Consider the following 69540-nt stretch of genomic DNA (forward strand, 5'->3'; position numbering starts at 1 on the left):
CCTCTCTACCCTCATCATAACAACAGTCAAATGTAGTGGTAATTTGACGGTATGGCAATACTTTGCTGCCTTGGGATGTGGACAACTTGCTATTATTGAAGGAACCATCAATTCTGCTCTGTATGAGAAAATTCTTAAGGAGAATGTCCGGTCCTCTGTCTGTTTTTGGTATGTCATTCTGGGTTTTGTAGCTAGACAATGACCCAAACAATCCACTCCTGAATGGCTGAACAGAATCAAAGTTTTTGCGTGGTCTAGTCAAAGTCCTGACTCGAATCCAATAGAGATAATGCGGCAGGACCTAAAAGTTCATGCTTGAATTCCACCATGTAGAAAAGACTGCACTTGTAATACATAGTCCCCCCCGTCATCATTTCAGTGCACAAAATAAAACCCAGTATGAAAAAAAATTGAGACATTGGCCATGTGTCTGTGAATACTGTGCATAGGAGACATAGGAGACATCAGAACATGCTTGCAGTATTCATGGGTTACCTCTGGAGTTTGCAGACCAGAAATAAAATTAGTTTTTCAAGGTCATTTTCTTATCATATAACACTCTCACAACATGATTTACCATGGAAACCTAGTTCTGGAGACTACATCCATGTCTCTGCAGCAATTTTCCCTGAATGAGTCTTGTCGTTTTTTTGCTCGTCTTTCACTTTCTGTTCACTGGACAGACACGGCCATTTTATCCTGTCAAGAAATATGCAAAAGCAAGCACATTATTGTCATGAAAACAATCCGCATCGTTTATCAGAGTGGCGATGATGCTAAGCACCATCGCGATGATGTAACATCAGCATCATGATCACTAGTAATTACATCACCACCACCATCTTCAGCAGCAGCATACAGTGACTAACCTCTCTCTTTTTGGCATCTGATCCATGGTCTCCGGCAGGGGGAGCCCAAAGCTCTCTGGCAGAAAGAGAATGCTGATCGCTGATATAGTGGTGAGGCTTCCCAGCAGAATGTAAAGCAAATCGGTGTTGTATGTGCCTGAGGGGTGGAAAATATCAGTGCACATGAGAGACTACCAGCTTAAGGGTTGAGGGTTTGAATCCTAGTTTAATGAAAAACTACCAAGCGATGAGACCAGTGGTTCTCGAGTTCGGTCCTGGTCTTTGTTACAGCTAAACTTGGTTAAAGGCCATGTTCTCCACGCTTTTAGAAGCTTATTGGTTCACCACAGCCTTTGGTTTATGTAATCATTTGCAATACAGCACAATGCAAATATGGGACTTTTATTCTTCATGACATGCACAGACATAGATAGACTGGATATTTTCAAGAACCTGTTGCATACTGGGAAATTTCAAATTTACCTCTAGAAAAAAAAGGTTGTTTCATAGAAGTAGCATAATTGTCTTAGAATTCAAAATGGCAGGAACACTAGACAACACTCTTACAACCATAGGCTTTGTGTTACCTAGTAGTCTGTCCTATGGACCCAAGAACAGAATCAGAGAGAAGAATCTGAAACTTCAAAGTGATCCAACTTTCAACATCAGTTCTGAGCAGTAAGTGTAACAGAACAAAGTGTTTTGGTGTTCTTTAAGCTTGGGATCTTTAATGTTTAACTTCTAATATATTTAGGTTTTCTTAGGTACACACTAACAGATATAATTAGCAGAGAATTCAAGCAATTGCGTCCTTAGGGCCCAAGTGGCTAGTTGGCCAACTGCAAGTAAAGTTGGCTAATTGCGATGATGGCTAAATAGCAAGTTAGCCCAAACCTATCTTATATTATCCATATCGTTTTCTGGCTTATCGCTTCAGCTGCAACACATAGCCAAGAACTGAAAAGCGGCATTAAGAAAAATATTTTTTAACTTCTGGGATTGTACGCAAGAGCCAAATTTGTAAACCACTGGATTAAACTAGATGTTTACGTACTCGCACATGGCAAATGAACAGGGGTGGACCATTATTTTTGATGCATTAGGAGTTTACATGCCAAACGTTCCCGCGTTCCCTTACCCAGGTGGACAAAGTATGGAGAGATGGCACTGCCCACTCTAGAGGCCATGGCACAGATCCCTATCGCGGTGTTTCTGATTCCGGTGGGGTACAGCTCTCCCGTGTAAACGTATATCAAGCCATGTGCACTGGTCATGAAGAATTTCCCGATCATTTCCAGTGAAATGGCCAGGGGGGACAGATCTGCAAACAAAGTGCACAGCCTCGTGTGAGTGCAAATGAGGTGGAGGAGTATGGGATGGAGACACTGTTCTCGAGATCAGAGGGTTGGTGGTGAAACTCTCACCTGGAGGTACAAGCTGAATGAAGAAAAGAACTCCGCCTCCTAGCAGCATGCCGAGGCTTAAGCTCAGTCTTCTACGTAGATATTTCAGGGCCAGCCAGCAGGCAATGCTAGATGGGATCTCAGTGGCAGCGGAGATGAAACAGTTGAGATGAGGGCTTCCGTGAAGGTTGGATGTGTTCAGGGACAAGCCAAAGTAACCAATCAGTAGACTAAACCTGAAATTAAAGAAAGGTACACATACTTATCTAAGAGACATTCCACAGAGATGGAAGGCAGAATACATTCATTTGTTTGAAGATAAATCAAGGCCCAATTGGTCACAAAAACAATGTTTTAAGTAAAATATTTGCATTTGCTAAACGCTTCAAAAGACTCACTAAATGAATTAATCAGCCCTAATGCTAAATTCAACCTGCTCTCCATCATGGTGTATTAGCACAGATCTATTGACAACAAGATCGATCTACCCAATATTTGTGTTGCGGTGTATGCTTACCACACTAGAGTCAATATTAATGTGTTGTGCCGGATGTTGCTGGTCTTCAGGAGTTCAAGAAAGCCATGGAATTCTTCTTTTACTTTTTTTTTCTTTTCAACATACAGAAAACAGAAGTAATAATAATATCACTTTTGATTAATGTTTTAGATTTTTAAAAGCTAAGTTGTTATAATATTCTTTCAATCAAAAATGTCAAGCTCATGGACTGAAATCTGAGGTGCAGTAATATTTTTTTAAGAATCAGTCTGGGGGGGGGGGGGTACAAAACATTTAATAATTAAGAATGTGATCATGTATTCAGAAAATGTATTCATTTATTTATTTAATCTGCATTACATAATTTCCGGATCCCTCTTAAATTTGGTCTTTCAATTTGCTGAGAAGTGCATGGAAAACTGTTGAATGAGGAGCAGATTTGTTACCTCTGTTTGGGGGAAGATGACCTCCGGGGCTTTGACTCCGTTCTTCTTGGCAGCACCTCTCAAAATGGCCTCTGCCTCCTCCACCCGGCCCTGAGAGAGAAGCCATCGGGGGGACTCCGGGATGAACCTGTGGCAGGCAGCATTTTTCACGTCCTAAAAACCCTGCTGTGCATTCTCTAGCACTGGAATCTACAATCTCCAGTACAAGTGACTTCCAAATGACTTTTGGTGGTTGGCATTTATATAGCGCCTTTATCCAAAGCGCTGTACAATTGATGCTTCTCATTCACCCATTCACACACCAACGGCGATTGGCTGCCATGCAAGGCACCAACCAGCTTGTCAGGAAGAAATGGGGGTTAGGTGTCTTCCTCAGGGACGCTTCGACACTGCCCGGGCAGGGGATCAAACCAGCAACCCTCCGACTGCCAGACAACTGCTCTTACTGCCTGAGCCATGTCGCCCCCCAACTTTTCGCACATATCGATTGATTGATATGCCCTTCTACTTGAATATTGTCACAAATGCCAACGTTATGTGACTGTGTCATAAACGGTGTGTACAGCAGAGCACCTGATAGACCAGGACAAAGGACGACCATACCTACCTACATCCCTCCAGTACGGAGACGGACCACAACTGTGATCTGCAATCACTCAGAGCACACACTGGGCGCTCTGTCTGAAAAGTCAACCGTTTGAACATTCCAATCTAAAATGGCGGAGGAAGTCGTTGCAAATTGCGATGGCTGATTGGTACTCTAGCCAGTGTTATTCAGCATACATATACGTGTAACAAAACGGGCCACAGTCATGTTTATACATTGGATTAATTAACGTTAATTTGAACGAATTTTAAAATATGAAAATGGCAACGTTAGTTGACGAGTATCTACTGTCAACATCACTAACATTAGCAACAGAAAGCTTGCTTACGTTTGCTAACGCCAACGTTAATGTTAAGACGATTAACTGACCGTTCGAAAATGATTTCGGTTCATTTTCTTTGAAATCAGAGCAGACTTTCAGACAGAATTTACGAACCCACCCACTGTAGCTATACAGCAGAGCACCTGCTACTTCCTGAATATCCCCCCTGCCTATTTACTGCAGAAGCAACCTGGTGAAACCGAAATAGAAAAGTAAATGCAACTGACAAAAAATAGTAAAAATGCACTGTTGACGAAACAGGTTTGCTGAGATCGTCGGATTACTGCACTGACTAAACTCAATTCTGCCTCGTTTTTGAATGATCTATGCTGAGTTCCAGTGAACTTCTTATTTATTTTCTATCAGTATGGATCTAGCTTATCAAAATACATGCATAGCTTATGCGTGACCCATCCACAATAATGTGCGCGGAGAGTGTAGCTATATGAAGGAGCGTTAGCGCCGAAACGCGTTAGCTGCGATTCTTAATAAATGATGCAGAGACTTGCTGTCCGAATTGGGTTTTTTATACAATCAATTGATATGTGAAACTCATAGTTTGGAGAAATATGTTGTGTAATTGTTAGCTCATGCGAATGGACCATTTTGCTCGATTGGAAACCCCATAGTTTTGCAGTGAGTCGTCACTCGCTTCATGCTCCGAGGAGTAGATCCCATAGGAATCCATGGACCCGGTAAGTGGAAGGTCTCCAGTTCTTACACAATATATCTTGATGCCCCAGACTCACCACCAAAAGGCGATATAGACAATGTTGGGCACAGTCATAGCAATCAGGAGTGTCCTCCAATTCCTGAAGAAGTAGGCAAAGAGCGGCAGCAGCATGTAGCCGATGGCAAAAAAGCCGTTGATACCCAGGGAAGCGAAAATCATCCGCGGAGGTCCTGTCAGGATCTCCGTTCCTGAGAGAAAGAAGAAAGAGGAGAACTATTCCACCATCGGTTGTTCAATGAACAATCACGAGGCTTAATGTAGTAGTATATCAAGGATTTCCTTAATTCTGGTCTATATTTACAAATTTTTAAAATAATGAATAAAATGGAAAGTAGGCTATTGTCATTGACATGCGGACATAGCTCTACAAATGTGTGTGGGACACTGAAGCTAAAGGGGTGCTCTGTTTACCCATTACGAATGCTGCGACGAAGTTGGAGATATGTCCCATTCCCACCAAAAAGAAGAACACAGAGAACGCCTCCCATGATGGAGAGAAAGCCTGGACGAAGCCGAAGACCGTCTGAATCACCAAGGTAATGAAAAGGGTTGGCTTTCTCCCGAACCTGCAGAAAGAGTGGAGCAGCATGTTAGTGTGGATCATCGATCTCCAAGAATTTAAGTGTTATACCTAATGTAGGCCTATTATATGGTCAGTAAATGTTTCTGTTGGCCAACTGTCAAAATCTGAACCTCAATATCTGTCCTGTTTGAAAACCAATCTCAATGTCATTTTGCCGGTCAACAATGGAAATGGGCTTGCCAAATACTGATTTTAGTATAGATGCGTTACAACATTACTAGGTTGCGGATACCCCTAAAAAAGTCTGTGCCGACTATTGTGACTACTGAACAAAAAACGATATAAAAAAATTGCAGTTCACCTGTCTGAAAATTGTCCAGAGAAGAAAGACCCAGACAGCACGCCAAGGAAGTAGATGGAGGTAGACAACGGCTTCTTCCACTCATTGTCACAAACAAGGTCAAACTGCAAAAGTGCGTATAAAATCACAAGAGAAGGGCTGCAATCTCAAGCTGTGTGTGGCTGAACAATAAAGAGGTCACATTTCAGCTCTCCCACTGTACAGGATGAGTTTCAGTCTGATGCGGTTTGATTAATTTTCTTTCCCATGCTTTATTACTGCTACTACTAACAATAAAATGTAATGTGTTAAGTAAAAAGTGACCTAGGCTACATGTATAGCAACTAATAACGCTAACAGAAATGTTGAAACTTTGAATGAACTGCTCTTGCTGTCCAAGCCATTTCAAATTAAGATATTTTGGTTATTTGGCATTTTATATACAGCACGTAATTCATTGGCGATCGTCAAAAACCATAGCGTTGGCAGCATCAATGGCGGAGGATATCAAGTGCATATACAGAAGCAGTTCGGACGTCACGTGTTAATAGGATCTAATAGTGGCTGTAGTGCGCTGTTAATGATTGATCTTGGCATTGAATGCTCATACTACCTTGAAATTTGACCTCAAACATGTCACTTCAAAGGGTCACGATTTTCCCGTCTGCCATAAATAATAATTACTTTTATCTTGGGGTTATTGCACAACACAGGTCTCCCTGAGACAAACCAAATAAAATAATATTCTACACACTTTTTAAGAATTGTGTTTAAAACATCTTAATTCAAATGCTAGCTGCAGGACACCCATCAGCTCTGACATGGGGGCTGCTCACCTCAGTGACTATGGTGGACTGGTAGATCTCCTTACTGTAGGTCCATCCATCAGAGCAGCCCTCAAGTGGCACTTGAGAGAGGTTGACATCCTTACTGGGGGACAGGCCCAGGGTTGAGAAGTTTGAGATCAAATCCAGCCTGTATCTTCTGCACCTGCTGTACTCCGTCTCCCCGTTCACCTCCTGTGTGGGAATGCTGGCCTTTCTCCACTCCTCAGTGATGTTAAGTCCCTCTGGGATCAGACATTGATGGGCTGGGCTGTCTCCCAGGAATACGATGGACAGATCAGTGAATCCGTTGGGCACAGCTGTGGCACAGAGAAGGAGAAAGATAATCTGCTGAAATCTGCCCCAATTGCCCAGGAAGGCTATCTCCTCATCATAGTCCCCCATTCTAGACTGGGATTCCAGCTATGAAAATGTTGTGTCTTAGCAGCCAGGTAACTGCCTCAGTTAAGAGTCCACTGAAAATCACATTTCTATTGCAGGCACACCCTTTCATAGATATGCATATGTGACCATTCATTAACTCAATCACATTTAATGATTGATGGTTGGATACAGGCAATTATCGGGCCCATTCAGCGTCCTAATATACATACATATTGCTTATGTAGCATGGTTAGCTCAGTTAGTTCGCGAGTAAGCATGGTGAAGTGCAGTTAAAACCGAAGGCTGGTAGCGGGTTATCGCGACAACACTCCCCGATGACGTAACCCTCAAATTCAAAAGAACATTGTTGCCCTTGGCTAGAGGCGAGTTCGACTTTAGCTGACTGGTAACACGTTCGTTCAACAAATATTTGGACAAGTGAGAGGCCGGAGTTCAAATCCCACCTCGGACTCACGCAATTTTTCACCTGTTACACTAGCTGCCTGTCATGGCTCGCATCAAATTCAAAACATTGGTGCTAGCCTTCCAAGCAGTTAAGGGGTCTGCCCCAGCTTACCTCCAAAAAAATCATCAGACCCTACACCACTGCCAGACCTCTTCATTCGGCCTCCACAGGCCGCTTTGCGCCTCCCCCTCTCCGAACTTCCACCTCATGACTACTGTCTGTTCTGGCACCACAGTGGTGGAATGAACTCCCTGTGGAGGTCAGAACAGTAGAATCTCTTCCCATCTTCAAGCGCAAACTGAAGACGCACCTCTTCAAGCAGCACCTCTCCCTGTCCCTCCCTACCTCCCTGAAAACCTTAATTGTTGTCTTTCTGTGAATTACTTATGTGTCAGGATGTTTAGTTTGACTAGGTAAGCAGTGTTTGGCTAGTTATGGGGTTTGTTCATACATTTGCGTGTTGTGGTATTACGAAAAAAAAAAAAAATCAAATAGGCTCTGGTCCTTATCTTTGTTGTGCAGGTAGCAGTTGAAATTGTACTTCCCTCTTCCCACTTCGCACTTTGTTGTACGTCGCTCTGGATGAGAGCATCTGCCAAATGCCATTAATGTAATGTAATGTAATGTAAATAAATCATCTTTGTTGCTGAAACACTGATGCACCCTCCGATTCTAAAGCAGTGAACAAGGAGTCCTGGAGCTACAAGGGTTTTCACACAATTGGACCATCAGGCAAATATCCCTGCATGGTGCATGGTCCATCAGAAGAGATGCCGCTCTGAGATCCTGTTCTGTATTTTGGGGTGTTGCTGTTGAGTGAGCTCCTGAAAGGAGGTTCCATGTTGAGAGAGGAGGGATTTGAACCAGCCAGAAGTATGTGTATTTGTACAGCGTTTTTTCTTCTTCTTCCATATAACTTTCGATTTGGTTTTGGACTTCTTAAGACTTAAATTTCATAAGCTTTATTCCTGGCTGTGTTCTATATTGTGAGGTGCAAGTTTTGTGGGTATCAGTTTTTGATGGTGCACCTCTGTGCATACTTGATAAACTATCCCATATATAAAAATATAGTTACATGCAAAGGTATTGTGACAGTAACACAATACTGTTGTTTTTGCTTTTGATTTGATATGACATTACGTGACATAACACATGGCCCTTCAGCCCAAACAGGGCATTTTCCTACCACTAAAGTGTACATATCAAGCCTGTTTTGCCTTTTAATAGAGTTTCTGCCTCTATAAACTTGATGACACTGCCACTGGGCACAATTCCAGTGTTACCTAATAAACATTATCAGCATATGCACTGAACAGACACACTTTTCTACCTTGATGAATGGAAACAATATAAATATAATCAAGCCAGTAGGCTAAATACAAAGAAGAAAATGATTTAAAATGTATGTCACCGAGAAAATATCAATATAAAATTCATAAGGTTGGGCCATCAAAATAAAAAGCCGAACCCAACCGTTAACCTTTACCCTACCTCCTAAAGATAACCATAACCTGGCCTCAAGAGACCAATCTACCTGATTTATGTTAATGTATACATTTAAATGGAATCATGCAATATAGATATTATTGGCTTAGCTTTATTTTTATTTTTAAAATTTTCAGTCCAATGTTTTGACAAAGAAAACCTTGAGAAGCTTGAACTTGGGCGGCCTGTAGCGTAGTGGTTAAGGTACTTGACTGTAGCCACAATAAGATTTGCACAGCCTTAAGCAAGGCCCTTAATCCTGCATTGCTCTTGGGGAGGTTTGTCTCCTGCTTAGTCTAAAATCAACTGTACGTCACTCTGGATAAGAGCATCTGCCAAATGCCATTAATGTAATGTAATAAAACCTTTTGGAACAATGTGCTTTGGACTGACAAAACCAGACTTTAACTTTTTGGCCCCCACCAAAGAAGGTGTGTTTGGAGCAAAGCCTTTGTATTGAAGAATGCCTTGCTAACTGTGAAGCATGGAGGTGGATCCATTATGCTATGTGGTTGTATGGCAGCTGAGGGTACAGGGAATTTTGTACGAGTGGAAGGAAGAATGGATTCCACCAAATAAATAAAACAAATTCCAGAGGCTAGAAGTTGGGTACTCCAGCAATACAGTGATCCAAAGCATTCCTCGAAATCAACCATGAAGTACATTCAGGAACGACTGATGAAGGTCCTGGAATGGCCGCCACAGTCCCCAGTCTTGAATATTATCTGAAAAATTTGGATCTCAAACAAGCTATACATGCAAGGAGGCTGCCATTTTCTGCCAGGAAGAATGGGGAAAAATTCAAGAGCAAGAATGGTAAGACTCAGGAAGTGTTAGCAAGCTGCTATTGTTGCCTGAGGAGGAGTTACAAAGTTCTAACTGACAGGGCTCCCAAACTTTTGCACAGGAACATTTTTTGTCTTCTTTAATCTTGTTTTAAAATTCTAAGAAATATTTAATGTTTAACTTAGTACCATTTAGAGGTGAGGTTCACTTAGATATTAACTGTAAACCCTGTGTGTGTGTGTGTGTGTGTGTGTACGTGTCATTTAAATTTAAATTTAAATAATATCTCTCACGTTAGCTGAACAACAAAAGTACATCTGTCGGGAGGACTATATTGTGGCGCATTGTGGTGCGTAGCCTATCGAGGTATGCATTATCATACGGGCCGCTTTACCGTTGCCGGTATGCACACCGAAATGGAGCCGATCGGGTGCTACTGATTGGCCAGACTGTCATATAACAAGCATTTCTCAGCCCCCGTGGGCTGTCAGTTTGCCGATCACTGAACTAAAACGTGTCATTAAATTCGCAGCTGCACTTAGGCTATCTCAGTTCTGACGCTGCACTCAGTTATCTTTACAATGCACGCCGCAAGCTACGACGACGTTACCGAATTTGTGGGAGAATGGGGACATTTTCAAAAACGGATCATGTTGCTCATCTGTTTAAGCATAGTTCCTAACGGGTTGACATGTTTTTCCGTCGTATTCCTTGCTGACACGCCTCCGCACCACTGCTTGATACCCCCAAACGCCAATATTAGCGCCGAATGGAGAAACTATTCTATTCCACTGGAAGAAGATGATGGGGAGATGCGATACAGCAAATGCACCCGATACAAACTGGACGTAATAAAGTGTCTTTCAGACAACGGGTCCGTGCCTGGAATCCACGTGAATGTTCCTGAAATAGAACAAGAAAGCTGTCAGGATGGGTGGGAATACGACAGAGACATATATGTTTCCACTATCGTGTCCGAGGTAAGTCCACAAACGCAACTTGGGCTGTTAAAAAAAAAAACAGCACATAGTTGCATTTCAGCAGTATTTTAGTTGTGCGCTGTTTGAATTGTAACGGGTTGCAAAATAGTCTAAGGGTTAACCCTAACAAACCCTTACACCTGTTGCCATACGTCTTTCTTTCATTGAGGGATAATGGACAACCCTATAAACGAGTCCGTTATAACGAGGAAATGATTGCCCGACTGGGTACCGCTCACCACCCTGAGGGGAAGGTATGTCCTCATACATGACTCGCTCATGAGGGCGACATGGCACAGGCAGTAAGAGCAGTTCTCTGGCAGTCGGATGCTGCCAGTTCGATCCTCTGCCCAGGCTGTGTCGAAGTGTCCCTGAGCATGACACCCAAGTGCTCCTGACGAGCTGGTTGGCGCCTTGCATGGCAGTCAATCGCCGTTGGTGTGTGAGTATGAATGGGTGAATAAGAAGCATTCATTGTACAGCGCTTTGGATAAAGGCTCTATTTAAATACCAACCATTTACCGTTATCCCGCTTATACCACGGCTAGCTTGCGAAAGCAATGCAGATATGGGCCATTTATTTTTAGTTTAGAAACGCATATTCATTGAAACGCAATGGTAACGGTCAACAGGCCTATGCGGCCGTTTTGCTGCAAGGAGAGGGATGTATCCAGGACGTAGGCCTATGCTTCATAGGCCGGAGAACGCCTTTTGAGAGGCCATTGGAGCAAACTGCTAAGTTTTGCCTACACACATATGAAGCATTTAACCCAAATAAGCATGAAACAAGCATGACAGTGCTCCTTTAACGTTCTGTTCCACTGAAAAAATCACTGCAAAGCATCCGTCATATATTCAACTTTCAGGATAATACGACCTTTTGAAAGATTTAATTCATGGTGAAATTAGTGGCCTATAATTATTTACAGACTTTGGAGTCGATTTTCTCAAAACGGATTTTGGACGCTATTACAGGACTCCGAACCATTATTCTCAGTGCGTAGTCATCCTATCATCATGAAATTTCGCAAACCTTTACTCCATGTCTAGGAGAGTGTTTTGAGCCAATCATTTTTAATGTTGTAAGCATCACGAATCTCATTGTTAGATCCTGAAATTTCCGAAAATAATCCGAAATTTCTAAAACTAAACATATAAACTGATACAAAAATGTTCAAATTTGTAATTTTATATTGTAAAATAAAATAAATGAAGGGCTATAAACAGAATAATCTACTCTGAGTTGGTCATCACACTGTTTTAACACACTCCGCGGAGCCAACCACTCCATATTCTTCGCAACCCGCAGCGCGCGTTAAAAACCCTTTAATGACCACCTTGTTGTTGATTATTTCTTACATAACTTCACATAAGCTACACGTTAAATCGCATTAGACTCCAATGCATTCGTTGCCTCATCAACCGTTAATTACAACTAAACCAGCAGTTATTGGCCCTCTGGGCAACTATTGATTTACATAATTGATGTACACAGTTGATTTACATAATTTCACTGTAAATCAACTAAAATAGCCTATGAGTCACAAAGTCAGCTGATTCTTTGGACAACCAAATATTTACCAAATGTTTTTAGCTATTTAGGCAAAGTTGGCTTTAATGCTCTGGTCTCAAACTCGTTGCCATGGAAAGCCGTGTGTAAGCAAGTTCTCATTTCAACCAATTACTGATGCCTTTAATTTATTCCATTTAATAATTCAGGCATATGCATTTAACTGCATTAAGCACAGAATATATGCAACAGTTGTTACATAGACAACACAAGTAACACGTCACTTTATGTGCGTGTATTGTCCAAAATAATCCAATATTTTTCCTGCATATTGTGCTCTGTTGTCAGTGGGATCTGGTGTGTACTGATGCATGGAAGGTCCCCATTACCTCTTCTTTGTATTTCTTTGGTGTGTTAACTGGATGCTTCATTTCTGGACAATTGTCTGACAGGTAATATTCACATTCACACACACACACACACACACACACACACACACACACACACACACACACAGGAGAATGGAACATGAGCAGTTCCTAACTCTGAAATATTTGTAACTTAGTACGTCATGCCTTTTAAACTGCATTTCTTATTTAAGTATTGGTTCTGAGGTTCTCAGAAAGCCTTTTGGAGTGTCAAATGTTTTAACCAATTAATACATAGAATAATTAAATTGTTACACCATTTGTGTGTGTGTGTGTGTGTGTGTGTGTGTGTGTGTCGTGTTGTTGTTGTTTTTTTTTAGGTTTGGGAGGAAAATCATTCTGTTTGCAACAATGGCAGTTCAGACTTTGTTCGCATTCTTCCAGACTTTCTCCACATCCTGGCTAATGTTCTCTGCACTTTTCTTTGTCGTTGGGATGGGAGAAACTTCCAACTATCTGATAGCATTTGTCTTAGGTAATTATGAGCCTGTGTTGATACTTTCATCAGTATTATCATTATCATATTATCAATAAATTGATAAGTAATTGTGAAATATGTTTCCATCTGACTTCCCATTTAATTTTGTTGACAACATTCTTTTCCCCACTGATTGACAGGTAAGTGCACTCCAGGGACGGGGTGGGACAGTGGTCATTCTTCAGGCATGATGGGCATTTCAAAATTGGGGGCCATTTGTATGAAAACCTTCTACAAGTTCTAATGTTTATATTAGTTGAGGCCTCTGTGGCTCACACTGAGTGAAGATGCACGTTCCCAGCAAAAGTGTCAGCCCTGCTGAGTGCTCAAGTCCCAGTTACACCATTGCCTGAGGTCTGCAATGGCTAGGTAAGAAGTGCAACCACAGAACTATGAATAAAACGACAATTATCCTTGGTCTAGTGGTCAGACAAGGTGCCTGCAGACACACGAACCAAGAATTTGACCTTGTTCTCCGCCAGTGAAATGGGCAGAAAATGATTAGATATCATAAATAAAGTTTATTATTATTATTAGTGGTGCCTCTGCAGTGTGGAAAATAGTCGTGTCTGTCGGAGGAATCTCTGCCATCTCACCCTGACCGCAGCTGGATTGGGTTGCTGAAGGGAGATCAGCAAGTTTGGTTGAGTCATGACTCAGCATTGTTCCACTTATACCTGTATACCTTATAGCGTACGTTTTCTCTGAAATAGTCTTCCTGTTCTCTTTTAAATCTAAAGGTACAGAAATTTTGAGTCCAAGTACTCGGATGGTATTCTCCACTGTGGGGGTGTGCATATCTTTCTCCATCGGCTACATGATGATTCCGCTGATGGCCTTCTTCATCAGAGACTGGAGAATGCTGCTAATTGCCATCAATGTCCCAGGACTTTTCTGTTTCCTCCTTTGGAGGTGCGTGTGTGCGTCATGTAGCCTCGTGGCAAAGGTACATGATTGGGACCCGGGGTTCAAGCCCCGGTGTAGCCACAATAAGATCTATGCAGCAGTTTTGCCCTTGCCCAAGGCTCTTAACCCTGCACTGCTCCAGGGGGATTGTCTTAAAGGCATATCTTATGTTGTTCCATTTCTCTCACATGGATTTCAGTCCACGTAAGGCAATTTATTTATTTTTTTCTCCATGGTGTGGTGTACCCTTATAGACCCCTCACCATGAAAATCTCTCTCCAGTCCAGACTGACTTTGTGTTGGGACAGGTTGATCCCGGAGTCCCCTCGATGGCTTCTCTCTCAGGGCCGGGTGGAGGAGGCAGAGGCCATTTTGAGAGGTGCTGCCAAGATGAATGGAGTCACAGCCCCAGAGGTCATCTTTCAGCCTCACCAGGTCCTGCTAATTTTACTTTCAGGGCACTGTTTGTATGTGTATCTGTATATCTAGAAAGCCCGCAAAACCCAGATTATTTTTGGGATAGTAAGTCAATGGCCCTGTGCTAGACTGGCAGTCATTTTACAGGTCTCACACAAGCTCTATTCAACACCGACATGTCCAAGCTCTCTGTACTACTTTTCCCTCAAATTAGCCCTGCAAGTGCACAGATGTTGGGTAGGTATCATGGTGCGTATTGTTTTGGAGTTTGGACTGAGCTTCAACTGGTTCCATCGTGGTTGAGGCAGACATGTTTATTATGACGTGTTTGCTGTAGGTAGAAAACAAGATGAAAAGCTGTAAACACTACAACATCTGTGATCTGGTGCAGTCCGTCAACATCCGCTGGATCACGAGCATACTGAGCTTTGTGTGGTGAGTCTCAAAACCTTGACACAAGGCAGCTCAAAGCCAAGATTCACTTTTATGTTTCATTTTCAAGACTGATGGCTGAAATCTCTAACAAATTCCCACCACATATTTTCAGGGTGATAGTCACCATTGGGTACTTCGCCTTATCATTGAACACCTCCAATCTGCACGGGGACCGCTTTTTAAACTTTTTTTTCTCTGCGGCTGTTGAAGTCCCAGCCTACATTTTGTCCTGGCCCCTATTTCGCTCTTGTCCAAGACGACTGTGTCTCTCTCCCATGCTGGTCTTCGGTGGAGCGGTACTACTGGTCACACAGCTCACACCAAGAGGTAAGTCTTATCAAGAGCACCTTAGATAAAAAAAAATCGATATATGTCAACGTGGGCAGGGAATGCAAGGGATTGCATAGGTAGTACAATATAGGGGATGATTCGGTGGCCAGATCCATAAGGTTTTTTACAACCACTCTTGAGTCGAGACCTTGGTTGGAGGCACCTTCTATGGTCTGGGATATTCAAATCTGGACCTCAAGGCCATCATTGCCTTCATTGCTGTGCCCCCCTACTGGCCAACCATATCTTCCAGCAGCAACTTTGTTTTTGCAAGTCTCCAACCCAAGAGCTCTCGGTAGTACACACCTGACATAGGAACAGGGTGGTTCGGCTGCTAGTAAATAGGAGTCCAATGACGTTAAGAGGCATAAGAACCGAAAGTGTTTGGACACATTATGCAATGAGATTCAGCACCATAGGTTCATGATTCCAGACAATATACAAATTGTACTTTTGTAAAAATAAAACCCCCCAAGATATCATACATTTTGAAGTTATTGTTACTTAAAATATTGCTTCAAGCAAGAATCATACAGCATTGTCCCCATATGTTCAGGATGCCTTCATATATGACACGTCTGTGAAGGAAGGTTGGGATCGGTCAGTTCTGTCATCTCTCTTGTCAGATTTGAGTTCAGTATGTACTGCACTGGAAATGATGGGAAAATTTGGGGTGACGCTGGCTTTCACTCTCGTGTATGCCTACACACCAGAGCTGTACCCCACCGTCCTGAGGAACACAGCGATGGGCGCCTGCTCCACGGCCGCTCGGCTGGGCAGCATTGCCGCGCCCTACTTCGTCTATCTGGGTTAGTGAGCCTCGATGCCAGCTCCCCTCTACCTGTCAACACCCAGATTTCACCATTACATTACATTACATTATTAGCATTTTGCAGACGCTCTTATCCAGAGCGACCTACAGTTGATTAGACTAAGCAGGAGACAATCCTCCCCTGGAGCAAATGCAGGGTTAAGGGCCTTGCTCAAGGGCCCAACGGCTGTGCGGATATTGCTGTGGCTACACCGGGATTAGAACCACCGACCTTTCTTGTCCCAGTCATGTACCTTAACCACTACGCTACAGGCCGCCCCTCACCAGCTCCCCTCTACCTGTCAACACCCAGATTTCACCAGTGGCCTCCTCTCCGTAAACATCCCGCTTTCACCAGTGGCTCTGCCACGTTTTCTGATTTTCTTGTTCCTCTCTCGTCAGACATGCGGAGGTGGAAGGTCCAGGGGTCCAAAAGTCCTGCCATGTGTTTGTTCCACCCAGCTAATTTCGCTAAAATGTTCTACCTCTGGGCTGAAGAATTACGGTAATTGACAAATAGTGGATTGGAACAAAGTACTGGCGAGGACTTTTACTTTCTGAACCTGGATTTCTCAACCTCTTCCCTCTGCCACTACCAGCCTTTCCTTTGCTTGTTTGGTTTTTATGGAGTAAACCTGGTGCCTTTTTTCTGTCATGCAGGAACCTATTACAAGTCCTTGCCATACATATTAATGGGGAGCCTCAGTGTTTTGGGGGGGTTGGTTAGCCTCCTGCTTCCTGAGACCTATGGTATGCCTCTCCCAGAGACCATCGATCACATGCAGACTATTCAAAGGTAAGGCAGCCACATCTCACAAACACAGGGTCTGCTCCCTCAGCTGTTAGCACTGTGCAACAGCACCTTCTGAGATTGCATGTGTGCTGAATTAATACTTCCTGTGTTTGATAAAATGGATAGTATCATTTTCGTGCTTTTGTAATGAGAGTATGTGTCCCAATTCAGGAAAATTCCAGTATTACATTTTTTTTCCCCCCAATTTGTTTTCCTCAGGTGTAAAAAGACACAAACATCAAGTAATTTAACCAGTGATTCTCCAGTGTTGGAGAATGACACAATGATTGGATTGCAATAGGATATTGAAATTTATGATACTGTTATCAGTGGTGAGTGCATTCCTGTGCTTATCTCTTTTAGGTTTTATTAAACAAGAGCTATCATTATTAGTTTAATTTCATATATAAAAGGGATGTGTAGACCAAAATTGTTATGTGTATAATCCAAGTCATGTGGCAGTAAAAAGGACTGTAAATATTTTAAAGGTCTCATATTGTGGAAAATGAGATTTGCCTTACTCTGTGGATTATGAAGGAGCACTATAAAAACAGTGAAAGCATCAAATCGCAGACTCAAAATAAATCCACACAATCCGTATGAAGAAAACGTGCATTTAAACGAGTGGTTTGGACTTCACAGTGAGCTGTGACATCACAAAAATACACTCATTAGAATATGTCTATTCCAGCACGGCCCATCTTGTGGCCAATGAGAAAGTAGGAGACAATGAATCAAATGAAAATATGAGGCATAAGAACTGTAATTAAGAAAATCTCCGTATTTTCTGTGCTCTCTCTTTGCTTGACAGATTTGAGGTCGGTATCTACTGCACGGGAGACGACGGGGAGATTTTGGATCACACTGGTTTTCACCATCTCACTACCCTACATGGTGGAGCTGTACCCCACAGTCCTGAGGACCATCGCAATGGCCGCCTGCTCCACACCACAACAATACGCTTTAGCATGACCCACCTTGTAGCCCAGAAGAAATACAAGCTGGCTGGTGCTAGAACAGTGGTTCATTGACATTAATGAGAAAGACAATCACTATAAAACCCTGTTCTTGGTCAAGCTCATGATTATGGTCACGTAGACCTATTTCTTTTGTACTTAAATCACTCAAAACCTGTTATGGACATTGTACATGTACATTGCCATGAAACTGAACTTGCTCTCTTGAGCAATATTAGACAATAAAAACATTTAAAAAATAATTACATTTATTTAATGGGAAAAAAAAGTCAAACACCAAAAATCACCCATGTGCAAAAAAAAAGAAAAAGTAATTGACCCCTTAAACTTACCTGGTTGCATGACCTTTAGCATAAATAATTGCAACCAAATGCTTCCTGTAATTTGATAGTTTTTCACATTGCTCTGGAGGAATTTTAGCCTGCTTTACGTTGCAGAGCTGCTTTAATTCAGACTTATTGGTAAGTGTTGGAGCATAAACTGCCAATTTCAGGTCCTGCCTCCGCTCTATTGGCCACAGGTTCAAGTAAAGACTTTGACTTGGTCACTCCAAAAACCTTTTCATTTGCTCTGGGACTCCAATGAATCACAGTGAGAGCCAACACGCACAGGGACAATTCATCCAGGAAGTCACAAAAGATCCCAGGAGAACATCCAACAAACTGCAGGCCTCTCTAGCCTCATCATAACAACAGTCAAATGTAGTGGTAATTTGACGGTATGGCAATACTTTGCTGCCTTGGGATGTGGACAACTTGCTATTATTGAAGGAACCATCAATTCTGCTCTGTATGAGAAAATTCTTAAGGAGAATGTCCGGTCCTCTGTCTGTTTTTGGTATGTCATTCTGGGTTTTGTAGCTAGGCAATGACCCAAACAATCCACTCCTGAATGGCTGAACAGAATCAAAGTTTTTGCGTGGTCTAGTCAAAGTCCTGACTCGAATCCAATAGAGATAATGCGGCAGGACCTAAAAGTTCATGCTTGAATTCCACCATGTAGAAAAGACTGCACTTGTAATACATAGTCCCCCCCCCCCCCCCCCCCCCCCGTCATCATTTCAGTGCACAAAATAAAACCCAGTATGAAAAAAAATTGAGACATTGGCCATGTGTCTGTGAATAGTGTGCATAGGAGACATAGGAGACATCAGAACATGCTTGCAGTATTCATGGGTTACCCCTGGAGTTTGCAGACCAGAAATAAAATTAGTTTTTTAAGGTCATTTTCTTATCATATAACACTCTCACAAAATGATTTATCACGGAAACCTAGTTCTGGTGACTACATCCATGACTCCGCAACAATTTTCCCTGAATGAGTCTTGTCGTTTTTTTGCTCGTCTTTCACTTTCTGCTCACTGGACAGACACGGCCATTTTATCCTGTCAAGAAATATGCAAAAGCAAGCACATTATTGTCATGAAAACAATTGACATCTTTATCAGAGTGGCGATGATGCTAAGCACCATCACGATGATGTAACATCAGCATCATGATCACTAGTAATTACATCACCACCACCATCTTCAGCAGCAGCATACAGTGACTAACCTCTCTCTTTTTGGCATCTGATCCATGGTCTCCGGCAGGGGGAGCCCAAAGCTCTCTGGCAGAAAGAGAACGCTGATCGCTGATATAGTGGTGAGGCTTCCCAGCAGAATGTAAAGCAAATCAGTGTTGTATGTGCCTGAGGGGTGGAAAATATCAGTGCACATGAGAGACTACCAGCTTAAGGGTTGAGGGTTTGAATCCTAGTTTAATGAAAAACTACCAAGCGATGAGACCAGTGGTTCTCGAGTTCGGTCCTGGTCTTTGTTACAGCTAAACTTGGTTAAAGGCCATGTTCTCCACGTTTTTAGAAGCTTATTGGTTCACCACAGCCTTTGGTTTATGTAATCATTTGCAATACAGCACAATGCAAATATGGGACTTTTATTCTTCATGACATGCACAGACAGAGATAGACTGGATATTTTCAAGAACCTGTTGCATACTGGGAAATTTCAAATTTACCTCTAGAAAAAAAAGGTTGTTTCATAGAAGTAGCATAATTGTCTTAGAATTCAAAATGGCAGGAACACTAGACAACACTCTTACAACCATAGGCTATGTGTTACGTAGTAGTCTGTCCTATGGACCCAAGAACAGAATAAGAGAGAAGAATCTGAAACTTCAAAGTGATCCAACTTTCAACATCAGTTCTGAGCAGTAAGTGTAACAGAACAAAGTGTTTTGGTGTTCTTTAAGCTTGGGATCTTTAATGTTTAACTTCTAATATATTTAGGTTTTCTTACGTACACACTAACAGATATAATTAGCAGAGAATTCACGCAATTGCGTCCTTAGGGCCCAAGTGGCTAGTTGGCCAACTGCAAGTAAAGGTGGCTAATTGCGATGATGGCTAAATAGCAAGTTAGCCCAAACCTATCTATTATTATCCATATCGTTTTCTGGCTTATCGCTTCAGCTGCAACACATAGCCAAGAACTGAAAAGCGGCATTAAGAAAAATATTTTTTAACTTCTGGGATTGTACGCAAGAGCCAAATTTGTAAACCACTGGATTAAACTAGATGTTTACGTACTCGCACATGGCAAATGAACAGGGGTGGACCATTATTTTTGATGCATTAGGAGTTTACATGCCAAACGTTCCCGCGTTCCCTTACCCAGGTGGACAAAGTATGGAGAGATGGCACTGCCCACTCTAGAGGCCATGGCACAGATCCCTATCGCGGTGTTTCTGATTCCGGTGGGGTACAGCTCTCCCGTGTAAACGTATATCAAGCCATGTGCACTGGTCATGAAGAATTTCCCGATCATTTCCAGTGAAATGGCCAGGGGGGACAGATCTGCAAACAAAGTGCACAGCCTCGTGTGAGTGCAAATGAGGTGGAGAAGTATGGGATGGAGACACTGTTCTCGAGATCAGAGGGTTGGTGGTGAAACTCTCACCTGGAGGTACAAGCTGAATGAAGAAAAGAACTCCGCCTCCTAGCAGCATGCCGAGGCTTAAGCTCAGTCTTCTACGTAGATATTTCAGGGCCAGCCAGCAGGCAATGCTAGATGGGATCTCAGTGGCAGCGGAGATGAAACAGTTGAGATGAGGGCTTCCGTGAAGGTTGGATGTGTTCAGGGACAAGCCAAAGTAACCAATCAGTAGACTAAACCTGAAATTAAAGAAAGGTACACATACTTATCTAAGAGACATTCCACAGAGATGGAAGGCAGAATACATTCATTTGTTTGAAGATAAATCAAGGCCCAATTGGTCACAAAAACAATGTTTTAAGTAAAATATTTGCATTTGCTAAACGCTTCAAAAGACTCACTAAATGAATTAATCAGCCCTAATGCTAAATTCAACCTGCTCTCCATCATGGTGTATTAGCACAGATCTATTGACAACAAGATCGATCTACCCAATATTTGTGTTGCGGTGTATGCTTACCACACTAGAGTCAATATTAATGTGTTGTGCCGGATGTTGCTGGTCTTCAGGAGTTCAAGAAAGCCATGGAATTCTTCTTTTACTTTTTTTTTCTTTTCAACATACAGAAAACAGAAGTAATAATAATATCACTTTTGATTAATGTTTTAGATTTTTAAAAGCTAAGTTGTTATAATATTCTTTCAATCAAAAATGTCAAGCTCATGGACTGAAATCTGAGGTGCAGTAATATGTTTTTAAGAATCAGTCTGGGGGGGGGGGGGGGGTACAAAACATTTAATAATTAAGAATGTGATCATGTATTCAGAAAATGTATTCATTTATTTATTTAATCTGCATTACATAATTTCCGGATCCCTCTTAAATTTGGTCTTTCAATTTGCTGAGAAGTGCATGGAAAACTGTTGAATGAGGAGCAGATTTGTTACCTCTGTTTGGGGGAAGATGACCTCCGGGGCTTTGACTCCGTTCTTCTTGGCAGCACCTCTCAAAATGGCCTCTGCCTCCTCCACCCGGCCCTGAGAGAGAAGCCATCGGGGGGACTCCGGGATGAACCTGAGGCAGGCAGCATTTTTCACGTCCTAAAAACCCTGCTGTGCATTCTCTAGCACTGGAATCTACAATCTCCAGTACAAGTGACTTCCAAATGACTTTTGGTGGTTGGCATTTATATAGCGCCTTTATCCAAAGCGCTGTACAATTGATGCTTCTCATTCACCCATTCACACACCAACGGCGATTGGCTGCCATGCAAGGCACCAACCAGCTTGTCAGGAAGAAATGGGGGTTAGGTGTCTTCCTCAGGGACGCTTCGACACTGCCCGGGCAGGGGATCAAACCAGCAACCCTCCGACTGCCAGACAACTGCTCTTACTGCCTGAGCCATGTCGCCCCCCAACTTTTCGCACATATCGATTGATTGATATGCCCTTCTACTTGAATATTGTCACAAATGCCAACGTTATGTGACTGTGTCATAAACGGTGTGTACAGCAGAGCACCTGATAGACCAGGACAAAGGACGACCATACCTACCTACATCCCTCCAGTACGGAGACGGACCACAACTGTGATCTGCAATCACTCAGAGCACACACTGGGCGCTCTGTCTGAAAAGTCAACCGTTTGAACATTCCAATCTAAAATGGCGGAGGAAGTCGTTGCAAATTGCGATGGCTGATTGGTACTCTAGCCAGTGTTATTCAGCATACATATACGTGTAACAAAACGGGCCACAGTCATGTTTATACATTGGTTTAATTCACGTTAATTTGAACGAATTTTAAAATATGAAAATGGCAACGTTAGTTGACGAGTATCTACTGTCAACATCACTAACATTAGCAACAGAAAGCTTGCTTACGTTTGCTAACGCCAACGTTAATGTTAAGACGATTAACTGACCGTTCGAAAATGATTTCGGTTCATTTTCTTTGAAATCAGAGCAGACTTTCAGACAGAATTTACGAACCCACCCACTGTAGCTATACAGCAGAGCACCTGCTACTTCCTGAATATCCCCCCTGCCTATTTACTGCAGAAGCAACCTGGTGAAACCGAAATAGAAAAGTAAATGCAACTGACAAAAAATAGTAAAAATGCACTGTTGACGAAACAGGTTTGCTGAGATCGTCGGATTATTGCACTGACTAAACTCAATTCTGCCTCGTTTTTGAATGATCTATGCTGAGTTCCAGTGAACTTCTTATTTATTTTCTATCAGTATGGATCTAGCTTATCAAAATACATGCATAGCTTATGCGTGACCCATCCACAATAATGTGCGCGGAGAGTGTAGCTATATGAAGGAGCGTTAGCGCCGAAACGCGTTAGCTGCGATTCTTAATAAATGATGCAGAGACTTGCTGTCCGAATTGGGTTTTTTATACAATCAATTGATATGTGAAACTCATAGTTTGGAGAAATATGTTGTGTAATTGTTAGCTCATGCGAATGGACCATTTTGCTCGATTGGAAACCCCATAGTTTTGCAGTGAGTAGTCACTCGCTTCATGCTCCGAGGAGTAGATCCCATAGGAATCCATGGACCCGGTAAGTGGAAGCTGTCTCCAGTTCTTACACAATATATCTTGATGCCCCAGACTCACCACCAAAAGGCGATATAGACAATGTTGGGCACAGTCATAGCAATCAGGAGTGTCCTCCAATTCCTGAAGAAGTAGGCAAAGAGCGGCAGCAGCATGTAGCCGATGGCAAAAAAGCCGTTGATACCCAGGGAAGCGAAAATCATCCGCGGAGGTCCTGTCAGGATCTCCGTTCCTGAGAGAAAGAAGAAAGAGGAGAACTATTCCACCATCGGTTGTTCAATGAACAATCACGAGGCTTAATGTAGTAGTATATCAAGGATTTCCTCAATTCTGGTCTATATTTACAAATTTTTAAAATAATGAATAAAATGGAAAGTAGGCTCTTGTCATTTACATGCGGACATAGCTACAAATGTGTGTGGAACACTGAAGCTATAGGGGTGCTCTGTTTACCCATTACGAATGCTGCGACGAAGTTGGAGATATGTCCCATTCCCACCAAAAAGAAGAACACAGAGAACGCCTCCCATGATGGAGAGAAAGCCTGGACGAAGCCGAAGACCGTCTGAATCACCAAGGTAATGAAAAGGGTTGGCTTTCTCCCGAACCTGCAGAAAGAGTGGAGCAGCATGTTAGTGTGGATCATCGATCTCCAAGAATTTAAGTGTTATACCTAATGTAGGCCTATTATATGGTCAGTAAATGTTTCTGTTGGCCAACTGTCGAAATCTGAACCTCAATATCTGTCCTGTTTGAAAACCAATCTCAATGTCATTTTGCCGGTCAACAATGGAAATGGGCTTGCCAAATACTGATTTTAGTATAGATGCGTTACAACATTACTAGGTTGCGGATACCCCTAAAAAAGTCTGTGCCGACTATTGTGACTACTGAACAAAAAACGATATAAAAAAATTGCAGTTCACCTGTCTGAAAATTGTCCAGAGAAGAAAGACCCAGACAGCACGCCAAGGAAGTAGATGGAGGTAGACAACGGCTTCTTCCACTCATTGTCACAAACAAGGTCAAACTGCAAAAGTGCGTATAAAATCACAAGAGAAGGGCTGCAATCTCAAGCTGTGTGTGGCTGAACAATAAAGAGGTCACATTTCAGCTCTCCCACTGTACAGGATGAGTTTCAGTCTGATGCGGTTTGATTAATTTTCTTTCCCATGCTTTATTACTGCTACTACTAACAATAAAATGTAATGTGTTAAGTAAAAAGTGACGTAGGCTACATGTATAGCAACTAATAACGCTAACAGAAATGTTGAAACTTTGAATGAACTGCTCTTGCTGTCCAAGCCATTTCAAATTAAGATATTTTGGTTATTTGGCATTTTATATACAGCACGTAATTCATTGGCGATCGTCAAAAACCATAGCGTTGGCAGCATCAATGGCGGAGGATATCAAGTGCATATACAAAAGCAGTTCGGACGTCACGTGTTAATAGGATCTAATAGTGGCTGTAGTGCGCTGTTAATGATTGATCTTGGCATTGAATGCTCATACTACCTTGAAATTTGACCTCAAACATGTCACTTCAAAGGGTCACGATTTTCCCGTCTGCCATAAATAATAATTACTTTTATCTTGGGGTTATTGCACAACACAGGTCTCCCTGAGACAAACCAAATAAAATAATATTCTACACACTTTTTAAGAATTGTGTTTAAAACATCTTAATTCAAATGCTAGCTGCAGGACACCCATCAGCTCTGACATGGGGGCTGCTCACCTCAGTGACTATGGTGGACTGGTAGATCTCCTTACTGTAGGTCCATCCATCAGAGCAGCCCTCAAGTGGCACTTGAGAGAGGTTGACATCCTTACTGGGGGACAGGCCCAGGGTTGAGAAGTTTGAGATCAAATCCAGCCTGTATCTTCTGCACCTGCTGTACTCCGTCTCCCCGTTCACCTCCTGTGTGGGAATGCTGGCCTTTCTCCACTCCTCAGTGATGTTAAGTCCCTCTGGGATCAGACATTGATGGGCTGGGCTGTCTCCCAGGAATACGATGGACAGATCAGTGAATCCGTTGGGCACAGCTGTGGCACAGAGAAGGAGAAAGATAATCTGCTGAAATCTGCCCCAATTGCCCAGGAAGGCTATCTCCTCATCATAGTCCCCCATTCTAGACTGGGATTCCAGCTATGAAAATGTTGTGTCTTAGCAGCCAGGTAACTGCCTCAGTTAAGAGTCCACTGAAAATCACATTTCTATTGCAGGCACACCCTTTCATAGATATGCATATGTGACCATTCATTAACTCAATCACATTTAATGATTGATGGTTGGATACAGGCAATTATCGGGCCCATTCAGCGTCCTAATATACATACATATTGCTTATGTAGCATGGTTAGCTCAGTTAGTTCGCGAGTAAGCATGGTGAAGTGCAGTTAAAACCGAAGGCTGGTAGCGGGTTATCGCGACAACACTCCCCGATGACGTAACCCTCAAATTCAAAAGAACATTGTTGCCCTTGGCTAGAGGCGAGTTCGACTTTAGCTGACTGGTAACACGTTCGTTCAACAAATATTTGGACAAGTGAGAGGCCGGAGTTCAAATCCCACCTCGGACTCACGCAATTTTTCACCTGTTACACTAGCTGCCTGTCATGGCTCGCATCAAATTCAAAACATTGGTGCTAGCCTTCCAAGCAGTTAAGGGGTCTGCCCCAGCTTACCTCCAAAAAAATCATCAGACCCTACACCACTGCCAGACCTCTTCATTCGGCCTCCACAGGCCGCTTTGCGCCTCCCCCTCTCCGAACTTCCACCTCATGACTACTGTCTGTTCTGGCACCACAGTGGTGGAATGAACTCCCTGTGGAGGTCAGAACAGTAGAATCTCTTCCCATCTTCAAGCGCAAACTGAAGACGCACCTCTTCAAGCAGCACCTCTCCCTGTCCCTCCCTACCTCCCTGAAAACCTTAATTGTTGTCTTTCTGTGAATTACTTATGTGTCAGGATGTTTAGTTTGACTAGGTAAGCAGTGTTTGGCTAGTTATGGGGTTTGTTCATACATTTGCGTGTTGTGGTATTACGAAAAAAAAAAAAAAATCAAATAGGCTCTGGTCCTTATCTTTGTTGTGCAGGTAGCAGTTGAAATTGTACTTCCCTCTTCCCACTTCGCACTTTGCACTTTGTTGTACGTCGCTCTGGATGAGAGCATCTGCCAAATGCCATTAATGTAATGTAATGTAATGTAAATAAATAATCTTTGTTGCTGAAACACTGATGCACCCTCCGATTCTAAAGCAGTGAACAAGGAGTCCTGGAGCTACAAGGGTTTTCACACAATTGGACCATCAGGCAAATATCCCTGCATGGTGCATGGTCCATCAGAAGAGATGCCGCTCTGAGATCCTGTTCTGTATTTTGGGGTGTTGCTGTTGAGTGAGCTCTTGAAAGGAGGTTCCATGTTGAGAGAGGAGGGATTTGAACCAGCCAGAAGTATGTGTATTTGTACAGCGTTTTTTCTTCTTCTTCCATATAACTTTCGGTTTGGTTTTGGACTTCTTAAGACTTAAATTTCATAAGCTTTATTCCTGGCTGTGTTCTATATTGTGAGGTGCAAGTTTTGTAGGTATCAGTTTTTGATGGTGCACCTCTGTGCATACTTGATAAACTATCCCATATATAAAAATATAGTTACATGCAAAGGTATTGTGACAGTAACACAATACTGTTGTTTTTGCTTTTGATTTGATATGACATTACGTGACATAACACATGGCCCTTCAGCCCAAACAGGGCATTTTCCTACCACTAAAGTGTACATATCAAGCCTGTTTTGCCTTTTAATAGAGTTTCTGCCTCTATAAACTTGATGACACTGCCACTGGGCACAATTCCAGTGTTACCTAATAAACATTATCAGCATATGCACTGAACAGACACACTTTTCTACCTTGATGAATGGAAACAATATAAATATAATCAAGCCAGTAGGCTAAATACAAAGAAGAAAATGATTTAAAATGTATGTCACCGAGAAAATATCAATATAAAATTCATAAGGTTGGGCCATCAAAATAAAAAGCCGAACCCAACCGTTAACCTTTACCCTACCTCCTAAAGATAACCATAACCTGGCCTCAAGAGACCAATCTACCTGATTTATGTTAATGTATACATTTAAATGGAATCATGCAATATAGATATTATTGGCGTAGCTTTATTTTTATTTTTTAAATTTTCAGTCCAATGATTTGACAAAGAAAACCTTGAGAAGCTTGAACTTGGGCGGCCTGTAGCGTAGTGGTTAAGGTACTTGACTGTAGCCACAATAAGATTTGCACAGCCTTAAGCAAGGCCCTTAATCCTGCATTGCTCTTGGGGAGGTTTGTCTCCTGCTTAGTCTAAAATCAACTGTACGTCACTCTGGATAAGAGCATCTGCCAAATGCCATTAATGTAATGTAATAAAACCTTTTGGAACAATGTGCTTTGGACTGACAAAACCAGACTTTAACTTTTTGGCCCCCACCAAAGAAGGTGTGTTTGGAGCAAAGCCTTTGTATTGAAGAATGCCTTGCTAACTGTGAAGCATGGAGGTGGATCCATTATGCTATGTGGTTGTATGGCAGCTGAGGGTACAGGGAATTTTGTACGAGTGGAAGGAAGAATGGATTCCACCAAATAAATAAAACAAATTCCAGAGGCTAGAAGTTGGGTACTCCAGCAATACAGTGATCCAAAGCATTCCTCGAAATCAACCATGAAGTACATTCAGGAACGACTGATGAAGGTCCTGGAATGGCCGCCACAGTCCCCAGTCTTGAATATTATCTGAAAAATTTGGATCTCAAACAAGCTATACATGCAAGGAGGCTGCCATTTTCTGCCAGGAAGAATGGGGAAAAATTCAAGAGCAAGAATGGTAAGACTCAGGAAGTGTTAGCAAGCTGCTATTGTTGCCTGAGGAGGAGTTACAAAGTTCTAACTGACAGGGCTCCCAAACTTTTGCACAGGAACATTTTTTGTCTTCTTTAATCTTGTTTTAAAATTCTAAGAAATATTTAATGTTTAACTTAGTACCATTTAGAGGTGAGGTTCACTTAGATATTAACTGTAAACCCTGTGTGTGTGTGTGTGTGTGTGTGTGTGTACGTGTCATTTAAATTTAAATTTAAATAATATCTCTCACGTTAGCTGAACAACAAAAGTACATCTGTCGGGAGGACTATATTGTGGCGCATTGTGGTGCGTAGCCTATCGAGGTATGCATTATCATACGGGCCGCTTTACCGTTGCCGGTATGCACACCGAAATGGAGCCGATCGGGTGCTACTGATTGGCCAGACTGTCATATAACAAGCATTTCTCAGCCCCCGTGGGCTGTCAGTTTGCCGATCACTGAACTAAAACGTGTCATTAAATTCGCAGCTGCACTTAGGCTATCTCAGTTCTGACGCTGCACTCAGTTATCTTTACAATGCACGCCGCAAGCTACGACGACGTTACCGAATTTGTGGGAGAATGGGGACATTTTCAAAAACGGATCATGTTGCTCATCTGTTTAAGCATAGTTCCTAACGGGTTGACATGTTTTTCCGTCGTATTCCTTGCTGACACGCCTCCGCACCACTGCTTGATACCCCCAAACGCCAATATTAGCGCCGAATGGAGAAACTATTCTATTCCACTGGAAGAAGATGATGGGGAGATGCGATACAGCAAATGCACCCGATACAAACTGGACGTAATAAAGTGTCTTTCAGACAACGGGTCCGTGCCTGGAATCCACGTGAATGTTCCTGAAATAGAACAAGAAAGCTGTCAGGATGGGTGGGAATACGACAGAGACATATATGTTTCCACTATCGTGTCCGAGGTAAGTCCACAAACGCAACTTGGGCTGTTAAAAAAAAAAAAAGCACATAGTTGCATTTCAGCAGTATTTTAGTTGTGCGCTGTTTGAATTGTAACGGGTTGCAAAATAGTCTAAGGGTTAACCCTAACAAACCCTTACACCTGTTGCCATACGTCTTTCTTTCATTGAGGGATAATGGACAACCCTATAAACGAGTCCGTTATAACGAGGAAATGATTGCCCGACTGGGTACCGCTCACCACCCTGAGGGGAAGGTATGTCCTCATACATGACTCGCTCATGAGGGCGACATGGCACAGGCAGTAAGAGCAGTTCTCTGGCAGTCGGATGCTGCCAGTTCGATCCTCTGCCCAGGCTGTGTCGAAGTGTCCCTGAGCATGACACCCAAGTGCTCCTGACGAGCTGGTTGGCGCCTTGCATGGCAGTCAATCGCCGTTGGTGTGTGAGTATGAATGGGTGAATAAGAAGCATTAGTTGAACAGCGCTTTGGATAAGGGCGCTATATAAATGCCAATCATTTACCATTATCCCGCTTATACCACGGCTAGCTTGTGAAAGCAATGCAGATATGGGCCATTTATTTTTAGTTTAGAAACGCATATTCATTGAAACGCAATGGTAACGGTCAACAGGCCTATGCGGTCGTTTTGCTGCAAGGAGAGGGATGTGTCCAGGACGTAGGCATATGCTTCATAGGCCGGAGAACGCCTTTTGAGACGCCATTGGAGCAAACTGCTAAGTTTTGCCTACACACATATGAAGCATTTAACCCAAATAAGCATGAAACAAGCATGACAGTGCTCCTTTAACGTTCTGTTCCACTGAAAAAATCACTGCAAATCATCCGTCATATATTCAACTTTCAGGATAATACGACCTTTTGAAAGATTTAATTCATGGTGAAATTAGTGGCCTATAATTATTTACAGACTTTGGAGTCGATTTTCTCAAAACGGATTTTGGACGCTATTACAGGACTCCGAACCATTATTCTCAGTGCGTAGTCATCCTATCATCATGAAATTTCGCAAACCTTTACTCCATATCTAGGAGAGTGTTTTGAGCCAATCATTTTTAATGTTGTAAGCATCACGAATCTCATTGTTAGATCCTGAAATTTCCGAAAATAATCCGAAATTTCTAAAACTAAACATATAAACTGATACAAAAATGTTCAAATTTGTAATTTTTTATTGTAAAATAAAATAAATGAAGGGCTATAAACAGAATAATCTTCTCTGAGGTGGTCATCACACTGTTTTAACACACTCCGCGGAGCCAACCACTCCATATTCTTCGTCACAAAGTCAGCTGATTCTTTGGACAACCAAATATTTACCAAATGTTTTTGCTATTTAGGCAAAGTTGGCTTTAATGCTCTGGTCTCAAACTCGTTGCCAAGGAAAGCCTTGTGTAAGCAAGTTCTCATTTCAACCAATTAATGACGCCTTTAATTTATTCCATTTAATAATTCAGGCATATGCATTTAACTGCATTAAGCACAGAATATATGCAACAGTTGTTACTTAGACAACACAAGTAACACTTCACTTTATGTGCGTGTATTGTCCAAAATAATCCAATATTTTTCCTGCATATTGTGCTCTGTTGTCAGTGGGATCTGGTGTGTACTGATGCATGGAAGGTCCCCATTACCTCTTCTTTGTATTTCTTTGGTGTGTTAACTGGATGCTTCATTTCTGGACAATTGTCTGACAGGTAATATTCACACACACACACACACACACACACACACACACACACACACACACACACACACACACACAAGAGAATGGAACATGGGCAGTTCCTAACTGAAATATTTGTAACTTAGTACGTCATGCCTTTTAAACTGCATTTCTTATTTAAGTATTGGTTCTGAGGTTCTCAGAAAGCCTTTTGGAGTGTCAAATGTTTTAACCAATTAATACATAGAATAATTAAATTGTTACACCATTTGTGTGTGTGTGTGTGTGTGTGTGTGTGTGTGTGTGTCGTGTTGTTGTTGTTTTTTTTTTAGGTTTGGGAGGAAAATCATTCTGTTTGCAACAATGGCAGTTCAGACTTTGTTCGCATTCTTCCAGACTTTCTCCACATCCTGGCTAATGTTCTCTGCACTTTTCTTTGTCGTTGGGATGGGAGAAACTTCCAACTATCTGATAGCATTTGTCTTAGGTAATTATGAGCCTGGGTTGATACTTTCATCAGTATTATCATTATCATATTATCAATAAATTGATAAGTAATTGTGAAATATGTTTCCATCTGACTTCCCATTTAATTTTGTTGACAACATTCTTTTCCCCACTGATTGACAGGTAAGTGCACTCAAGGGACGGGGTGGGACAGTGGTCATTCTTCAGGCATGATGGGCATTTCAAAATTGGGGGCCATTTGTATGAAAACCTTCTACAAGTACAACCACAGAACTATGAATAAAACGACAATTATCCTTGGTCTTATCGCCCTCTAGTGGTCAGACAAGGTGCCTGCAGACACAGGAACCACCAGTGAAATGGGCAGAAAATGATTAGATATCATAAATAAAGTTTATTATTATTATTAGTGGTGCCTCTGCAGTGTGGAAAATAGTCGTGTCTGTCGGAGGAATCTCTGCCATCTCACCCTGACCGCAGCTGGATTGGGTTGCTGAAGGGAGATCAGCAAGTTTGGTTGAGTCATGACTCAGCATTGTTCCACTTATACCTGTATACCTTATAGCGTACGTTTTCTCTGAAATAGTCTTCCTGTTCTCTTTTAAATCTAAAGGTACAGAAATTTTGAGTCCAAGTACTCGGATGGTATTCTCCACTGTGGGGGTGTGCATATCTTTCTCCATCGGCTACATGATGATTCCGCTGATGGCCTTCTTCATCAGAGACTGGAGAATGCTGCCAAGATGAATGGAGTCACAGCCCCAGAGGTCATCTTTCAGCCTCACCAGGTCCTGCTAATTTTACTTTCAGGGCACTGTTTGTATGTGTATCTGTATATCTAGAAAGCCCGCAAAACCCAGATTATTTTTGGGATAGTAAGTCAATGGCCCTGTGCTAGACTGGCAGTCATTTTACAGGTCTCACACAAGCTCTATTCAACACCGACATGTCCAAGCTCTCTGTACTACTTTTCCCTCAAATTAGCCCTGCAAGTGCACAGATGTTGGGTAGGTATCATGGTGCGTATTGTTTTGGAGTTTGGACTGAGCTTGAACTGGTTCCATCGTGGTTGAGGCAGACATGTTTATTATGACGTGTTTGCTGTAGGTAGAAAACAAGATGAAAAGCTGTAAACACTACAACATCTGTGATCTGGTGCAGTCCGTCAACATCCGCTGGATCACGAGCATACTGAGCTTTGTGTGGTGAGTCTCAAAACCTTGACGCAAGCACGCAAGGCAGCTCAAAGCCAAGATTCACTTTTATGTTTCATTTTCAAGACTGAAGGCTGAAATCTCTTTAACAAATTCCCACCACATATTTTCAGGGTGATAGTGACCATTGGGTACTTCGCCTTATCATTGAACACCTCCAATCTGCACGGGGACCATTTTTTAAACTTTTTCTTCTCTGCGGCTGTTGAAGTCCCAGCCTACATTTTGTCCTGGCCCCTATTTCGCTCTTGTCCAAGACGACTGTGTCTCTCTCCCATGCTGGTCTTCGGTGGAGCGGTACTACTGGTCACACGGCTCATACCAAGAGGTAAGTCTTATCAAGAGCACCTAAGATAAAAAAAAATCGATATATGTCAACGTGGGCAGGCAATGCAAGGGATTGCATAGCTAGTACAATATGGGGGATGATTCGGTGGCCAGATCCACTCTTGAGTCGAGACCTTGGTTGGAGGCACCTTCTATGGTCTGTGATATTCAAATCTGGACCTCAAGGCCAGGACTACTGCTGGTTTCTCCTCCATGGTTAATTGATCGATTATTGCCACAGATCGGCCGGAGAGTCAGTACCGATTAGAGGGGATGAATGAAAACCGGCAGTCTTCGTCTGGCCTTGAAGGCCGGATTTGAGTACCCCTGCCATCGAAGGAGCCTCCTCAATATCGCATTGAATATTCTTGTTTTGCAGTAGAGTGCCCTCATTGCTGTGCCCCCCTACTGGCCAACCATATCTTCCAGCAGCAACTTTGTTTTTGCAAGTCTCCAACCCAAGAGCTCTTGGCAGTACACACCTGACATAGGGAACAGGGTGGTTCGGTAAATAGGAGTCCAATGATGTTAAGAGGCATAAGAACCGAAAGTGTTTGGACATATTATGCAATGAGATTCAGCACCATAGGTTCATGATTCCAGAAAATATACAAATTGTACTTTTGTAGGAAAAAAACCCCCCAAGATATCATACATTTTGAAGTTATTATTACTTAAAATATTGCTTCAAGCAAGAATCATACAGCATTGTCCCCATATGTTCAGGATGTCTTCATATATGACACTTCTGTGAAGGAAGGTTGGGATCGGTCAGTTCTGTTATCTCTCTTGTCAGATTTGAGTTCAGTATGTACTGCACTGGAAATGATGGGGAAATTTGGGGTGACGCTGGCTTTCACTCTCGTGTATGCCTACACACCGGAGCTGTACCCCACCGTCCTGAGGAACACAGCGATGGGCACCTGCTCCACGGCCGCTCGGCTGGGCAGCATTGCCGCGCCCTACTTCGTCTATCTGGGTTAGTGAGCCTCGATGCCAGCTCCCCTCTACCTGTCAACACCCAGATTTCACCATTACATTACATTACATTATTAGCATTTGGCAGACGCTCTTATCCAGAGCGACGTACAGTTGATTAGACTAAGCAGGAGACAATCCTCCCCTGGAGCAAATGCAGGGTTAAGGGCCTTGCTCAAGGGCCCAACGGCTGTGCGGATATTGTTGTGGCTACACCGGGATTAGAACCACCGACCTTTCTTGTCCCAGTCATGTACCTTAACCACTACGCTACAGGCCGCCCCTCACCAGCTCCCCTCTACCTGTCAACACCCAGATTTCACCAGTGGCCTCCTCTCCGTAAACATCCCGCTTTCACCAGTGGCTCTGCCACGTTTTCTGATTTTCTTATTCCTCTCTCGTCAGACATGCGGAGGTGGAAGGTCCAGGGGTCCAAAAGTCCTGCCATGTGTTTGTTCCACCCAGCTAATTTCGCTAAAATGTTCTACCTCTGGGCTGAAGAATTACGGTAATTGACAAATAGTGGATTGGAACAAAGTACTGGCGAGGACTTTTACTTTCTGAACCTGGATTTCTCAACCTCTGCGGTGTGACCGATCTTCCCTCTGCATGGAGCAGCCTGTCACTACCAGCCTTTCCTTTGCTTGTTTGGTTTTTATGGAGTAAACCTGGTGCCTTTTTTCTGTCATGTAGGAACATATTACAAGTCCTTGCCATACATATTAATGGGGAGCCTCAGTGTTTTGGGGGGGTTGGTTAGCCTCCTGCTTCCTGAGACCTATGGTATGCCTCTCCCAGAGACCATCGATCACATGCAGACTATTCAAAGGTAAGGCAGCCACATCTCACAAATACAGGGTCTGCTCCCTCAGCTGTTAGCATTGTGCAACATCACCTTCTGAGATTGCATGTGTGCTGAATTAATACTTCCTGTGTTTGATAAAATGGATAGTATCATTTTCATGCTTTTGTAATGAGAGTATGTGTCCCAATTCAGGAAAATTCCAGTATTACATTTTTTTTCCCCCCATTTTGTTTTCCTCAGGTGTAAAAAGACACAAACATCAAGTAATTTAACCAGTGATTCTCCAGTGTTGGAGAATGACACAATGATTGGATTGCAATAGGATATTGAAATTTATGATACTGTTATCAGTGGTGAGTGCATTCCTGTGCTTATCTCTTTTAGGTTTTATTAAACAAGAGCTATCATTATTAGTTTAATTTCATATATAAAAGGGATGTGTAGACCAAAATTGTTATGTGTATAATCCAAGTCATGTGGCAGTAAAAAAGACTGTAAATGTTTTAAAGGTCTCATATTGTGGAAAATGAGATTTCCCTTACTCTGTGGATTATGAAGGAGCACTATAAAAACAGTGAAAGTATCAAATCGCAGACTCAAAATAAATCCACACAATCCGTATGAAGAAAATGTGCATTTAAACGAGTGGTTTGGACTTCACAGTGAGCTGTGACATCACAAAAATACACTCATTAGAATATGTCCATTCCAGCACGGCCCATCTTGTGGCCAATGAGAAAGTAGGAGACAATGAATCAAATGAAAATAAGAGGCATAAGAACTGTAATTAAGAAAATCTCCGTATTTTCTGTGCTCTCTCTTTGCTTGACAGATTTGAGGTCGGTATCTACTGCACGGGAGACGACGGGGAGATTTTGGATCACACTGGTTTTCACCTTCTGACTACCCTACATGTTGGAGCTGTACCCCACAGTCCTGAGGACCATCGCAATGGCCGCCTGCTCCACACCACAACAATACGCTTTAGCATGACCCACCTTGTAGCCCAGAAGAAATACAAGCTGGCTGGTGCTAGAACAGTGGTTCATTGACATTAATGAGAAAGACAATCACTATAAAACCCTGTTCTTGGTCAAGCTCATGATTATGGTCATGTAGACCTATTTCTTTTGTACTTAAATCACTCAAAACCTGTTATGGACATTGTACATGTACATTGCCATGAAACTGAACTTGCTCTCTTGAGCAATATTATACAATAAAACACACAATGACATTTATTTAATGGGAAAAAAAAGTAAAACGCCAAAAAATCAAAAAAAAAAGTAATTGCAGAGCTGCTTTAATTCAGACTTATTGGTAAGTGTTGGAGCATAAACTGCCAATTTCAGGTCCTGCCTCCGCTCTATTGGCCACAGGTTCAAGTAAAGACTTTGACTTGGTCACGCCAAAAACCTTTTCATTTGCTCTGGGACTCCAATGAATCACAGTGAGAGCCAACACTTGGAACAGTGAATCTTCTTTGGAGTGGCCTGCTGGCCAATATTTCTCCAAGGGCACAGGGACAATTCATCCAGGAAGTCACAAAAGATCCCAGGAGAACATCCAACAAACTGCAGGCCTCTCTAGCCTCATCATAACAACAGTCAAATGTAGTGGTAATTTGATGGTATGGCAATACTTTGCTGCCTTGGGATGTGGACAACGTGCTATTATTGAAGGAACCATCAATTCTGCTCTGTATGAGAAAATTCTTAAGGAGAATGTCCGGTCCTCTGTCTGTTTTTGGTATGTCATTCTGGGTTTTGTAGCTAGACAATGACCCAAACAATCCACTCCTGAATGGCTGAACAGAATCAAAGTTTTTGCATGGTCTAGTCAAAGTCCTGACTCGAATCCAATAGAGATAATGCGGCAGGACCTAAAAGTTCATGCTTGAATTCCACCATGTAGAAAAGACTGCACTTGTAATACATAGCCCGCCGTCATCATTTCAGTGCACAAAATAAACCCAGTATGAAAAAAATTGAGACATTGGCCATGTGTCTGTGAATACTGTGCATAGGAGACATAGGAGACATCAGAACATGCTTGCAGTATTCATGGGCTACCCCTGGAGTTTGCAGACCAGAAATAAAATTAGTTTTTCAAGGTCATTTTCTTATCATATAACACTCTCACAACATGATTTACCATGGAAACCTAGTTCTGGAGACTACATCCATGTCTCTGCAGCAATTTTCCCTGAATGAGTCTTGTCGTTCTTTTGCTCGTCTTTCACTTTCTGCTCACTGGACAGACACGGCCATTTTATCCTGTCAAGAAATATGCAAAAGCAAGCACATTATTGTCATGAAAACAATTGACATCTTTATCAGAGTGGTGATGATGCTAAGCACCATCGCGATGATGTAACATCAGCATCATGATCACTAGTAATTACATCACCACCACCATCTTCAGCAGCAGCATGCAGTGACTAACCTCTCTCTTTTTGGCATCTGATCCATGGTCTCCGGCAGGGGGAGCCCAAAGCTCTCTGGCAGAAAGAGAACGCTGATCGCTGATATAGTGGTGAGGCTTCCCAGCAGAATGTAAAGCAAATCAGTGTTGTATGTGCCTGAGGGGTGGAAAATATCAGTGCACATGAGAGACTACCAGCTTAAGGGTTGAGGGTTTGAATCCTAGTTTAATGAAAAACTACCAAGCGATTCTCGAGTTCGGTCCTGGTCTTTGTTACAGCTAAACTCGGTTAAAGGCCATGTTCTCCACACTTTCACCAATTAGAAGCTTATTGGTTCACCACAGCCTTTGGTTTATGTAATCATTTGCAATACAGCACAATGCAAATATGGGACTTTTATTCTTCATGACATGCACACACAGAGATAGACTGGGTATTTTCAAGAACCTGTTGCTTACTGGGAAATTTCTAATTTACATCTAGAAAAAAAAGGTTGTTTCTTAGAAGTAGCATAATCGTTGTCTTATGTTTAAAAATGGCTGGAACAATAGACAACACTCTTACAACCATTGGCTATGTGTTACGTAGTAGTCTGTCCTATGGACCCAAGAACAGAATCAGAGAGAAGAATCTGAAACTTCAAAGGTGATCCAACTTTCAACATCAGTTCTGAGCAGTAAGTGTAACAGAACAAAGTGGTTTTGGTGTTCTTTAAGCTTGGGATCTTTAATGTTTAACTTCTAATATATTTAGGTTTTCTTACGTACACACTAACAGATATAATTAGCAGAGAATTAACGCAATTGCGTCCTTAGGGCCGAAGTGGCTAGTTGGCCAACTGCAAGTAAAGGTGGCTAATTGTGATGATGGCTAAATAGCAAGTTAGCCCAAACCTAGCTATTATTATCCATATTGTTTTCTGGCTTATCGCTTCAGCTGCAACACCTAGCCAACAACTGAAAAGCGGCATTAAATATTTTTAAACTTCTGGGATGGTACGCAAGAGCCAAATCACTGGATTAAACTAGATGTTTACGTACTCGCACATGGCAAATGAACAGGGGTGGACCATTATTTTCGATGCATTAGGAGTTTACATGCCAAACATTCCTGCGTTCCCTTACCCAGGTGGACAAAGTATGGAGAGATGGCACTGCCCACTCTAGAGGCCATGGCACAGACCCCCACCGCGGTGTTTCTGATTCCGGTGGGGTACAGCTCTCCCGTGTAAACGTATATCAAGCCATGTGCACTGGTCATGAAGAATTTCCCGATCATTTCCAGTGAAATGGCCAGGGGGGACAGATCTGCAAACAAAGTGCACAGCCTCATGTGAGTGCAAATGAGGTGGAGGAGTATGGGATGGAGACACTGTTCTCGAGATCAGAGGGTTGGTGGTGAAACTCTCACCTGGAGGTACAAGCTGAATGAAGAAAAGAACTCCGCCTCCTAGCAGCATGCAGAGGCTTAAGCTCAGTCGTCTACGTAGATATTTCAGGGCCAGCCAGCAGGCAATGCTAGATGGGATCTCAGTGGCAGCGGAGATGAAACAGTTGAGATGAGGGCTTCCGTGAAGGTTGGATGTGTTCAGGGACAGGCCAAAGTAACCAATCAGTAGACTAAGCCTGAAATTAAAGAAAGGTACACATACTTATCTAAGAGACATTCCACAGAGATGGAAGGCAGAATACATTCATTTGTTTGAAGATAAATCAAGGCCCAATTGGTTTTTAAGTAAAATATTTGAATTTGCTAAAAGCTTCAAAAGACTCACTAAATGAATTAATCAGCCCTAATGCTAAATTCAACCTGCTCTCCATCATGGTGTATTAGCACAGATCTATTGACAACAAGATCGATCTACCCAATATTTGTGTTGCGGTGTATGCTTACCACACTAGAGTCAATATTAATGTGTTGTGCCGGATGTTGCTGGTCTTCAGGAGTTCAAGGAAGCCATGGAATTCTTCTTTTACTTTTTTTTTCTTTTCAACATACAGAAAACAGAAGTAATAATAATATCACTTTTGATGAATGTTTTAGATTTTTAAAAGCCAAGTTGTTTATATATGTTTAAATATTCTTTCAATCAAAAATGACAAGCTCATGGACTGAAATCTGAGGTGCAGTAATATGTTTTTAAGAATCAGTCTAAGTAATTAAGAATGTGATCATGTACTCAGAAAATGTATTCATTTATTTATTTAATCTGCATTATATAATTTTCTGATCCCTCTTAAATTAGGTATTTCAATTAGCTGAGAACTGCATGGAAAACTGTTGAATGAGGAGCAGATTAGTTACCTCTGTTTGGGGGAAGATGACCTCTGGGGCTATGACTCTGTTCTTCTTGGCAGCACCTCTCAAAATGGCCTCTGCCTCCTCCACCCGGCCCTGAGAGAGAAGCCATCGGGGGGACTCCGGGATGAACCTGTGGCAGGCAGCATTTTTCACGTCCTAAAAACCCTGCTGTGCATTCTCTAGCACTGGAATCTACAATCTACAGTACAAGTGACTTCCAAATGACTTTTCACACATCGATTAATTGATATGCCCTTCTACTTGAATATTGTCACAAACACAGGTCATGCTAAAGTTATGCCACATTGACGGAAATGTACATGAACAGCGGAGCACCTGTTGCTTCCAGGACAACCATAACGATATCTCGCAGTGAGGAGACTCGATCAGATGCAGCTCATGCCAACGTTATGTGACTGTGTCATAAACGGTGTGTACAGCAGAGCACCTGATAGACCAGGACAAAGGACGACCATACCTACCTACATCCCTCCAGTACGGAGACGGACCACAACTGTGATCTGCGATCACTCAGAGCACACACTGGGCGCTCTGTCTTAAAAGTCAACCGTTTGAACATTCCAATCTAAAATGGCGGAGGAAGTCGTTACAAATTGCGATGGCCGATTGGTACTCTAGCCAGTGTTATTCAACACACATATACGTGTAACAAAACGGGCAACAGTCATGTTAATACATGGGATTAATTAACGTTCATTTGAACGAATTTTAAAATATGAAAATGGCAACGTTAGTTGACGAGTATCTACTGTCAACATCACTAACGTTAGCAACAGAAAGCTTGCTTACGTTTGCTAACGCCAACGTTAATGTTAACACGATTAACTGAGCGTTCGAAAATTAACTGATTTCGGTTCATTTTCTTTTAAATCACAGCAGACTTTCACACAGAATTTACGAACGCACCCACTGTAGCTATACAGCAGAGCACCTGCTGCTTCCTGAATACCCCCCTGCCTATTTACTGCAGAAGCAACCGGGTGAAACCGAAATAGAAAAGTAAATGCAACTCTGACAAAAAATAGTAAAAATGCACTGTTCACAAAACAGGTTTGCTGAGATCGTCGGATAACTGCACTGACTAAACTCAATTCTGCCTCGTTTTTGAATGATCTATGCTGAGTTCCAATAATGTGGGCGGAGAGTGTAGCTATATGAAGGAGCTTTAGCGCCGAAACGCGTTAGCTGCGATTCTTAATAAATGATGCAGAGACTTGCTGTCCGAATTGGGGTTTTTTATACAATCAATTGATATGTGAAACTCATTGTTTGGAGAAAGATTTTGTGTAATTGTTAGCTCATGCGAATGGACCATTTTGCTCGATTGGAAACCCCATAGTTTTGCAGTGAGTAGTCACTCGCTTCATGCTCCAAGGAGCAGATCCCATAGGAATCCATGGACCCGGTAAGTGGAAGCTGTCTCCAGTTCTTACACAATATATCTTGATGCCCCAGACTCACCACCAAAAGGCGATATAGACAATGTTGGGCACAGTCATAGCAATCAGGAGTGTCCTCCAATTCCTGAAGAAGTAGGCAAAGAGCGGCAGCAGCATGTAGCCGAGGGCAAAAAAGCCGTTGATACCCAGGGAACCGAAAATCATCCGCGGAGGTCCTGTCAGGATCTCCGTTCCTGCGAGAAAGAGGAAAGAGAACTATTCCACCATTGGTTGTTCAATAAACAATAACGAGGCTTAATGTACTAGTATATCAAGGATTTCCTAAATTCTGGTCTATATTTACAAATTTTTTTAATTATGGATGAAATGGAAAGTAGGCTATTGTCATTGACATGCGGACATAGCTCTACAAATGTGTGTGGGACACTGAAGCTAAAGGGGTGCTCTGTTTACCAATTACGAATGCGGCGACGAAGTTGGAGATATGTCCCATTCCCACCAAAAAGAAGAACACAGAGAACGCCTCCCATGATGGAGAGAAAGCCTGGACGAAGCCGAAGACCATCTGAATCACCAAGGTAATGAAAAGGGTTGGCTTTCTCCCGAACCTGCAGAAAGAGTGGAGCAGCATGTTAGTGTGGATCATCGATCTCCAAGTGTTATACCTAATGTAGGCCTAGTATATGGTCAGTAAATGTTTCTGTTGGCCAACTGTCGAAATCTGAACCTCAATATCTGTCCTGTTTGAAAACCAATCTCAATGTCATTTTGCCGGTCAACAATGGGAACAGGCTTGCCAAATACTGATTTTAGTATAGATGCGTTACAACATTACTAGGTTGCGGATACCCCTAAAAAAGTCTGTGCCGACTATTGTGACTATTGAACAAAAAACGATTAAAAAAAATTGCAGTTCACCTGTCTGAAAATTGTCCAGAGAAAAAAGAACCAGACAGCACGCCAAGGAAGTAGATGGAGGTAGACAACGGCTTCTTCCACTCATTGTCACAAACAAGGTCAAACTGCAAAAGTGCGTATAAAATCACAAGAGAAGGGCTACAATCTCAAGCTGTGTGTGGCTGAACAATAAAGAGGTCACATTTCAGCTCTCCCACTGTACAGGATGAGTTTCAGTCTGATGAGGTTTGATTAATTTTCTTTCCCATGCTTTTTTACTGCTACTACTAACAAGTAAAATGTAATGTGTGTAAAAAGTAAAAAGTGACCAAGGCTACATGTATAGCAACTAATAACGCTAACAGAAATGTTGAAACTTTGAATGAACTGCTTTTGCTGTCCAAGCCTGTTCAAACTAAAATATTTTGGTTATTTGGCATTTTATATATTTTATATATTTCATTGGCAATAGCGTTGGCAGCATCGATGGCGGGGGTCATTAAGTGCATATAGCAGTTCAGATGTCACGTGTTAATAGGATCTAATAGCGGCTGTAGTGCGCTGTTAATTGCTGATCTTGGCATTGAACGTTCGTAGTATCTTGAGATTTGACCTCACGATGTTCCCGTCTGCCATAAATAATAATTACTTTTATCTTGGGGTTATTGCACAACACAGGTCTCCCTGAGACAAACCAAATAAAATAATATTCTACACACTTTTTAAGAATTGTGTTTAAAACATCTTAATTCAAATGCTAGCTGCAGGACACCCATCAGCTCTGACATGGGGGCTGCTCACCTCAGTGACTATGGTGGACTGGTAGATCTCCTTACTGTAGGTCCATCCATCAGAGCAGCCCTCGAGTGGCACTTGAGAGAGGTTGACATCCTTACTGGGGGACAGGCCCAGGGCTGAGAAGTTTGAGATCAAATCCAGCCTGTATCTTCTGCACCTGCTGTACTCTGTCTCCCCGTTCACCTCCTGTGTGGGAATGCTGGCCTTTCTCCACTCCTCAGTGATGTTAAGTCCCTCTGGGATCAGACATTGATGGGCTGGGCTGTCTCCCAGGAATACGCTGGACAGAGCAGTGAATCCGTTGGGCACAGCTGTGGCACAGAGAAGGAGAAAGATAGTCTGCTGAAATCTTCCCCAATTGCCCAGGAAGGCTATCTCCTCATCATAGTCCCCCATTCTAGACTGGGATTCCAGCCATGAAAATGTTGTGTCTTAGCAGCCAGGTAACTGCCTCAGTTAAGAGTCCAGTGAAAATCACATTTCTATTACAGGCACACCCTTTCATAGATAGCATATGTGGCCATTCATTAACTTGATCACATTTAATGATTGATGGTTGGATACAGGCAATTATCGGGCCCATTCAATATCCTAATATACAAACATATTGCATTGTGTCAATTCTCTATATCTTGTAGTACTCAAATTTACTTTCATTGTCTATTTTTTGTTTTGTCATTGTATGGATGCAGGGCCCCCCTGAAAAGGAGAGTTCGGTCTCAGTGGGCTCCCCCTGCCTAAATAAAAGGTCCCCCCTGCTTACTTCCCTCCACTGGCTGCCTGTCATGGCTCGCATCAAATTCAAAACATTGGTGCTAGCCTTCCAAGCAGTTAAGGGGTCTGCCCCAGCTTACCTCCAAAAAAATCATCAGACCCTACACCACTGCCAGACCTCTTCATTCGGCTTCCACAGGCCGCTTGGCACCTCCCCCTCTCCGAACTTCCACCTCACGACTACTGTCTGTTCTGGCTCCACAGTGGTGGAATGAACTCCTTGTGGAGGTCAGAACAGTAGAATCTCTTCCCATCTTCAAGCGCAAACTGAAGACGCACCTCTTGAAGCAGCACCTCTCCCTGTCCCTCCCTACCTCCCTGAAAACCTTAATTGTTGTCTTTCTGTGAATTACCTATGTGTCCGGATGTTTAGTTTGACTAGGTAAGCAGTGTTTGGCTAGTTATGGGGTTTGTTCATACATTTACGTGTTGTGGTATTACGAAAAAAAAAAAAAAAAAAAAAAAAAGAATCAAATAGGCTCTGGTCCTTATCTTTGTTGTGCAGGTAACAGTTGAAATTGTACTTCCCTCTTCCCACTTCGCGTCTTTCAGTGCACTGATCCCTGGTTATGGGTATGCACTTTGTTGTACGTCGCTCTGGATAAGAGCGTCTGCCAAATGCCATTAATGTAATGTAATGTAATGTAAAAAAATCATCTTTGTTGCTGAAACACTGATGCACCCTCCGATTCTAAAGCAGTGAACAAGGAGTCCTGGAGCTACAAGGGTTTTCACACAATTGGACCATCAGGCAAATATCCCTGCATGGTGCATGGTCCATCAGAAGAGATGCCGCTCTGAGATCCTGTTCTGTATTTTGGGGTGTTGCTGTTGAGTGAGCTCTTGAAAGGAGGTTCCATGTTGAGAGAGGACGGATTTGAACCAGCCAGAAGTGTGTCTATTTGTACAGCCTTTTTTTTTTCTTCTTCCATATAACTTTCGGTTTGGTTTTGGACTTCTTAAGACTTAAATTTCATAAGCTTTATTCCTAGCTGTGTTCTATATTGTGAGTTGCAAGTTTTGTGGGTATCAGTTTTTGATGGTGCACAGTAACACAATTCTGTTGTTTTTGCTTTTGATTTTATATGACATAATGTAACATAACATAACAAGGCCCTTCAGCCCAAACAGGGCATTTTCCTACCACTAAAGTGTACATATCAAGCCTGTTTTGCCTTTTAATAGAGTTTCTGCCTCTATAAACTTGATGACACTGCCACTGGGCACAATTCCAGTGTTACCTAATAAACATTATCAGCATATGCACTGAACAGACACACTTTTCTACCTTGATGAATGGAAACAATATAAATATAATCAAGCCAGTAGGCTAAATACAAAGAAGAAAATGATTAAAAATGTATTTCACCGAGAAAATATCAATATAAAATTCATAAGGTTGGGCCATCAAAATAAAAAGCCGAACCCAACCGTTAACCTTCACCCTACCTCCTAAAGATAACCATAACCTGGCCTCAAGAGACCAATCTACCTGATTTATGTTAATGTATACATTTAAATGGAATCATGCAATATAGATATTATTGGCTTAGCTTTATTTTTATTATTTTTATTTTCAGTCCAATGATTTGACCCATTTAAATCATTTTCAGTTATGCACTCTTTCAGATGTAAATTGACATTTCCTTACAGTAACTGTTAGTCACCTTGAGATTATCTACATTATAGTGAGAAAATGGTCAAACGTGGTGGTGGTAGTGTGACGGCGTGGGGATGCTTTGCTGCCTTGGGACCTCGATGAAATGCCATTGTCGAAGGAATAATTTTTCTCTGTATGAGAAAAAAATGTATGCCCCCTCGGTCTGCTCACCGAACTCATCGCCTGTAGCTAACTTTGCTAATCCTGCGAATGAATTTAAGAGCCTCAATAAAATCACCGCTAAATCTCGTTTTATTAAGCTTGAAGAGATTAAGCATCTTCGTTATCACACTTATATATACTTGTTTTATTATGGCTAGCGTTATATTTGACATATTGGCAAGCCAGTCTCCCAGCTGGTCCAGAATGCTGCAGCCGCCTGATCACCAGTCAGCCCAGGTCGGCTCATGTCACCCCACTCCTCATTGGCCTCCGCTGGCCTCCGCTTCAAGGCCTTAGTGTTGGCATTTCAGGCTGCTAATGGGACTGCCCCACTTCACATACAGTCTTTAATCGCTCCCTACTCCCCAGCAAGACCACTCCGGTCTGCCAACTCTGGTCGCCTTGTGTTTCCCACACCTGGCGGCCAAGCTGTACGTTCACCCGTTTTCCATTCTGGTTCCTCAGTGGTGGAATGACTTGCCTACCACTGTCGGGACAGCAGAATCCACCTTTTCAAACTATACCTTAGTCCTCCCTCCTGATTTCAGTTTTTCACATTGCTCTGGAGGGATTTTAGCCTGCTTTACATTGCAGAGCTGCTTAAATTCAGACTTATTGGAGCATAAACTGCCAATTTCAGGTCCTGCCTCCGCTCTATTGGCCACAGGTTCAAGTAAAGACTTTGACATGGTCACTCCAAAAACCTTTTCTTTTGCTCTGGGAGTCCAATGTACCACAGTGAGAGCCATTGTTTCTATATGGAGAACACTTGGAACAGTGAATCTTCCTTGGAGTGGCCAGTCTGCCAATATTTCTCCAAGGGCACAGGGACAATTCATCCAGGAAGTCACAAAAGATCCCTGAAGAACATCCAACAATCTCTCTAGCCTCATCATAACAACAGTCAAATGTGGTGGTAATTTGACGGTATGGCAATACTTTGCTGCCTTGGGATGTGGGCGACTTGCTATTATTGAAGGAAGCATCAATTCTGCTCTGTATGAGAAAATTCTTAAGGAGAATGTCCGGTCCTCTGTCTGTTTTGGGTATGTCATTCTGGGTTTTGTAGCTAGACAATGACCCAAAAAGTCCACTCCTGAATGGCTGAACAGAATCAAAGTTTTTGCGTGGTCTAGTCAAAGTCCTGACTCGAATCCAATGGAGATGCTGCGGCAGGACCTAAAAGTTCATGCTTGAATTCCACCATGTAGAAAAGACTGCACTTGTAATACATAGTCCCCCCCCATCATCATTTCAGTGCACAAAATAAAACCCAGTAAGAAAAAAATTGAGACATTGGCCATGTGTCTGTGAATACTGTCCATAGGAGACATAGGAGACATCAGAAGATGCTTGCAGTATTCATGGGCTACCCCTGTAGTTAATAAAATTAGTTTTTTAAGGTCATTTTCTTATCATATAACACTCTCACAACATGATTTGTCATGGAAACCTAGTTCTGGAGACTACATCCATGTCTCTGCAGCAATTTTCCCTGAATGAGTCTTGTCGTTCTTTTGCTCGTCTTTCACTTTCTGTTCACTGGACAGACACGGCCATTTTATCCTGTCAAGAAATATGCAAAAGCAAGCACATTATTGTCATGAAAACAATTGACATCTTTATCAGAGTGGCGATGATGCTAAGCACCATCACGATGATGTAACATCAGCATCATGATCACTAGTAATTACATCACCACCACCATCTTCAGCAGCAGCATGCAGTGACTAACCTCTCTCTTTTTGGCATCTGATCCATGGTCTCCGGCAGGGGGAGCCCAAAGCTCTCTGGCAGAAAGAGAACGCTGATCGCTGATATAGTGGTGAGGCTTCCCAGCAGAATGTAAAGCAAATCAGTGTTGTATGTGCCTGAGGGGTGGAAAATATCAGTGCACATGAGAGACTACCAGCTTAAGGGTAGAGGGTTTGAATCCTAGTTTAATGAAAAACTACCAAGCGATGAGACCAGTGGTTCTCGAGTTCGGTCCTGGTCTTTGTTACAGCTAAACTCGGTTAAAGGCCATGTTCTCCACACTTTCACCAATTAGAAGCTTATTGGTTCACCACAGCCTTTGGTTTATGTAATCATTTGCAATACAGCACAATGCAAATATGGGACTTTTATTCTTCATGACATGCACACACAGAGATAGACTGGGTATTTTCAAGAACCTGTTGCATACTGGGAAATTTCTAATTTACATCTAGAAAAAAAAGGTTGTTTCTTAGAAGTAGCATAATCGTTGTCTTATGTTTAAAAATGGCTGGAACAATAGACAACACTCTTACAACCATAGGCTATGTGTTACGTAGTAGTCTGTCCTATGGACCCAAGAACAGAATCAGAGAGAAGAATCTGAAACTTCAAAGGTGATCCAACATTCAACATCAGTTCTGAGCAGTAAGTGTAACAGAACAAAGTGTTTTGGTGTTCTTTAAGCTTGGGATCTTTAATGTTTAACTTCTAATATATTTAGGTTTTCTTACGTACACACTAACAGATATAATTAGCAGAGAATTCACGCAATTGCGTCCTTAGGGCCCAAGTGGCTAGTTGGCCAACTGCAAGTAAAGGTGGCTAATTGCGATGATGGCTAAATAGCAAGTTAGCCCAAACCTATCTATTATTATCCATATTGTTTTCTGGCTTATCGCTTCAGCTGCAACACATAGCCAAGAACTGAAAAGCGGCATTAAGAAAAATATTTGTAAACTTCTGGGATGGTACGCAAGAGCCAAATCACTGGATTAAACTAGATGTTTACGTACTCGCACATGGCAAATGAACAGGGGTGGACCATTATTTTCGATGCATTCGGAGTTTACATGCCAAACGTTCCCGCGTTCCCTTACCCAGGTGGACAAAGTATGGAGAGATGGCACTGCCCCCTCTAGAGGCCATGGCACAGATCCCCATCGCGGTGTTTCTGATTCCGGTGGGGTACAGCTCTCCCGTGTAAACATATATCAAGCCATGTGCACTGGTCATGAAGAATTTCCCGATCATTTCCAGTGAAGTGGCCAGGGGGGAAAGATCTGCAAACAAAGTGCACAGCCTCGTGTGAGTGCAAATGAAGTGGAGGATTATGGGATGGAGACACTGTTCTCGAGATCAGAGGGTTGGTGGTGAAACTCACCTGGAGGTACAAGCTGAATGAAGAAAAGAACTCCGCCTCCTAGCAACATGCTAAGGCTTAAGCTCAGTCTTCTACGTAGATATTTCAGGGCCAGCCAGCAGGCGGTATAAGCTGGGATCTCAGTGGCAGCGGAGATGAAACAGTTGAGATGAGGGCTTCCGTGAAGGTTGGATGTGTTCAGGGACAGGCCAAAGTAACCAATCATTAGACTAAACCTGAAATTAAAGAAAGGTACACGTACTTATCTAAGAGACATTCCACAGAGATGGAAGGCAGAGTAGATACATTTGTTTGAAGATAAATCAAGGCCCAATTGGTCAAAAAAACAATGTTTTGAGTGAAATATTTGCATTTGCCAAAAGCTTCAAAAGACGGGGAAATTAATTAATCAGCCCTAACGCTAAATTCAGTTTGCTCTCCATCAGGGTGTATTAGCACAGATCTATTGACAACAAGATCGATCTATAACCAAATATTTGTGTTGCGATGTATGCTTACCACACTAGAGCCAATATTAATGTGTTGTGCCGGATGTTGCTGGTCTTCAGGAGTTCAAGAAAGCCATGGAATTCTTCTTTTTCACTTTTTTTCTTTTCAACATACAGAAAACAGAAGTAATAATAATATCACTTTTGATGAATGTTTTAGATTTTTAAAAGCGAAGTTGTTATAATATTCTTTCAATCAAAAAGGTAAAGCTCATGGACTGAAATCTGAGGTGCAGCAATATGTTTTTAAGAATCAGTCTGGGGGGGGGGGGGTACAAAACATTTAATAATTAAGAATGTGATCATGTATTCAGAAAATTCATTTATTTATTTAATCTGCATTACATTATTTTCGGATCCCTCTTAAATTTGGTCTTTCAATTTGCTGAGAACTGCATGGAAAACTGTTGAATGAGGAGCAGATTAGTTACCTCTGTTTGGGGGAAGATGACCTCCGGGGCTGTGACTCTGTTCTTCTTGGCAGCACCTCTCAAAATGGCCTCTGCCTCCTCCACCCGGCCCTGAGAGAGAAGCCATCGGGGGGACTCCGGGATGAACCTGTGGCAGGCAGCATTTTTCACGTCCTAAAAACCCTGCTGTGCATTCTCTAGCACTGGAATCTACAGTACAAGTGACTTCCAAATGACTTTTGGTGGTTGGCATTTATATAGCACCTTTATTCAAAGCGCTGTACAATTGATGCTTCTCATTCACCCATTCAATCATTCAATCATTCACACACCAACGGTGATTGGCTGCCATGCAAGGCACCGACCAGCTTGTCAGGAAGAAATGGGGGTTAGGTGTCTTGCTCAGGGACGCTTCGACACTGCCCGGGCAGGGGATCGAACCAGCAACCCTCCAACTGCCAGACAACTGCTTTTACTGGCTGAGCCATGTCACCCCCCAACTTTTCGCACATATCGATTGATTGATATGCCCTTCTACTTGAATATTGTCACAAATACAGGTCATGCTAAAGTTATGCCACATTGACAGAAATGTAGATGGACAGTATAGCACCTGTTGCTTCCAGGACAACCATAACCATATCTCTCAATGAGGAGATTCGGGTCATATCAGATCAGATGCAGGTCGTGCCAACGTTTTGTGACTGTGTCATAAACGGTTTGTACAGCAGAGCACCCGACAGACCACGACAAAGGCACGGAGACGGACCACAACTGGGCGCTCTGTCTGAAAAGTCAACCGTTTGAACATTCCAATCTAAAATGGCGGAGGAAGTCGTTGCAAATTGCGATGGCTGATTGGTACTCTAGCCAGTGTTATTCAGCATACATATACGTGTAACAAAACGGGCCACAGTCATGTTTATACATTGGATTAATTAACGTTAATTTGAACGAATTTGAAACTATGAAAATGGCAACGTTAGTTGACGAGTATCTACTGTCAACATCACTAACGTTAGCAACAGAAAGCTTGCTTACGTTTGCTAACGCCAACGTTAATGTTAACACGATTAACTGAGCGTTCGAAAATTAACTGATTTCGGTTCATTTTCTTTTAAATCACAGCAGACTTTCACACAGAATCTACGAACCCACTGCAGCTATACAGCAGAGCACCTGTTGCTTCCTGAATATCCCCCCTGCCTATTTACTGCAGAAGCAACCTGGTGAAACCGAAATAGAAAAGTAAGTGCAACTCTGACAAAAAATAGTAAAAATGCACTGTTCACAAAACAGGTTTGCTGAGATTCTGCGCTGACTAAATTCAATTCTGCCTCGTTTTTGAATGATCTATGCTGAGTTCCAGTGAACTTCTTATTTTTTTTCTATCAGTATGGATCTAGCTTATCAAAATACATGCATAGCTGATGTGTGACCCATCCACAATAATGTGCGCGGAGAGTGTAGCTATATGAAGAAGCGTTACCGCCGAAACGCGTTAGCTGCGATTCTTAATAAATGATGCAGAGTTGGGTTTTGATGCAGAGCCGAATTGGGGTTTTTATACAATCAATTGATATGTGAAACTCATAGTTTGAAGAAAGATTTTGTGTAATCGTTAGCTCATGCGAATGGACCATTTTGCTCGATTGGAAACCCCATAGTTTTACAGTGAGTAGTCACTCGCTTCATGCTCCAAGGAGCAGATCCCATAGGAATCCATGGACCCGGTAAGTGGAAGGTCTCCAGTTCTTACACAATATATCTTGATGCCCCAGACTCACCACCAAAAGGCGATATAGACAATGTTGGGCACAGTCATAGCAATCAGGAGTGTCCTCCAATTCCTGAAGAAGTAGGCAAAGAGCGGCAGCAGCATGTAGCCGAGGGCAAAAAAGCCGTTGATACCCAGGGAAGCGAAAATCATCCGCGGAGGTCCTGTCAGGATCTCCGTTCCTTAGAGAAAGAGGAAAGAGGAGAACTATTCCACCATCGGTTGTTCAATAAACAATCACGAGGCTTAATGTACTAGTATATCAAGGATTTCCTAAATTCTGGTCTATATTCACTAATTTTTTAAATTATGGATGAAATGGAAAGTAGGCTCTTGTCATTTACATGCGGACATAGCTACAAATGTGTGTGGGACACTGAAGCTAAAGGGGTGCTCTGTTTACCCATTACGAATGCGGCGACGAAGTTGGAGATATGTCCCATTCCCACCAAAAAGAAGAACACAGAGAACACCTCCCATGATGGAGAGAAAGCCTGGACGAAGCCGAAGACCGTCTGAATCACCAAGGTAATGAAAAGGGTTGGCTTTCTCCCGAACCTGCAGAAAGAGTGGAGCAGTAAATGGTCAGTAAATGTTTCTGTTGGCCAATTGTCGAAATCTGAACCTCAATATCTGTCCTGTTTGAAAACCAATCTCAATGTCATTTTGCCGGTCAACAATGGAAACGGGCTTGCCAAATACTGATTTTAGTATAGATGCGTTACAACATTACTAGGTTGCGGATACCCCTAAAAAAATCAGTGCCGACTACTGTGACTATTGAACAAAAAAACGATTTAAAAAAATTGCAATTCACCTGTCTGAAAATTGTCCAGAGAAGAAAGACCCAGACAGCACACCAAGGAAGTAGATGGAGGTAGACAACGGCTTCTTCCACTCATTGTCACAAACAAGGTCATACTGCAGAAGTGCGTATAAAATCACAAGAGAAGGGCTGCAATCTCAAGCTGTGTGTGGCTGAACAATAAAGAGGTAACATTTCAGCTCTCCCACTGCACAGGATGAGTTTCAGCCTGATGCGGTTTGATTAATTTTCTTTCCCATGCATTATTACTGCTACTACTAACAAGTAAAATGTAATGTGTTAAGTAAAAATTGACGTAGGCTACATGTATAGCAACTAATAACGCTAACAGAAATGTTGAAACTTTGAATTAACTGCTCTTGCTGTCCAAGCCTGTTCAAATTAAGATATTTTGGTTATTTGGCATTTTATATACAGCACGTAATTCATTGGCAATCGTCAAAAACCATAGCGTTGGCAGCATCGATGGCGGGGGTCATTAAGTGCATATAGCAGTTCAGATGTCACGTGTTAATAGGATCTAATAGCGGCTGTAGTGCGCTATTAATTGCGGATCTTGGCATTGAATGTTCCTAGTATCTTGAGATTTGACCTCACGATGTTCCCGTCTGCCATAAATAATAATTACTTTTATCTTGGGGTTATTGCACAACACAGGTCTCCCTGAGACAAACCAAATAAAATAATATTCTACACACTTTTTAAGAATTGTGTTTAAAACATCTTAATTCAAATGCTAGCTGCAGGACATCCATCAGCTCTGGCATGGGGGCTGCTCACCTCAGTGACTATGGTGGACTGGTAGATCTCCTTACTGTAGGTCCATCCATCAGAGCAGCCCTCGAGTGGCACTTGAGAGAGGTTGACATCCTTACTGGGGGACAGGCCCAGGGCTGAGAAATTTGAGATCAGGTCCAGCCTGTATCTTCTGCACCTGCTGTTCTCCGTCTCCCCGTTCACCTCCTGTGTGGGAATGCTGGCCTTTCTCCACTCCTCAGTGATGTTAAGTCCCTCTGGGATCAGACAGTGATGAGCTGGGCTGTCTCCCAGGAATACGCTGGACAGAGCAGTGAATCCGTTGGGCACAGCTGTGGCACAGAGAAGGAGAAAGATCATCTGCTGAAATCTTCCCCAATTGCCCAGGAAGGCTATCTCCTCATCATAGTCCCCCATTCTAGACTGGGATTCCAGCTATGAAAATGTTGTGTCTTAGCAGCCAGGTAACTGCCTCAGTTAACAAGAGTCCAGTGAAAATCACATTTCTATTGCAGGCACACCCTTTCATAGATTGCATATGTGGCCATTCATTAACTTGATCACATTTAATGATTGATGGTTGGATACAGGCAATTATCGGGCCCATTCAATATCCTAATATACATACATATTGTACTATATGTGTTGTTTATGTATATATTATTATATATTATTCTTATTCCTTTTTTCCACCAATTATATACATATATTATACTTGGTTTTGCTGTAAATTCTCTATATCTTATAGTTCTCTAATTTACTTTATTTACTACTTTGTCTATTTTCTGTGTTGTCATTGTATGGATGCAGGGCCCCCCTGAAAAGGAGATTTCGGTCTCAGTGGGGTTTCCCCTGCATAAATAAAGGATAAATAAATCATCTTTGTTGTTGAAACACTGATGCACCCTCCGATTCTAAAGCAGTGAACAAGGAGTCCTGGAGCTACGAGGGTTTTCACACAATTGGACCATCAGGCAAATATCCCTGCATGGTGCATGGTCCATCAGAAGAGATGCCGCTCTGAGATCCTGTTCTGTATTTTGGGGTGTTGCTGTTGAGTGAGCTCCTGAAAGGAGGTTCCATGTTGAGAGAGAAGGGATTTGAACCAGCCAGAACTGTATGTATTTGTACAGTGTTTCTTTTTTTTCTTCTTCTTCCATATAACAGTCTTTCGGTTTGGTTTTGGACGTTTTGTGGTTATCAGTTTTTGATGGTGCACCTCTGTGCATACTTGATAAACTATCCCGTATATAAATATATAGTTACATGCAAAGGTATTGCGACAGTAACACAATTCTGTTGTTTTTGCTTTTGATTTTATATTACATAACGTGACATAACATAACAAGGCCCTTCAGCCCAAACAGGGCATTTTCCTACCGCTAAAGTGTACCTTGTACTTATCTAGAATCATATCAAGCCTGTTTTTCCTTTTAATAGAGTTTCTGCCTTCACTGCACTATTAGTGCGATCATGCTATGACTTCACTGTAAAACTTGATGACACTGCCACTGGGCACAATTCCAGTGTTACCTCATAAACATTATCAGCATATGCACTCAGGTCATCCTGGGACATAGGTGAGTTTTGTAGCCAGATGGATGAAAACAATATAAATATAATCAATCCAGTAGGCTAAACACAAAGAAGAAAATATCAATATAAAATTCATAAGGTTGGGCCATCAAAATAAAAAGCCGAACCCAACCGTTAACCTTTACCCTACCTCCTAAACGTACCATAACCTGGCCTCAAGAGGCTAATCTACCTGATTTATGTTATTGTATACATTTAAATGGAATCATGCAATATAGATATTATTGGCTTAACTTTATTAAAAATATATATATTTCAGTCCAATGATTTGACCCATTTAAATCATTTTCAGTTATGCACTCTTTCAGATGGTGGTGGTAGTGTGATGGTGTGGGGATGCTTTGGGACCTTGATGAATTGCTATTATCAAAGGAATAATTTTTCTCTGTATATTTTTATAATATTTTTAAACTGGAGAAACTAATCTGCAATTATTTAAGCGATTACCCTAGCGCAGATAAAACTGAACACATCCCTTATCTGATGTGCATTCAAGACAGCAAACTTTACCTCACGATAACTAGTTTAGTTTAGTCTAAACGTTTTGGGAGGGGTGGTGCTAGTGTGCTTCAGGGGGTGCTGGTGTGTATGGGCGGGCAGTGTGAGTGTGGGAGGGAGTTGGAGGTTGTGCAGAGTGTGTGTCTGTGTCAGTACGTGTGTGTGTGCGTGTGTGTGTGTGGGGGGAGTTGGAGGTTGTGCAGCGTGTGTGTGTGCGTGTGTGACCGTGTGTATGTGAGTGTGTGTTTGAGTGTGTGTGAGTGAGTGTGTGTGTGTGAGTGCGTGTGTATGTGAGTGTGTGTGTGTGTGTGTGTGTGTGAGTGTGCGTGTGTATGTGAGTGTGTGTGTGTGTATGAGTGAGTGTGAGTGCGTGTGTGAGTGTGTGTGTGTGTGACCGTGTGTATGTGAGTGTGTGTGTGAGTGTGTGTGTGTGAGTGTGTGTGTGAGTGAGTGTGTGTGAGTGCGTGTGTATGTGAGTGTGTGTGTGTGTGAGTGTGTGTGTGTGTATGAGTGAGTGAGTGTGAGTGCGTGTGTGAGTGTGTGTGTGTGAGTGTGACCGTGTGTATGTGAGTGTGTGTGTGAGTGTGTGTGTGTGAGTGAGTGTGTGTGAGTGCGTGTGTATGTGAGTGTGTGTGTGAGTGTGTGTGTGTGTATGAGTGAGTGTGAGTGCGTGTGTGAGTGTGTGTGTGTGTGTGTGAGTGTGCGTGTGTGTGTGTGTATGAGTGAGTGTGTGTATGAGTGTGTGTGTGTGAGTGTGTGCGTGCGTGTGTGAGTGTGTGAGTGTGAGTGCGTGTGTGAGTGTGTGTGTGAGTGTGCGTGTATGTGAGTGTGAGTGTGTGTATGAGTGTGTGTGTGTGTGCGTGCGTGCGTGTGTGAGTGTGTGAGTGTGTGCGTGGGGAGTTGGAGGTTTGGCGGCTCGGCCTTGGCCAGCTCCTCTCTTACTCTGTGCAGCTCTGTGCGTGAGGACTGGTCGTCCTCCTCCAGGTGTCTCATGGCCACCAGCAGCTCCTGTACCTCACACCTGTGCTGTGTGAGGAGGCTGGCTGCCTCGCTGTTAGCCTGCAGCCATTAGCCAGTGTGTAAATGGTAAATGGTTGGCATTTATATAGCACCTTTATCCAAAGCGCTGTACAATTGCTGCTTCTCATTCACCCATTCACTCACGCACTCACACACCAACGGTGATTGGCTGCCATACAACGCACCAACCAGCTCGTCAGGAGTATTTGGGAGTTAGGGGTCTTGCTCAGGAACACTTCCACACGGGATTGAACCGGCCAAACCCTTTGCCAAATTCTATTCATGCCCCCTCGTTCTGCTAAACCAAACTCAAATAACTATGTAGCTAACTTTGCTAATCCTGTTAATGAATTTAAGAGTCTCAATAAAATCACCACTAAGTCTCCTTTTATTAAGCTCAAAGATATTAAACATCTTCGTTATCATACTTAAATATACTTGTTTTATTAAGGCTAGCATTATATTTGCAGAGTTTTATTGCTGCTTTTATTTGTTTGTCCTCAACTATTAGTCTACAGGGTCCAGTTCTTATCTATGTGATTTCTCGCACTCGGAACTGTACTTCCCTCTGGTTAGCGTTATGCATTTTGTTGTACTTCGCTCAGGCATTTCTGTTTGCCACTGGTAGAGTGCCCCCCACTGGCCAAACATTACTTCCAGCGGGAACTTTGTTTTTGCAGGAGGTCTACAATCCAAGAGCTAACTAAGCCTACCGCTGGGTAGATTAGGCAAGGGGCCGAAGAGCTGACAGTGGATACATTATGACCTAGCACAACAGGTTCATGGTTTCAATACAACTTCAAATATGAACTTAGTTTCCCGGTCAAGAGAAGGCAAAACGGGAAATGTTGTCCTCTAAACGATTTACCAATATTGCCAGAGTGATTGGAATATCCCACTGTATATGGAGGAAGACTCATTCTTATGTCCTGATTTGTATTACTTTTTCCATCTACGGAATTCAGATTATATAAAATATGCACTCATTTTACATATGCATTCTCTTTTATTACATTCACGCTTTATTTTAACATTCGGTCTGTACAAACTGTATGGGAGTTTTGGTCTCACCCAGGAATCCATAAGGTATTTAAAGGAGTGTTCACCCTTCATTCACTGTTTTTTTTTTTTCGTTGGCTGGAGAGAAGTCAAGTTTGTGTTTGATACAGTAGTATATCCTAACTGGCTGTTATTGAAAAGCCCTATACGTAGCTATACGTCTTAAGTTTTATTCCTTTTGTTGGGAGTTTTTGTTTGTTTATTTATTTTGCACTGTACATAGCAAGTCTGCGGTAAATAAATGTAAAAAAACCTTTCACTGCATACATTTTTCTGCCTCCATCTTGGGGGACTTTTTCCTGGCCACTACAGCTATACTGTTACAGACGGTAAACCAACAAGGAAATTCTATTTTTTTTTTTTTTGCTGTTGTTGAGGATGCGTTGAAGGGGTATAGAGCTGAAACACAAATCCGTCGCAAAAACGGATCAGTCCAAATATAATAGTAAATGCATGTACCAGATTAAAGCAAAGCTGAATTTGTTAGGTTTTATGAGCTAACCCAATATGTAAAGGAGCTTTATGAATTATATTTAAATATGCCTTTTTAAAACAGAAACAGATTCAGCGGCGGTTTCACAGAAACAAATTAAGCTAAGTTTTAAGATTAATATGAGTTTTTTATGGCGATTCTCCATTCAACCCTGAATTTAGTCTAGGACTAGGCTTAATCTGCGTTTAAAGTTTTATCATCATCGAGAAAATGGTTTCTTATTTCAGGCTTGAATCAGTGCCATTCACAGAAACTGGGATGGAGAAAACTTTTAAGGGCCGGATTCATACACCAAGATTAACTTTAGTACTGAACAAAATAGAATTTTGAATGGAGAATCTCCAATTATAATTGAATTTAGTCTTAGGCTTAATCTACGTCTGTAAAACTGGCCCCCCAATTTCATCATTTTAATCCAGACATTACATTTTAATCCAGACATTGTGGCCTTGTACAGATGCAGGGGAATGTACACCAAAGAGAGTGGTGTCCAGATCAGCTTTAATGGGTTGCAGCACAGCAGATACATGTGGTCACCCACTTCCCACCAAAGTCCACAGGTCCAGTTAACTGCACACTTTTAGTCAAAACCAGGTTCCTGAGACGGGTGTGAAAATGGGCCGGAAAACATCCGGGCAGCCTAACGTGAAACACAGGGGAAACTGCAGTTCTACTTGCTTGGGAGCTGCGCAGGTGGGATTTAAGACGATTAAAACAAAGACAAAATTTTAACATTTCCTTTTCCTCCACAGTTTCGGAGTTTCTATGCAACAGCAGGGGATTCGCGTCAATAGATGACACCTCCCCCATAACACTAGAGGCAAGAATCTGAGGAATGAACGCACACCTCGCCCCGGCTCTCCACCCCGCATCACACTCCCAATCCCCAACCATCGCGAGCCGCAGACTCTCTGCTGAACGAAGTGCAACGTCAACACAGCGCTAACATCAGCGGTTTACAACCAAGCCATACCACCCTCTGAGGCACAAACCCAAAAAACAAAAACAGAAAAACACACACACAAGGCTCTTTTTCTTTTAAAATCAACATTATTTTTTTTTTTTGACCACCAGTAAACAAGACCATCGAAATTTTCCGACCTCGAGTGTGGCTCAGCGCCGGTTGGGACTGGCTGTCGCGCGCGCGCGGGGGGGGGGGGGGGCGGGGGGGGAGCTAACGTGCTAACGTGCTAAGAGCGTCAGGAGAGCTGCAGGTCCCGCAGGCTGCGCAGCGACTCGGCGCAGCTCCGGATCAGGCCGCAGAGCTGCATGCTGGCCTCCACCGAGCAGGAGTGCTGCAGCTCCTGCGTGGCCCAGCGCATCTTCTGCAGCACCGCCTCCTCCGCGCACTGCGTGGCGGAGTGTTGCCCCGGCAACGCCGGCGGCGGCGGCTGGCTCTGCTGCGCCGGGGCGGGGGCGGCGGCGGCCGGCGGCAGGGGCGGGGCGGGGCCCGGGAGGGACGAGGCGGGGTTGGGCTGCACCGGCAGGGCTCCCCGCAGGCCCGAGGCCGCGCCCTCGCAGTGCTCCGGGCGTGGCAGGCCGGGGACGGAGGGGGACTGGTCACCGGGGGCGGCCCCGTTCACCAGAGCGAGGGGGTTGGCCGCCAACTGTCTCTCCCGCACCTGCGACAGGGCGGCCTGGGCATTGAGCGCTGGAACAGAGGGCAAACGCACGACATTCATCCACAGCCACAAAAGAGGACCAGGTGCTCAGTTGACCTACTCGATTAGATAGGGGTTAAATAAGTGCTAATATGTCCAACAAACATTTACAGAGTCGACGGCAACGAATTGTGCCACCTGCAGCCTACAAACCTTTCCAGAAAGGAATGGATACATCAGGGACAGTGCTTCGCTTATTTTTGGAGTAACACATATTAGAATGCTACACTTTGTCTTTGTTACTTAATTGCCCATCAAATTGATATAAAAAGAGCTCTCTGTCTTGCAATGTAAAATCATAACAACAGACATGGACAAACCAATTTATAGCAAATGTGATTATCGTATAGAAAGTGGCATGTGTGCCACACCAGTTGAACAGGCCCGCAAGGACTGCTTTTTCTTTGACATCGGAACTTTAAACTAGTGTTCTGGTGACAGTACTTGGAAGGATGAGTGCAGCAGGTGGAATCAGACAGACAGGAACCGTGTGTATTGGGTCACTGTTTGAGGAGCACTGGCTGAAACCCTCAGGACACGCAGTTCCCGTGGCAGTTCCCTGACACCTGAATCCTGCTCAGGGCCTTTTGGGATCCTTACCCGGGTTGTCCTTGTCGACGTCTGAATCCAGCTCTTGACACGCCACGCAATAATTCTTCTTCTGTTTGTCCTGTAAAAGGATCGTCTGGAAGGAAGAGAGAGGGACAATGTCACTCCTCCTCCCAGGTAACTGAGTATCTCCTTTAACCTTACAGCCACACAGCTCTTTCTGACTGGGGAGTCTAAAGAGCATTTTATTTTTATTTTCTAAAAACATTTATTTCAGATTTTTTACTTTTTTCTCCCAATTTGGTTGCCAAATGTACCCTATCTATCCCAGATCTATGTGCAGATCGGGGCTTGAACCACCAACCTTCCGGGTCCCAAGTCATGCAACCTAAGCCAATAGGGCTACAGGCTGGCCCCCTACATTACATCACATTATTGGCATTTGGCAGACGCTCTTATCCAGAGCGACGTACAGTTGATTAGACTAAGCAGGAGACAATGCTCCCCTGGAGCAATGCAGGATTAAGGGCCTTGCTCAAGGCTGTACGGATCTTATCGTGGTTACACCGGGGGGCTTGAACCACCAACCCTCTGGGTCCGAAGTCATGCACCTAAGCCACGAGGCCACAGGCTGCCCCCTCACGCAGCCTAAGCAGGGCGCCGCTGACGGGGCCGGCCGCGCGGGACGCTCCCTCACCCCACACTGGTCGCAGCACTCCCCCAGCATCTTGTAGCCCTTCAGCAGGTAGTCTCCCATCAGCTTGCTGATCTTGTCCTGCCGCTCCCGCCGCGCCTGGATCACCTTCATCTCGGCCTCCGACGGCGGCTCCCACTCAAAGTCGTCGTCCTCTGCCGGAGACGTTACGTTACATTACGCTGCATTACAGTTCATTACGTTACGTTATGTTATGTTACGTTATGTTATGTTACGTAACACTACATTTACATTTTTGTCATTTGGCAGACGCTTTTAATCCAAAGTGCATAGGTTCTTCCACAAGTTAAAGCATCACATCCATAACTCGTAAAATACACATGAAGTGTTGTTCTAAACATATAGTCATCATAAGTGCAATTTATTTTTTTTATTTTTGGGGGGGTTAGACAAGAGGGATAGGGATATCAGAAAGGGGGGCGGGGGAAATCAGGAGGGAGGACTAAGATACAGTTTGAAAAGGTGTGTTTTTAGTGTGTTTTAAAGGTGTGTTTTCAGAGGGATTCTGCTGTCCTGACAGTGGTAGGCAAGTCATTCCACCACAGAGGAACCAGAACGGAAAACAGGCGTGAACGTGCAGCTCACCGCCAGGTGCTCGTAGAGTGTTTGTTACATTACATTACAGTTCATTACATTACATTATGTTACATTAATGGCATTTGGCAGACGCTCTCATCCAGAGTGACGGACAGTTGATTAGACTAAGCAGGAGACAATCCTCCCCTGGATCAATGCAGGGTTAAGTGCCTTGTTCAAGGGCCCAACGGCTGTGCGGATCTTACTGTGGCCAGTCATGTACCTTAACCACTACGCTACAGGCCACCCTGTGACAGGTGAGAGGGAGGGAGACCGTCATCAGTTACTTTAACTAGTTAGCTGTTTATGTAGGAAGGCCGTTGTCAAAGACCCACATGCATGTTTTTGAGCTTTTTTTCCCACATCATCCTGGAGCTTTTGGTTTTTGTTCCAAAAAAAGGTTAAAAAAAAAAAACTATTGAAAAATAAACAAGCGGTGTGGGAGTTTTGCTCAAACTTTGTGTAAGGGTTCTTTCTATATTCAGAAAAGAATATCCAAAACTTTAAGCCTCACCGGATTTGTCATTCTAGAGATACTGGCTCTTAAAGAAGTGGGTGGAGTGTGGTGGTAAAGTCCTAAAAAGTCACCCGCGAGTGAAAATTGGGGGTTGTGTTGATTCTGGAGCATCATATCTTTGGCATTAAAGCAGGGAAAAACCAATGAAAACAATTAAATGGCGTCACGACTACACGTTAACACAGAGAGCTGACCGCAGGAGGCAGAGAAGGAGGGGGAATTTGGCTGCGGGGGTGGGTTTAGGGATTAAGAGAAAATAATGTTACTGCTCTTTGCAAACGTAATGGCCTGACTGTGGATTGGCTCCATTTAGGTGTGCCGGCTTGTTGAACTTGTTGCGTACCAGCAAGGGTGGAGCAAACTGTTGAAAAGGACGGTAGGGGCACCGTTTGATGCACTGGATTTAAATGTAGTGGATACCACACCCACCCGGTGCAACCGGTCCGCTAACTGGTGGGGTTTTGGAGGCGACCCAAACTTCACACGTGAATCCCAAGTAAAATGGGGGTGGGAAAACCAGGAAGCAAGTGATCCAAAACTGTGTGATGCTGCTTCAGATAAGTAATGATATCTCAGCAATGACTTAAATATCCAAGACTAAACTGGTGTTCTGGAGATGGTGTTGACATCTTAACTTTGGTGAAAATTAACTTTCAATATTACAAATCACTCATACCTGATACATTTCATTTTGGGACACGCAGATATAAGAACCATTTATCTACGACCTACAGTAATGGAGAGAGGGCAAGTGAAAGGCATTGAGTCACGTGAATTAGTGCAAACTTTTGTTTTAGTTTAATTAGTTTGCTAATTTCGGTTCCCGGGGTTTCTTACATGGCTAAATCAGCATGCTAAATCTCCTTGAAATCTTTTACGATGTGGCCCAAAAGTATGTTCAATTGAAATGGAATTACCTTGGTGTGAGATAGCAGGACATCCCCTACATGCTTTGACGTTACTCACGTGGCCACCAAGTTATACTGGACGAGCTAGCCAAATACCTAGCTAACGTTGAAATAAATCTACGCTGCGAATAGCTTTTAGATTAGCAAGCAGTAAACGGTCGTTTCTGGCTTCAATTAATTATGACTTTTTACACTGTTAGACATTACATGCTGCTAGTTAAATGTTTTATGTCGTAGTTACTCAGCATCATTGCGCTGCTGGTATCGTTATGTAGCTCAGTGACAGAACACATAGCTATCTAACCTTAGCTAACGTTCGCCGACTGGCATCTATAAACGCAAATGGCTAACTATCCAATTCGATAGCAATGCAAGCTGCCATTATCTCACGTCTTGGTTTGCCACCTTCTGATACGTGACCTTTCGGGTTAACTTTCCAAGACAGCTGGTTAGCTGGTGGTAAATGGCTACGTTAGCTAGGTAGCTATCTAGCACGCAATGGAAACGGCAGGTCCCTTTCTTATGAGTGCCAGTACACATATTGCAATACAGTTAGCTAATTTAACACCATGTTCACATGCACATAGATTATTATATAATATAAGCTTGCCTCGGAACGTCAAACCAAAAAACTACTAACCTGCCTTAAGCGACATGTTTCCAGCACCCGGCAACATTTCCAAGTCACGCCGTTACAGTGAGCTCCGTGACGCTGACAATTGTTGCTGCCACAATAGGAGACTTCCGGTTCGCATTTATCAAAATAAAAGTTCGGGGAATAAAATGATTTTTGAACTGTCATTTTGTCGATTTTCTTTTATTAATTAATACAGTTGGTTATAATTATGAGGTAATTGCAGAGAATAAAAGAGTGTACACTCATATAAAAACCTGTTTGCTGGCACTTTGCTGCATTTCATGTGTGGCCAAAACATGCATTGGGAGATGCTGTCAGTTCACAAACAGCTGATTTGCATAGCTAATTACTACATATTGTTACCAAGTGAAAGCTTGAAATTTGACTGAAATGAACAGGAAATGGGCCTACCATGATGAAACCAAAACAATATGAGCAATGTCAAACTAATTAGAAAAATCGCTCACTGCAAAAAAACAAAAAAAAAGATATGCCCCGGACCTGAAAAACTGACCAAATCGATGGACTTAAAAATGAACTTTAGTGAAATGAAGAGGAAATTGGCTAAACATGATGAAACCAATAAAATATGAACAAGAAAATATTTAAATTGGCGGAACGGATGGTGCAGTGGGTAGCAATGCCGCCTCACAGCAAGGAAGTCGTGGGTTTGAATCTCCGTCGGCCGGGGCCTCTCTGTGTGGAGCTTGCATGTTCTCCCTGTGTTTGCATGGGTTTCCCCCGGGTACTCCAGTTTCCTCCCACAGTCCAAAGACCTGCAGGTTAGGCTGATTGGAATCTAAATTGTCTGTAGGTATGAGTGTGTGAGTGAAAGGTGTATGTGTCCTGTGTTGGACTGGCAACCTGTCCAGGGTGTATTCCTGCCTTTCACCCAATGTATGCTGGGATAGGCTAGCCCCCCTGTGACCCTGTTCAGGATAAGCGGGTTAGGATAATGAATGAATGAATTAAATATTAAAATTGTCTCAGCAGAAATCAAGAATTATAAGATGAGCAAATCCTGAAAAACTGACCAAATCAACACATTTTTGAATGTTGATTTTTTTGACTGAAATTAATAGGAAATGGGCCTAACATGATGAAACCAATACAATTTCTTTCACATTTTTTAATGCATGTTTTTGCTCATATTTTTTTGGTTTCATCATGTTAGGCCCATTTCCTATTCATTCACTCAAAAAATAAGACTTTAAAGATTATATATTTTTCAATGAAATTAATAGGAAATGGATCAAATATGATGTAACCCATAAAATATGAGCAAGAAAATGTAAAAAAAATATTGTAAAAATGTCTCACCAGAAATCAATAAAAATGATTAGCCATGCACCTGATAAACTGACCAGATCGATGGACTGTAAAATGTTTATTTTTTCACTGAAATGAATAAGAAATGGGCCAAACATGATGAGCAAATAAAAAAAACAATCACAGAAAGTACTGTACAATATCAAAGATATGGTTCTACACAGTAAATGCATACCATCATTTGGTAACAATTCATAGTTTTTGAGTTATGAGCTATGCAAATGAGCTGCTCGTGAATTGACAGTCTATAGCAATGCATGCGCATACCACACTATAAATACAGCAACAATTGCTGGGAACATGTGTCCACAGAAAAGACTGTACAATGCTAAAGATTTAATGTATGCCCCTTTTTATTTCTTAACATTTTTTTTCAAACAGTAATCAGGTATGCAAACGAGCTGTTACTGAACTGACAGTGCAAAGCAATTTATGCTTGGCCTCCACCATAGTAACTGGTCAAATAGCAAGCTAGTTGCTTGCTGACTTTTATACGTTGTATAAGAAATGCATTTAAACAATGGTAATTCTGTGAGAAAGCGCAGAAAACGCGGTAACTACTATGTTCTAATTATTTAACGTTACTCCGCAGCTTTTATTTTGATTTAAATCAATAACAGGAAGTTTAGACCGGAAGTTCTGTAGAGGAAGTCTAATTTTTTCTAGCTTCACAGAGCTGTAGGCCCTAATAAATTATAATTTCGGTTACTTAAATTTTGTTGCACTCAAGACTGGACATGTCTGGCATATTTTCCAGGCTATGGGGTTTATCATGGAAAAAAATATAATTGGGCAATTAAGTAGGGCAACATTCAATACATGCATATTGGTTAGGCCTATCAATAATATTATATGCGTCTGCCGTTGTTTCCTCACATAGCCTGTCGCAATGGTGTGACATGCAATGTCTATTAGGCCAACAATGTCATAATTACAATGTGACAAGAATTATAATTCAGGATATCTGCAATTATAACTGGACTAGAAAGAACAATAATTCGAGATATCTGATATCTACAATTGCATTTTGAAGCGTTAGATTGACGTCACTTGTCATTAAGTTGTATGGAAGTTTCAACTAAAGATAAGACTAGCCTATCTACAATTCAGTTTTGACCAGGCTATCTAAATGTGAATTCTTGATATCCTACCTATTTATATTATGACTAGTCACACTGTAACCTAAATTCGAGATTTCTCCACTTTGGCCACTTTAGACAAGTCATAACTGCAGTGTAATATATCTACAATTGGACTAGTAGCCTAATAGTCTATCTTAGTTTCAGATACAAAACAAGTATAGCCCTATTGTTAATCCTGAAGAATTCAAGATATCTTTGAATTTAAATGATTACTAGTCAGAACTGAAGTGGCGAATTTGAGTTAGACCTACGACTTAATTTAAATAGAGGTATCTGGAATTCACGTTTCAGGCAAAATCTAGGTTGTAGCTCCCGGTGTAGAACACAATGGCAATGGTGAAGTCAATCTTACTAGTTAACATGCAATTATAGATTAGATATAGATATTGTCTTTAATTAGCATTTTGAAGAGTCACACATGAATGACAGATCTGAATCCGGTCGCGCTATTAAATGTTAAGGATAGAGACCACTTTCCACCGGGAGCCAATCAGAAGAGCTGCAACACGTGGATGCTGTAGATTCCGAAGCTATTCCTACATGGTACATATGCCGTTATTGTCCGCGTGTACGACGACCGAGGGGACAATCAAGGGTTCGACATCCAGAGGGAGAGAGAGACAGAGAGACATCCTGCAAACCTAAAAAAATCTCTAAACGAAACAAAATGAGCAGTAGGTTTGAGGACAACATCTCTAACACATCCGGATGTAAAAGTAAATCGCCAACTTTGTTCTCCTCGTATTGTATAGATAGCATATTGGGCAGGAGGAGCCCATGTAAAGAGAAACTGACGGACAAGCAAAGTACGCCAAAGCTGCCGGACAGAACTGAACACGACTTAAAGGCAGACGGTAGGAAAACTTTGTCGTTACATTTTCATGCGTGGGCATGTCTCTTACTGTGAGGTAAAAAAAGACAGCCCAGCACCTTTCACATATTCAGCGTTTAAGAAACAATGCAGTCGTTAGACAACTGATTTCTTAAATGTGAGCTAAACTTTTTTTACTTGATCGTGATTCCTGTATAAAATTTAATTTGAAATGGTAAATTAATAGCTTTTTACAGCGATAAAGGGGAAATGTTTGTCTACAAAAAGGTTGAGAAAATCGCCTTTAACTAGGCCAATTTTTTTTTCAATATTCATTTCACCTTGGCATCTTTAAAATAAACCATAAGAAGGGCGACACAGCTTTGATTTTGACCATCAATTCAAACACATTCTTTATGAAATTAATGGTGCAGTTTCAAGTGCATCCTGAATTAGGAAAACATTTTTGCGATTATAAAATGTATTCCTCAATTTCACTCTTTTTACAATTTATTTTCTGTGAAATTTAAAGTAAAATTTTAATTAAGATATGATTATCCATTGTTCATGATGATCCATGCAACAATTCATTATTCTCTTTATACAAAGTTGTTGACTACAGTCCGTTTATATAATGATCTCTCTATCTGCACTAAGGAAGCCATTAAACACACCCGATTAATCAAACACCTGTGATGGACTGTACTGTCCTTTCAGGTCCTCTTCGCACTTGTACTTGTGTTTGATCTGCACTTCGTTGTACGTCGCTCTGCATAAGAGCGTCTGCTAAATGCCATGTAATGTAATAATGTAATGTAATGGTGCCATTTGCCTCAACAACAAAAAAAAGTTCTGTAATTTCTACACGGTGAAACTAAAATGTATAATCATTCTGTGTAAGAAAAGCTGAATAAATCTGCACTGTAACTACACGTGAATTGTTTGATTGATGTTTCCAGAGACGTTCGTCTGCATACCACTATTGTAACGTGGTTATTTCAGTTGCCGTCACCTTCCTTTCAGCTTGAACCAGTCAGGCCATTATCCCCTGACCTCTCTAATTAATTCCGTGTTTTTTGCCCACAGAGCTGCTACTCATTTGATGTTTTTGGTTTTTGCACCATTCTCTGTAAACGCTACAGACTGTTGTGCATGAAAATCCCAGGAGATTAGAAGTCTCTCAGATACTCAAACCACCCATGTCTGGCACCAGTAATCATTTAACCTTAGATCACATTTCTTACCAATCCTGATGTTTGGCCTGAACAACAACAAATCATCTTGGCCATGTCTGCATGTTTTGAGTGCATTGAGTTGCTGCCACATGATTAGCTGTTGCATTTTTGCATTAGCGAAATGCAGTACAGATGTACCTAATAAAGTGACCATTGAGTGTGTGTAGCCGGTATCATGCTTTAAGGTATTGTAATTCAAATGAAAAAGCAATGGGATGTATTTTGAATTATTTTAGGGAAACGTGCTAACCGACAAGGTAACAGTATTGTAAAGGTCTGTGATTGATTTGCAACATGACCTCCACCTCTAAATTCAAATTTGTTTGTATTAGCAGCCTGTGCTAAAGATGGCACTTCTTTCGTCTCGGAGATTCACCTACCATCAAAACAGCGCCGGCAATACGGTCGTGAAGGGAATGGTTTGGACACCGACGTTGACTTTCTGGAACTTGGTGACAAGGGACAACAACGGGAGAAGTTGCCTGGCCAGACCTGTGATCATCTAAAAATTGTTCAGGCGCCTCAGGTCAGTATAAGCCGCAGCAAGTCATACAGGGAGAACGCGTCTTTCAACCAGAACACTGGAGTCAAAGAGCTCGGTGCTGAAGTCGTTGAATTGGACGCGCTGAAGATTGAAGTCGGCGCTGTGAAAAAAGAAGGATGCCGGGAAGTGGAATTGTCTTCGAAGGTGGAAGAGGGACTTAACGGTAATGTGGATTTAAAGGACGGAGAGGAGAGCGTGTGCTTGTCCGCCGGCAGTGATTCGGAGGACGGGATGCTAAAGCGCAAGCAGAGAAGATACAGAACTACATTCACCAGTTACCAGCTAGAAGAGCTCGAACGGGCTTTCCAGAAGACACACTACCCAGACGTGTTCACCAGGTAAAATGCTATCGGCCTCTCTGATAATAGGTAATTACAAGTGCTTAAAATAGCGTGCACAGTTGGAACTGGAAACGGTATCATGGAGAGACGGGGCTTACTGAAGTCATTCGCAGAATAAGTGCATTGCCGATGATCGAACAACTACAAAGCAATAGGTTAAAATGTAGAGCGTTTGCGCCATACAGTAGGCATACGATGTGCATAGTAGGCTATAATAGATTTCATACAAATTAAACTGCCAAAGAGTAGGCCTTCCCTACGCGACCATGGTAATACCATCTAATGTATAAACGCTCTTATCTTTGGTATCTCGTAACCCATTTAAAAAGCCGAACGTTTTCTGAATAATATTAGTGCTGTGTAATTTTTGGTTAGTGTGGCTTTACCACTTTTGATTTTTCAGATTCATTAATTCTACTAATACATTTATATAATTTATTAAGGCTATGCAATTTCAACAATCGTATTTTTTGGAATCGGTTTTGGAAGGTTTTGATTAGTCTATAAATGCGTCTTATATTCACTTCCTTATTTTATATTAATTATGATTGGCTATAGCCTCTGAATTAATATCTGAGATGTAGCCTACTATAGACACACAAAACACAAAAACTGTAGCCTATTTTAAAGTAAATAATGTATGTTCCACATATTCCTGATTATCGTGTGGAAGAGATTATTGAAAACATAATACATCTTAAAAAGTGTATATTGGCATATAACGCCCCGTAAATAACATCTGTTTTGTTTTCATAATATCAGTCATTTATATTGCCTAAGTTGTGCTTTTAAGGGCATTCCACTGCTTATCGTGCAAGATAAATTAGGGATAGGCTATGCGAAGCGTTATTGTTATATGTAGGCCTAATGTTTATCTAAATAAATAAATAAAATGTTTGATATAAAATGCTCTGGGCGCGACGCTTGTTTTCTGCAACTCATTACATTACATTACATTACGTGGCATTTAGCAGACGCTCTTATCCAGAGCGACGTACAACAAAGTGCAAACTCAGGTAGGCCTTAATCGGAAACTACTGCTACTATTATTGTGCTAGTACCAAAGCTAACAACTATTTCTCCATTTTAGAGAAGAACTGGCGATGCAGTTAGACCTCACAGAAGCGCGTGTACAAGTAAGTTATAATCTGTTTAACAGGTGTATTGTTCCTTTTATTTGTTTTAGATATTTTTTAAATTATGTTTTTCAAAGCGAATATAATTATGGAAATTATAGTTAAATAGCATATTCATAGCATGACAGATTAATTCATGACAAAACAGATCATCACATATTATTATTTGTAATAAATAATAATAATAATAATAATAATAATAATAATAATATTTATCGTCTAATTATACACATTTATCTGATGATTATTTGATAATATCACGTTTTTACAATTTAATTTTCTGAAATTTAATCTTAAAACCTCTCTATAAATTACTTCAGGAAGTAAATAGGTAAGCTTCCTTTCTTATATTTTATTATAAAACATTCCAAAGTAGGAGAAATGTATCA

At 42.2% G+C, this 69540-nt stretch overlaps 8 protein-coding genes across 9 annotated transcripts in view; 3 read left to right on the top strand and 5 right to left on the bottom strand.

Moving 5' to 3' along the window:
* Nucleotides 1-599: 599 nt before the first annotated feature.
* On the bottom strand, nt 600-6947 carry LOC133132480 (organic cation/carnitine transporter 2-like). The gene is made up of 10 exons (XM_061247934.1): nt 6555-6947; nt 5740-5843; nt 5267-5421; nt 4872-5043; nt 3194-3320; nt 2769-2860; nt 2273-2487; nt 1987-2169; nt 870-1005; nt 600-699 (listed from the first exon to the last, which is right to left on the bottom strand). Exons 1-10 carry the CDS (start codon nt 6945-6947, stop codon nt 600-602), a joined length of 1677 nt encoding a protein of 558 aa, XP_061103918.1.
* A 3297-nt stretch (nt 6948-10244) lies between these two features.
* Nucleotides 10245-17782, top strand: LOC133132481 (solute carrier family 22 member 4-like). The gene is made up of 10 exons (XM_061247935.1): nt 10245-10643; nt 12502-12605; nt 12902-13056; nt 13800-13971; nt 14274-14400; nt 14720-14817; nt 14930-15144; nt 15774-15956; nt 16619-16754; nt 17563-17782. The coding sequence occupies exons 1-10, from the start codon at nt 10245-10247 to the stop codon at nt 17780-17782; spliced, it is 1809 nt and encodes a 602-aa protein (XP_061103919.1).
* Nucleotides 17783-19012: 1230 nt separating this feature from the next.
* Nucleotides 19013-25362, bottom strand: LOC133132482 (organic cation/carnitine transporter 2-like). Its single transcript, XM_061247937.1, has 10 exons — nt 24970-25362; nt 24155-24258; nt 23682-23836; nt 23289-23460; nt 21609-21735; nt 21181-21272; nt 20685-20899; nt 20399-20581; nt 19282-19417; nt 19013-19112 (listed from the first exon to the last, which is right to left on the bottom strand). The coding sequence occupies exons 1-10, from the start codon at nt 25360-25362 to the stop codon at nt 19013-19015; spliced, it is 1677 nt and encodes a 558-aa protein (XP_061103921.1).
* A 3309-nt stretch (nt 25363-28671) lies between these two features.
* On the top strand, nt 28672-35602 carry LOC133132483 (solute carrier family 22 member 4-like). The gene is made up of 10 exons (XM_061247938.1): nt 28672-29070; nt 30686-30789; nt 31091-31245; nt 31840-31963; nt 32182-32233; nt 32334-32431; nt 32554-32768; nt 33564-33746; nt 34439-34574; nt 35383-35602. Exons 1-10 carry the CDS (start codon nt 28672-28674, stop codon nt 35600-35602), a joined length of 1686 nt encoding a protein of 561 aa, XP_061103922.1.
* A 1124-nt stretch (nt 35603-36726) lies between these two features.
* On the bottom strand, nt 36727-42788 carry LOC133132484 (organic cation/carnitine transporter 2-like). The gene is made up of 10 exons (XM_061247939.1): nt 42396-42788; nt 41616-41719; nt 41151-41305; nt 40759-40930; nt 39280-39406; nt 38869-38960; nt 38386-38600; nt 38100-38282; nt 36996-37131; nt 36727-36826 (listed from the first exon to the last, which is right to left on the bottom strand). Exons 1-10 carry the CDS (start codon nt 42786-42788, stop codon nt 36727-36729), a joined length of 1677 nt encoding a protein of 558 aa, XP_061103923.1.
* Nucleotides 42789-45564: 2776 nt separating this feature from the next.
* Nucleotides 45565-52801, bottom strand: LOC133133118 (organic cation/carnitine transporter 2-like). The gene is made up of 10 exons (XM_061249133.1): nt 52409-52801; nt 51620-51723; nt 51206-51360; nt 50813-50984; nt 49047-49173; nt 48626-48717; nt 48128-48342; nt 47844-48026; nt 46724-46859; nt 45565-46554 (listed from the first exon to the last, which is right to left on the bottom strand). The coding sequence occupies exons 1-10, from the start codon at nt 52799-52801 to the stop codon at nt 46455-46457; spliced, it is 1677 nt and encodes a 558-aa protein (XP_061105117.1). The 3' UTR covers nt 45565-46454.
* Nucleotides 52802-57534: 4733 nt separating this feature from the next.
* On the bottom strand, nt 57535-62724 carry znrd2 (zinc ribbon domain containing 2). 2 transcript variants are annotated; one of them, XM_061248768.1, is made up of 4 exons: nt 62617-62724; nt 59958-60109; nt 59312-59396; nt 57535-58701 (listed from the first exon to the last, which is right to left on the bottom strand). In XM_061248768.1, exons 1-4 carry the CDS (start codon nt 62651-62653, stop codon nt 58250-58252), a joined length of 726 nt encoding a protein of 241 aa, XP_061104752.1. In that variant the 5' UTR covers nt 62654-62724; the 3' UTR covers nt 57535-58249. The 2 variants fall into 2 exon arrangements, with proteins under 2 accessions (XP_061104752.1, XP_061104753.1); XM_061248769.1 differs by having other exon boundaries at nt 62621-62700.
* Nucleotides 62725-65751: 3027 nt separating this feature from the next.
* Nucleotides 65752-69540, top strand: part of LOC133133928 (aristaless-related homeobox protein-like) — a 7299-nt gene continuing 3510 nt past the window's right edge. Inside the window, exons 1-3 of the mRNA XM_061250231.1 lie at nt 65752-65938; nt 67466-68012; nt 69106-69151. Coding sequence (XP_061106215.1) covers nt 65752-65938; nt 67466-68012; nt 69106-69151 — 780 coding nt within the window. The remainder of the gene's footprint in view (nt 65939-67465; nt 68013-69105; nt 69152-69540) is intronic.

This window comes from Conger conger, chromosome 7, assembly GCF_963514075.1.
Source record: "Conger conger chromosome 7, fConCon1.1, whole genome shotgun sequence".
NCBI classification, from domain to species: Eukaryota; Metazoa; Chordata; class Actinopteri; order Anguilliformes; family Congridae; genus Conger; species Conger conger.

Coding starts and splice junctions, on each gene's coding strand:
- LOC133132480 (XM_061247934.1), bottom strand. CDS start 6,947: ATGGGGGACTATGATGAGGAGATAGCCTTCCTGGGCAATTGGGGCAGA. Junction 5,844..6,554: donor AGTCCACCATAGTCACTGAG/GTGAGCAGCCCC, acceptor GCACTTTTGCAG/TTTGACCTTGTTTGTGACAA. Junction 700..869: donor CAGATGCCAAAAAGAGAGAG/GTTAGTCACTGT, acceptor ATTTCTTGACAG/GATAAAATGGCCGTGTCTGT.
- LOC133132481 (XM_061247935.1), top strand. CDS start 10,245: ATGCACGCCGCAAGCTACGACGACGTTACCGAATTTGTGGGAGAATGG. Junction 12,606..12,901: donor TCTGGACAATTGTCTGACAG/GTAATATTCACA, acceptor GTTTTTTTTTAG/GTTTGGGAGGAAAATCATTC. Junction 14,401..14,719: donor TCATCTTTCAGCCTCACCAG/GTCCTGCTAATT, acceptor TGTTTGCTGTAG/GTAGAAAACAAGATGAAAAG.
- LOC133132482 (XM_061247937.1), bottom strand. CDS start 25,362: ATGGGGGACTATGATGAGGAGATAGCCTTCCTGGGCAATTGGGGCAGA. Junction 23,837..24,154: donor TCTGGACAATTTTCAGACAG/GTGAACTGCAAT, acceptor CTCTTTCTGCAG/GTTCGGGAGAAAGCCAACCC. Junction 21,736..23,288: donor GTCTATATCGCCTTTTGGTG/GTGAGTCTGGGG, acceptor TGCCTGCCTCAG/GTTCATCCCGGAGTCCCCCC.
- LOC133132483 (XM_061247938.1), top strand. CDS start 28,672: ATGCACGCCGCAAGCTACGACGACGTTACCGAATTTGTGGGAGAATGG. Junction 29,071..30,685: donor TTTCCACTATCGTGTCCGAG/GTAAGTCCACAA, acceptor CTCTGTTGTCAG/TGGGATCTGGTGTGTACTGA. Junction 31,246..31,839: donor TCTGATAGCATTTGTCTTAG/GTAATTATGAGC, acceptor TTAAATCTAAAG/GTACAGAAATTTTGAGTCCA.
- LOC133132484 (XM_061247939.1), bottom strand. CDS start 42,788: ATGGGGGACTATGATGAGGAGATAGCCTTCCTGGGCAATTGGGGAAGA. Junction 41,720..42,395: donor AGTCCACCATAGTCACTGAG/GTGAGCAGCCCC, acceptor GCACTTTTGCAG/TTTGACCTTGTTTGTGACAA. Junction 36,827..36,995: donor CAGATGCCAAAAAGAGAGAG/GTTAGTCACTGC, acceptor ATTTCTTGACAG/GATAAAATGGCCGTGTCTGT.
- LOC133133118 (XM_061249133.1), bottom strand. CDS start 52,801: ATGGGGGACTATGATGAGGAGATAGCCTTCCTGGGCAATTGGGGAAGA. Junction 51,361..51,619: donor TCTGGACAATTTTCAGACAG/GTGAATTGCAAT, acceptor CTCTTTCTGCAG/GTTCGGGAGAAAGCCAACCC. Junction 49,174..50,812: donor GTCTATATCGCCTTTTGGTG/GTGAGTCTGGGG, acceptor TGCCTGCCACAG/GTTCATCCCGGAGTCCCCCC.
- znrd2 (XM_061248768.1), bottom strand. CDS start 62,653: ATGTTGCCGGGTGCTGGAAACATGTCGCTTAAGGCAG. Junction 60,110..62,616: donor AAACATGTCGCTTAAGGCAG/GTTAGTAGTTTT, acceptor CGTCTCCGGCAG/AGGACGACGACTTTGAGTGG. Junction 59,397..59,957: donor AGTGCTGCGACCAGTGTGGG/GTGAGGGAGCGT, acceptor TCTTCCTTCCAG/ACGATCCTTTTACAGGACAA.